This window comes from Pezoporus wallicus, unplaced genomic scaffold, assembly GCF_028554395.1.
Source record: "Pezoporus wallicus isolate ANWC-B61680 ecotype Strahan unplaced genomic scaffold, APGP_CSIRO_Pwel_v1 scaffold_6885, whole genome shotgun sequence".
Taxonomy (NCBI): Eukaryota; Metazoa; Chordata; class Aves; order Psittaciformes; family Psittacidae; genus Pezoporus; species Pezoporus wallicus.
In genome coordinates this window covers 2775235-2826642 of record NW_026638858.1, presented here as the reverse complement: position 1 = coordinate 2826642, position 51408 = coordinate 2775235, and the positions used below count along the sequence as shown (strand labels likewise).

The 51408-nt window shown below is 40.0% G+C and overlaps 1 protein-coding gene across 4 annotated transcripts; it reads left to right on the top strand.

The window, feature by feature from the left end:
• Positions 1-1676: 1676 nt before the first annotated feature.
• On the top strand, positions 1677-47490 carry LOC130601074 (mucin-5B). Of its 4 annotated transcripts, XM_057412905.1 has the most exons (48): positions 1678-1970; positions 4341-4541; positions 6232-6487; positions 7390-7504; positions 8841-8928; positions 10222-10355; positions 10771-10996; positions 11797-11922; positions 12666-12783; positions 14241-14379; positions 14835-14936; positions 15924-15993; positions 16239-16376; positions 17066-17230; positions 18073-18167; positions 19661-19787; positions 22833-23085; positions 24078-24130; positions 24504-24604; positions 24925-25076; positions 26807-26945; positions 27659-27769; positions 28492-28671; positions 29074-29310; positions 30575-30731; positions 30921-31049; positions 31470-31554; positions 31747-31784; positions 32852-33007; positions 34157-34249; positions 34892-35133; positions 35630-35807; positions 36110-36360; positions 37351-37534; positions 38083-38272; positions 38948-39126; positions 39656-39725; positions 39879-40000; positions 40364-40395; positions 40751-40928; positions 41927-42031; positions 42672-42712; positions 43266-43388; positions 44279-44374; positions 45242-45370; positions 46240-46279; positions 46624-46747; positions 47298-47490. In XM_057412905.1, exons 1-48 carry the CDS (start codon positions 1940-1942, stop codon positions 47470-47472), a joined length of 6474 nt encoding a protein of 2157 aa, XP_057268888.1. In that variant the 5' UTR covers positions 1678-1939; the 3' UTR covers positions 47473-47490. The 4 variants fall into 4 exon arrangements, with proteins under 4 accessions (XP_057268890.1, XP_057268888.1, XP_057268891.1 ...); XM_057412908.1 differs by lacking the exons at positions 1678-1970; positions 4341-4541; positions 6232-6487 and having other exon boundaries at positions 7164-7517; XM_057412907.1 differs by lacking the exons at positions 44279-44374; positions 45242-45370; positions 46240-46279; positions 46624-46747; positions 47298-47490 and adding an exon at positions 43808-43953 and having other exon boundaries at positions 1677-1970.
• The last annotated feature ends 3918 nt before the right edge of the window (positions 47491-51408 follow it).

Here is a 51408-nt window from a genome sequence, read left to right as displayed (position 1 = left end):
GAGCTGCATGCTCACTTTCTTGACCAAACAGGCCAAGGTTGCTTAGCTTCTCATCTCACCCTGTTTTCTGCCCCATCTCTCTGCTTTTCTTTTGGTTTATAGTAACTTTCAGTCATGGTGGACATAGTTACTGGGTAGGTAATTTCATGTAATTTCAGGGTTATACAGACTTCAGTATTAAGTATGCAGTGGCCTACTCTGAATTGTCTTGGCATCTGTGAAATAAGAAACTGCTTTCAAAAAAAGGGATGGAATCTGTTCTAGCCTGAAACCCATAAAACTCTAATTCTTAAAGCAGAATGTTTATGTCCTTTCCCAAATGGGAGCCTGTGTTCCCTTTGTTCTACTACTCCACATTTTTCACCATGAAGGTTTAAAGAAAAATCTTTCAAGCAGAAAAAGCTCCAGGGCCCAACCTCCTGTTGAGATGGCTTTCTATGCAGGGAGTCTTTCTTACTTGAGGAAATGCCATGTGGTCAATGAGACCTGTGTGCACAAACACCAGTCAGCCATGTCATTACTCCTTGTGTATGGATTTTGAAAGACTTGCATCTTCTTAAAAAAAAAGGAAAAAAACCAAAAAAGCCAACCACAAAACCAAATCAGAAAAGAGCAACTGAACTGATTTCTTACAAACGAGCAACTAATGCCCTTGATTAGTTCAGGAAAAGTCAAGGAACCCTTTGTCAAGATGAAAGTTTAAGGAGCTTTCTGTTCATTCTAAGGAAAACTGAAAGAAAACACCCAACCATCTCCTATGAAAATTAAAATACTGAATGCATTCTTGATGTATTTTAATTAACTGTGTGATAGATGCAAATCTGATGCACCAAATAAATCTGTGATATGAATTTCCTAAATTTTATGGGATTATACCAAGGATAAAAATATAATCCATGCTGTTTTTCTGGCAATTTAGAATGTGGATTTTTGGCACAAAAGGGTTTGGCACCAAATCCAAATTAATTGCTTTTCTAGCTAACATTGCCTTGTTAATGAAGTATACAGCATTTCTTTAGAATTATTATCTAGGCAGTGCTTGTAAAACATCGCTTTGTAATGGACTCATATTTTAACAAGCAACACCAGCTGTGCCTGAATTGAACTGGAATATCAGAGGATTTCCAAACTGAATCCCACCATTGCTTGGACTGACCTAGTGCGGTGTTAAGGCTACCAGACAAAAGTCTTGCTAGCCTTAACACTTCACAGTATGGGATCCCCTTTTGACAGAGGGGTGTGATAAAAATATATCTTCCAGGCTTCAGTACAGTAGCTGGCTATGAATGGCATTAATTCACCAGATGCCCCTAATTTCAGTGCCTCTTTACCGGGTTTGTATGAAAAAACAAGTTGTGAGTCACTGGTGTATTACATTAGCTTCATGATGGTTTCTCTCCAGTAAGTCAGTGGCGATAAAGAAGCAGAGTTAATATTTACCTATTGTATTTACTAAAATCACATGCCCTTTAATGGCAAATGATCCATGAAATGGGCTGCCAGGAGGTTAAGAAGAATTGTTCTTATTGCTAGTACAGCTGCAGGAGTGTGAAGGTCTCTTATGCCACAGGGTCCAATAAAAGGAAGAGTTATTAATCCTGGTATGTCACTGCAGGAGCAATAGTTATAAGTAGCATGCCTGTAATAGCAATGATTCAGTAGTAAGTGATCAACATACCCATAAACTCCCCGTCAGTCTGAATTTCTTTCTGAAAAGCTATCATGTACTTCTTCTGAAAAACCTGACTGTTGCCGCACTTTAATACAAAAGCTTTACTTGAATGCAAATATACTGTCAGTAGCCCTGAAATCATTGCAGGAGATTGAAGCATCCAGTGATTTCTAAGGAATATAGGCAGCACTTTCTGTGGAGAGGCCAGAAGCAGCAGCTCTGGTTAGCCACTGACAGGAATCCTGCTCTCAAAGAAATGGCAAAGGAATGGCAAAAATGGCAAAGCAGAGAAGCAGAGGTAAGAAAATGGCTAGGAACAGAGCATGAGGACTGGGTTTCCTGTTCCTCTGAGTAGCAAGAGATGTGCTCTTTCTTTTCTCTGGGGAGGATCCCAGATAACTGGTATTAATTTCTCTGCTGAGTGAAGCATAAGTGGATATTGGTATAGTGAAATGTTTTATTTTGTCTGTTCCTTGGATGCAGTTTTAACATATGCTGTTCATGTTCTTCTCAGTCCCCTAAGTGCTAAGCAGGGCTTGCAGGGGAAAATCATGCCTCAGCTCATCCCTCCTGACCACCCTGCCATGCCCTTGAACCACCCAACACATAGAAGACAAAGTGCTGGGAGTTGCAGTGGTCAGCCTCATCATGTCTTTTTAATCTAAGGACTACTCCAACCTGAAGGCTGTCTTTCACAAGTAGTTTATATGTGGTTTCTGCTGCTTTTGTTCTGCCCACTGGGAATAAAGGGATTTTTTTTGAATGAATGAAAGAAGTCCCTTGATTGCCCAGGTGGGAATGGGAAAGAAAGAGGATCGTGACTAAAAAATGGACTCTGTCTCAGCAGAGTTCTGTGTTTGCATTTTGATATTAGCATTGATTTAGGAAAATTAGTATGTTTCAGCTTTCCGTCTTTATCCTCAATTAAGCTCTAAAATACTGAAGGCATTCTTCATGTATTTGAATCCACAATTAATGACAGAGATCCATTCCCTGCTTTTCTGCTGCCTGTTACAAATCACCCTATTTGGGTGATTTGGTAAATTGATTTGGGAAATACTGATTTGTGAAAATTAATAGGTTTTGTCTTTCCATCTTTATCCTCAGCTAAGCTCTTTTGCCAGCATTTGTGGTCTACCGACCTATGTGCTTTTTCTCCTGGACTTCACAGCCCTTCCCCACACCTGACATTAAGACTGTTCTGTGGCCTGAACAAGAGCTCAGCTTGAAAGTTACCATCTGCTGAATTGGAGTATCTATTGAATTGGAGTGTTGCTAATGCAATGTGTACAGTTTCAGATTATCCTTATACTTATAATGCCATATTCTTGTTGTTCAGTTTATCTACCAGATGTTCTTCTGGTTTATTTTGTAACTATTTGGATGGAAATCAGGGGGAAAGATGCATTGTGATAAAAAGGAAAAACAGCAGAAGCATATTACTTCCATCAGCAGTGCCATAAATCTGTATTCTGTTGGTTCTGTATTCCAGCCAAAATGGCAGGGCTTCGAGAACAGGCTTTACCTTCCAGTAGTGCCTAGCCTGAAGTGTGACTGACAATGGAATTAATGGGACACGGACAGTAGGAAAGGGGTAACATGAACTCATGTTTCATGTACTGCACAATGCTCTCACCTACTAGAGCAGGATTTTGTTAAAAGCAGTAGCAGCAGCAAATCATCTGGCAGACATTCGCACCTGCAATTCTGCAAGTCACTTAGTAAGTGGCTCCTAACTATGTAGGGAGAATAGCTGAAAGAAGCAGTGGGACAGCTTTAGGACGCTTAACTTTATAAATGCTGGAAAGCTTGGTAAAGCAGTGAGAAGGACACAGTTCTCAAGGACCAGCTTACTGTCTGCCAGCCAGATAAAAGTGCATGCATATCCCCCAGTGATTCCATCTACAATGGAATGTAGATCAGCTTGTGACTGAGCCTGCTGGATTTTCTAGGATCGTGTCACAGAGTATTAAAACACTGATAGTACCAAAGGACCCTTTTGCGGCAGCATAATTTAGGAGGTGAAGGAATGTGATGTACAGTTTGGTGGGAGCTGGGCACTGCTGCCTCATGATGTTTGGAGAAACCACTACCTCTCTGTGCATAAAGAATGCATTAACTTGTATGTCTGAGTGGTGCTATTAAATCCCATTTGTGCAGAGGTGAGAAGTTTGCACTTTGTGAACCAGTATCATTCCTGGTCTGTTGAAGCAGTAAATCTCTGTCTTTTTTTGTTAGATATTTTGTATGTACTTCTTAAAGAACTTTGCCCTCCTTCCAAAAGTTTTTGCTCTAAATAAACTATACATTATGCCTGACCTTACATTTTTTGCTCTAACACTTAGAAGCTGCCATTGAGCTAATAGAAGCAACACTTTCTTGAGCTGGGGGACTGTGCTGATGTGCAAGCCAGGGAAAAGCTCTGAAAGAGGTCTATGATTGATTGTTACTAATCAGATGTTATGAAAAATAAAAGCTATTGTTGACAAAGAAAAAACAGCTATGTAGCAGTGGGGGGACCTATATAAAAGAAAAGAAGTAATGAAGGTATAGCTCTCTGTCTCCACATAAAGCAAGAGTGAACTGGATACTTGTCTGAAATACAGGAGATTGTTGGGTGCTAAACACGAACCACTGAAGGAAAATTGAATGAAGCTCCACCTTTCAGGGACCCTGCCATCAATGTTTTGTTCTCATGCCAAATTACTGGAGTATAAATATGTGCCTATAAGCCATGAAAAAAAACACTGCTCTGGAAGGATTTTCAAGTCACCACTGCATGGCAAGATGGATATAAAAAAGGGGAGGTCATTTTGGATCTTTTGCCTAATTTGGAGCTGTTGCAGCAGCAAAGAACCATTTCAGATAGGTAAGAAAAAAATCTAATTCTCAGATTATTTGCTCACATATTGCTCCCCATAGGTGACAAATAGAGTTCTCAAATTAAAATGTGTAACATGTTCATGATAGAGCTGTAGGCATGCCAGATACTGTTTAACATTTTACATTTTCATCCTTAATGTCAACCACTTAAGTAGTTTACTTTCTTTTTTTCCACTACGAGTTAGATTATCAACTGTTTTATGTCCTAAGCAAATAATCTTAAAGAGGAGACTTGCTGGATACAGTTTGCATCATATTAAAATGGTGACACTCTTTTCAACACATTTGACCTATATTCTTTGTAGAAGAAGTATGTTACCATAATGCCTGCTAGGCTTGATTGACCAGTATGAAATACTGTATTAGGATTAATCACATTTTTTGTGGTCTGCTGCACTGTTACCTCCTGGTTTGGTTTTGAATGTCTTATACTTTACCTGGTTGCTTAATACGCAAACAATTTACGTGACAGTTATTACTGTCTCAGTAATTCTAGCAACTCCACTTTCAAGAATAGCCAAACTTTCTTATTTACTCTCATTATTGTGTAGAAAAGGGCTAAATTTCACTACTCCCCTTCAGGGCTGCAAACACCCATGGCAAATTCCAGTCCTTTTAAAAAGCTGTTTCTGTAAGGGCTTCTTGGCACTGGAGTTTGTGTTGTACATTTCTAACATCAATATATTATTTTTTCATTATGCACTTGCTGATTCTTAGGTAGGAATATTTAATAAAATCTTAGAGTTCACTGAGTATATTAATGACTGTTTCTCATTTGATCTGTGATGGATGTTGCTACATTGAATTTCCCAAATATGCTACATAAACAATACAAAAGAATTTGCCCGTTTTCATTTGTCGTTCTTTGAGATTGGCCTAGAAGATATGCTAAAAGCATTTTGTAGCAAGCCCATCTTATTTAATTCAAGGCGACTCATACTGGCTTTGTGCAGTATGAAAACTACTTTCTGAAGTGATGTCTTATATGCACTTCAAGTATATATCAATACCTTTGACAGAGGTACAACTCAGAGGTCCAAGATCTGAGTTTTGGTTGAAAGGAAAAAGAAGTAGCTCTAAGCCAAAAGCTGAAGCTGATGGGAGCCTCAACTCCTAAGGTCAGCGGCTGTCATTTTGCTGAAGGGTCATGCCACCCATGGTATGTCCTGGAAGGGACTCAATTCAAGACTGAACCAAAATCTTGCCTGTGTTAAGTAGCAGTATTTCAAAAGTAAAAATGAGATTTAGGCAGCCAGGATGGGATTTCCCTCACTTCACCTTAGATATTTACAGTGTAAAGGTATCTACAGTGTAAATGCTGTGGGGTGCTATCTGCACTGGCACACCTCAGCAACCTTGATAGACAATGGCGAGAAACATTCCATCTTGGAGCATCTTCTTCTTAGGTGGATATGTAAGGTAGGGAAGCTGAACCTCTTCTGCTTCTCACTGTTAACTTCAAAGGAGACTGGGCTCATCTGCTTACATTGGAAGTATCTCTGGCATGGACTTCAAATGTTCAGTGAGATGAAACTCCTTCCCATATGCTAGTGTCTTCCAGGAGTTAACATTTTTGTCTTTTAAAATCTCTTCTTTCATGTTTTTCAACAAAAAAAAGGTAAAGCACCTCATGTGGGTTGAATTTCTAAGCTTCCCTCCTATGACTTTTTCTTTAGTCCAGGTCTCTACTGTCAGTAGGAGTGAATGTGCCACCTGGGGCAATTTCCACTTTCTTACATTTGACCGTGTTAAATTCACTTTTCCTGGAACCTGCACATATGTCTTCGCTTCACACTGCAATGACAGCTACCAGGACTTTAACATCCAGATCAGGCGCAGTAACAAGAATAGCTTCCTGATCTACTTCACTGTCACTATTGATGGAGTGATCTTGGAGGTGAAGGAGACAGGCATCACGGTGAATGGGAACAAGTGAGTAAAGCCATACTGTTGTTTCTTGTGCAGCAATTTTAATGTTACATATTAGCATTAAAGATTGTATGTCTAGAAAGGGGTCCTATTCTGCAGAGGTGCAAATGACTGTGTATGATATTCATAGCACTTTGAATAAGGTATTGCAAATAGTCCACCCCATAATGGAGGAGGAGACCAGAAGCACATAAACTACATCTCCCAGGGATCAACTTGAACATGCTAAGCAAAAGGCAATATGTATGTTATAAAAAGAATGCATAGATTTCCTTAATGTTGCTTTGATTTGGGAGGGAATGGAGGAGATAAAATCAACACTTTATTTATTGAAGATTTTGGTTTTGTAGTAACTTTGTATTTGCTTTTTTTTCTCAAAACACTGTTTCTGTGGTACTAACCCTACTGTGGTATGTTGCTGTTCAGGAACAGATGGTCCTCTTAGAAAAAGCTTTCTGTTTCCAGATAGATTAGTCTAGAAAATAGCACTGCTTTGCAGGTCACAGATTGCCTTGGGATCTTCTTACACAAAAGACAGAAGTTTCAGAAGTGAAAATCCACATCTCTAGCTCCAATCTGAAATGAACCAGAAAGCAAGCTGCACACAGAAAGTTAAAAATACTGCATAAGTGAAGAGCACTGCTATCAGTTGAGTGGCTAATGTAGTATTGACACACTCATGACCAAAATACACTGTGTTATGGATTAAGGGTGGTGAAAGGTCACAGTGGACAAGGTGATCACACCTAAATTTAATACAGTGTGTGGATGAAGGTTGACATTGAAAAGAATGTCCCTATGGCTTATTTACATCCTTTTGTCTCTACTTTTTCTTCTTATATCTCTGAGAGGACTTAATCAGACTTTTTTTCAATGCGATCTATTTTGTTCTTTCCAATTTCCAGGATCCACATGCCCTTCAGCTTGAAGAGCATCCTGATTGAGGACACCTGTACTTACTTCCAAGTCACTTCCAAGCTGGGCCTCACACTCAAGTGGAACTGGGCTGACACTCTCCTAGTATGAACAGCCAGTTAGTTGTTTTTCTCATGGTGACCCTCATCAATGATGAAAAGCAGAGTTAGATGCAGGCACCATGTTAATATAAGCGATTGTTTCATTTTATCAATAAGCTGATAGGGATTTACCAAACTAGGTAATATTGTCATGGGGAAAGGACATGTAGTCACAACCCCTAGGTGTTCCCAACTCATTTTATTTGGCAAAAAGTGCCACTGTTAACCCTGGAGATAGCACATCTGTAGTTATCTGCTTCCTCCATGGGGCTCTCACAGCAGCACAGCTAGTCCCTCCAGCTCTGACTTGTTAGTTATCCTCTGAATGGATGCACATCCTGTGTGGGAAACTAATCTGTGTGGCCAGTTCAGTCTCTCTGTGTGGTGGCTGCTCTCATTCCAAAGCCTTGTTATGTGGAATTTTCCCTCTATATATCCACCCTAAAACGTAGTTTTCTGCAACAGTGTATTTACACTTTTGGGTGTGAATGCTTATCTTCCATGATCAGTAAATAAATGAAAGTTGTATGTCATGTTTTGCAGTTCGGAGACAGAGTAGATGGTGAATACAGAGAAGAAAAAAAATCAGGAAGCAATCAAGTGGTATTCAAATTCTGATTTAATGAAATATTTGCTTCCCCCCTTCCCCTGTAAAATTAACAACTGAAGTATTACAGGCATCACCTGTACAATGGACACAATTTTAGGGTGACACACTTGTAGGAAAAGCACCACATTTTTTTTTTTCGGTGGTCCTGAGTGGCACAAGTACAACCTTCCAAGCATGTAGAAATGATTAGGTGCAACAGTCTCATGCAGCAAGACAATAATGTGCTAACCTAATTCTTTATTGCCCCTGAATATGGGCAGAACAAGTTATGCTGGACAGACCCATTCCCAGAAAAAACTGTTTTCTGTTTAGCCTATGGACTAGAAAAAGCCTTAGGTATGGTTAAAAGCTGACCAGAAACTGCTGTTTTCAGCATCCAGCAGGTTAGTTATCTAACCTCCCCAGAGTAGAGCTGTGGTACCTTGCAAGAGGTACCACATGTCTATATACTAGTGTCTCTATATTGGGAGGCACTGGTCCAAGTATTAGTGCAGTATTCAGCATGCTTCAGTTAGAACAACTGTTGCTAGGGGATTGTCTTCCCAGTTAAATTAAACCTGTCTGCATGTAAGTTCTATGGCAGGTTTGTAACAGAAAAGGAGACTGCTACAAACTGGTAATGAGGATTTCTTTACTGTGCTTTCCAGTTGCAGACCACTTAGTAACATGTGCTGCAGGTGTGGTAAAAAGCCTTTGAACTCTGGGTTTCCTCTTTCCTTTTGTTTTGTAGCTGGACCTAGAAGAAACATATAAAGAGAAAATATGTGGTCTATGCGGGAACTATGATGGCAGTGAGAAGAATGATTTGGTTTTGGATGGTAGGTCATGAATATAGCATATTCCACATAGGATAGAATTGTTAATACTTGACATGAAACTTGATATCAGTTTCCTCTAAGTAGGGTTTCAGATTTGCTGATAGAGACTGAAATACATTAACATTTCCATATACAGGAGATGTATTTTAGGGACGTTCTGCGATGATCTGAGTTCCTCTGCTGTTCACAAACTTGCAAGAGTCTCAAACCTTTTCGATCCAAATTAACTGCCTGCTATCATGCAGTAACATTGCCAGGTTTCCCACTTACAATAGCAAACTTTAAGGAACTTGTATTCTCAAATGAGGCACAGGTGCATTTTCTGTCATTCTATTTTGATAATTTTCAAGCTGGGTATCAAGTATGATTATTTTTGCCTCTGTAATGAAATGAAAGCTTCATCACTGAGCCGGAGATTTCACGGAGCATCTTTGCAGAAGCGGTGGTGCCATCCACTGACACCTTCAGATATTGCACTGGACTGGAAAGACGCCAGCGCAGCAAACAGCAGAGGCTACAATCCTGCAGCTGATCCTACTCTTTCCTGGAGTGGAAAAGTCATTCTCTAAGGCCTGCACTTAGCTAAGGGACTGACTCAGTAAAAGGGCATAGACTTGGTCAAAAATCTGTCTATTAAAACTTAAAAAAAAAAAATATCAAAGAATAGCTATTTATGCATGCTCTCCATAAAAATAGGTAAGTTTAAAACTTTGTTAGAAATATTTCTTAAATCCAGGATTTTGTGTTTCTGGTAATGCTTTCGGAAAATGCACCCCTCAAGCTAGTATAATGGTCACCATACATGTATTGTGTGCCTGTATTCCTCCTGCTTCCACTTCCCATCTTTTCTAGCCTATAAATATAGGTTTCCAGATGATTACAAACATTTACACCTACAGCTGTACTAGACTGTGATAGTAGAAGGCAAACTAAAATACTAAAATATCATTACACATGCAAATGCAAAACTCTGTAAGATCAAATACACCCATAATAAATACAAGTATTTGGAAGTGATGATGTACGACAGAAAGGTCAAGAGTCTCATGTGATTTGTTATAAATGCCCAGGCTGATGGCAGGCCTTGATACAAGTGTTCCAGGTTCCTGGCTGTAGCTCAACAGAAGTCATACCAGCTTGTCATCTTCTATAATATGCATGCTGTGGTTAAATTTGGGCATTTGATGAAGAGCGTATTGCCTTAGAACCTAAAGATTAAGAGCATTTTTACAGTACATTAAGTGATCTAAAGAATTGCAGGCAGATACTCAGATACATCTGGGGATTTTGCAGGGTATAAAATGCATCCAAGGCAGTTTGGGAACTTCCACAAAGTAGAGGATCCATCAGGAAAGTGTGCTGATGTGAGTCCAGATGACCGCACTGGAAGACATCCTAGGAGGGAAGACAATAGATGCAGTAAATATGTAAGTATGTGTGGCCAAGAAGTATAAATGCTCCTGAACTACAGTGCTGGAGAGACTGTTCAAACAAGTGTTAGTTACAGAGTATGCACTGACCTGAATTTTATCCATGAGTCTGAGCAAAATGTTGGTCTTATGGCAGAAAGAATATCCTATTATAATAGGATATAAGGAAATATATAGGATATATATATATATATAAGGAAATAGCTAGTGGGAAAATGCACAGTTGAATTTCCAGTCCATGAAAAAGGAAGTCATGACAAAGTTAGACTGCATAGTTTCCTGAGGTCCCATCCAGTCTGAATTATCCTGTGAACCTGGAATTGTGTCATCAAAAATTGGAATGCACATCCATGAACCTGAAAGTTGGTAAATGTCAAGTATTTCTTTTCTTTTTCTTCTTTTCATTTTACAGAGAAAAAGATGCAAGAAGCTTATGTCTCGTTTTGGAAACTGCCCCAAAGTTGTTGCTTTTGACGACTATGTAGAGACCTGCACTGAGGATATGTGCCACTGTGCACTTAATTCTTCTCACTTTGACTTGGTTTCCAGCTGCATATGCAGCACATTAAACCAGTACTCTCGAGATTGTGTCCTCAGGAAAGGAGACCCTGGGGAATGGAGAACCAAAGAACTTTGCTGTAAGTAACTGCTGCTCTGGAGATTTCTTTCAGGTTAGATATATACACATATATTCTGATCCCAGCAGAGCAAAACTAAGAGCGATTTTAACTCCTGTGAGTCGATCTGTAGAAGTACTTTCACAGAGACATTGTTAATGGAAAATCTTCTACAAATTTAACTTGATTTTATGCCTAAAATTAGAACTATATCTTAATATTGTCCCCATCCTCCTTACGGCTACATTTTCTCCAGTTATTTTTTGAATTTTTCCATGCACAGTTAACTCATGAATAGTATTTTTTTAAATGTTGACATCTATTCCGAAGTCGCTAAGAAGTCTAACGTGTTTGTCCTTAGCTTATCCTGTGCTTTCATATTCAGTAGTTCAGCTACTGAGCAGAAAATCACTGTAAATCCAGAGGGAAGTCTACAGGTAGTTCTTCCAAACTGATGGTGTGGATTGGGGTAGAAAATTAATGCCAGAATGACTTAGGCTTCAGGCAAAAACAAGCTATTATGACTCCATAAATTATTCCAGTGCCCTTTGCTTGCATCATGACTTCAGCCCAGCCAACCTTGAGCAAGTAAAATAATGTGAAATAACTCATATTTCCCAGCAGTACTGTTTTGTCCAAAGATGAAGTAAAAGTAATCATAAAAAATTCCTTTAGGGTTTAAACAAACATGACACATCCGGAATTTTTTAAAAACAAGCTATGGGGTAAAGGAGGACGAAGGGGTTGGGGCGTGAGATATTGATATGAGAGCTCTTATAAATGCACCGTTAACATATGCCATTTTTCATTTTGTCTTGTAGATCAGGAATGCCCAAACAACATGGTGTACATGGAATGTGGAAACTCCTGTGCTGACACATGTGCTGACCCAGAAAGGAGCAAGATTTGTAAAGCCCCATGTACAGATGGCTGTTTCTGTCCTCCTGGTAAGGCAGTTTGCCTCTTCCAATGCATCACATATGTCAAGGGAAAAAAGAGGGAGGTTGTTCCCTTTCAGTTAGGGGCATTTTTTTTCATTAATATTTTATACTAAAACCGATGAATAAACTGTTTCTTCTAGCATAATTTAACAACTTTCTTCTTGAAAGAGCTGGCTCTCTAAAGATTCAAGATCCTGACACTGGAGAAGGGGAGGGAAAGATTTCTAAGGACTAGACATAAAAAAATGGTACAGATGTAGAACGAGGAGAGGTGGTCTCTAGACAGTAAGAATGCAGATGAAGTCAGGTGAGGTGCCACCCTGTTAAAAGGCTAGATATTGCTGTAGCATAAGTCATGTGATATTACAGCATAGCTAGCTGTGTGCATGTGTAAATTTGCACATGAAGTAGAAGCTAAGATGAGGGTCTGATTTCTGTTACATTCGCTATTAGAAAAGGATGGAAACTGGCTCACATCCTTGCAGTCTGGCACTTGATAATCCTACTCACAGTGACAAATTCTAGTGCAATTCTATTGCAGTATTCTTTGAGGTTTGCCTTGCTTACTTTTAATTAAAAAGCATTTCCCACCCACTAACACCTGAAAGGGCCCTTTTTTTTCTTAAAATATACCCCATTCATTTACAGAAATGCTGAATACTCCAGAGTTTTTTCCTTGCTCTAATCTTCCTTGATGGTGTTTCCCAGACTCACCAAAGGAATACTAACTAGCCAATGTGCCTGAACAGGAACTATCCTTGATGACCTTGGTGGCAAAAAATGCATCCCCAGAGACAGCTGTCCCTGTATGTTTCAAGGCAAAGTCTACGCATCCAGAGGGACCTACTCCACTCCCTGCCAAAACTGGTACTTTGTAAACTTTTTTACACTAACAAAGCAGAAGCATTTCAGAGCTTTGATAGGCTGCATTATGTTCCTTTCTCCTTTCCCCTCCCCCCCCTTCTACTATTTGTCTTGAATAATAGTGCACACTCTGGGTCTAAATTTCAACAGTACAGGAAAACTTACAGGTAGACCTCAACCACACACAGTTACCACCCTCACCTGGAACTGCTAGCAAAACCTGAGCTCAAGATTTCAGAATGTGGAAAACTGAGACTCTTCTATGGTTAGCTCAGAGGCACTGGCCACTAAAATGTGGCAAGGTGTCATATCATGGTAATGAGTTAAATTTCCAACCTCCTCTAGGCCTACAAACGGATGTTTGAAGGCCTGGATCTCAATCACAGAATCATAGAATCAACTAGGTAGGAAAAGGCCTTTAAGATTATCAAGTCCAACCATTTCCCCAGGGCTGTCAAGGCCACCACTAAACCACGTCACCGAGGGCCTCATCTACATGGTTTTCAAACACTTCTAGAGATGATGATTCCACCACTTTCCTGTCCCAATACCCGATCACCCTCTCCGTGAAGATTTTTTTCCTAATATCCAATCTAAAAAGTCCTGATCTTTAAGAATTACTTGATTTAGAAAAAAAAATCTGTAGCTTGAACCCGTATCCACTCTACGCTAGTGAAAGGTGATCAGGCCTCGGGTATATTATTCTCAAAACAGTTTTATTTCTTACTAGATACCCATCTAATAAATGAACAGTCATTTGTGTTATTTGAGCTCCCACCACATCATTTCTTGACCATAGGCCTAACTTTTACTGTAGTGAGAATTGAAATATACTGTGGTGCATGGTAGGGTAAGCCAGATGTTCTGCAAGCCCCTTTGGGTCGAATATTTCCTGCAATTTGAGGAAATACTCCTCACAAGCTGCAATTTTGAGGAACTGAATTTGATGGACTCTCAGTGGTTCCCATTTAGCTGCATCCTCACTTATTCCTCACAAAACCTGAGCTAGGCTATGGCCAGGCTGTTCTCCACAGCTCTAAGAATTGTAACTGCTTATTATCTCAGGTCCTCTACAATTAGTTGCTGAAATGTTGCATCAGCACCTTGCTGAAGAGTTGCATCAGTAGCATAAAATGTTGCAAGATCCTGCTTGAAGAGGTTAATTCTATCTTTAAAAAGCCAAGCAAACAGTTTAGGCCTAAAAAAACATTTCTTGCTTACTCAACTCAGTGTTTCTCTAAAGCAGCTAGTTTGAAGCCCAGGGCAGTTAACTCTCATTAAGAGGCATTCAACTTTCACACTTTAAGGGCCAAATATAATGTCTTCTTCACACATGGATTTAATAAGCAGCCAAGGCAGAAAGACAAAGAGGTTTCACCTCTGAGGATTCAGATACAGATGTATCTTTGCTCCTTTAAAGTTATGTTTATTCTAACTATGCCTTTTTGGGTTTTGTACAGTACCTGCAAAGGAGGCCACTGGAGCTGTATCTCTTTGCCCTGTTCTGGAATTTGCAATATAGATGGAGGATTCCACATAACAACGTTCGATAATAAGAGATTCAATTTTCATGGCAACTGCCATTATGTCTTAGCTAAGGTACGAACAAACTCCCATTTGACTCCTGAATCTCATGAGTAGCATGAGGCATCAAGTTGTGATGAAGCTTTATATAACTTAATTTAATTAAGTGGCACAAATCCAGCAAAGTTCTTCAACACAAGCTCAGTCTTAAACCACATACATTTTCCCATCTGCGATGGATTGCAAGTGAGAGGAAGTGGATGAGCAAAAATTCCTGCAGAAGGATTGAATTCCACAGAACTGTCTGCAAATATGTGATCCACACAGGTTGATAGCAAAGAAACAGTGCAGGAAAGGCAGTGAGTATTATTGAATTTGGCAATGAAATAAAGCAGTTTGCAGTTAGCGATTAAGTGCCCCAGTTATTTCATTATTGCATTTTAGCCTTTCAGAGATACCTTTTCTCTCTTCTGGCTCCTTTCCTGTAGCATGCTAACAATGTCTACACATCCTTTTTCTCACCTCTTCAGAATACTGATGATACATTTGTGGTGATTGGAGAGATTATCCAGTGTGGGACATCAAAGACAATGACTTGCTTAAAGAATGTATTAGTCACTCTAGGAAGAACTGTAAGTAACTTGCTTTAGTTAGTGGCACATAATATGTCACTTCTATATAGATTCAAAGACGGGATTTCTCTAACTCTGTGGACTCATTTTGGTCTGTTTCAATACTGAAACTGCAAGATTAATACCAGCGGGTGATGCAGTGCATGTGTTTATTGGTTTTGTTCTATGAGATATTTCTTTTCCAGTTCTTTTGTATTCTGGCTTTTCCATTTTTTTCAGAGGTGAATGGCTAAAAATCCTTGTCAGTTTTCCCTCTCTTTTCATGACTTCAAAGATTTTCACTTATTTCTTTTTGAAAGAAAGATTGAAATTTCTACAAGATTCCCTTCTTTTCTGAATCCAGAGGTTTTTCCTGATGAAATGAGTGAAGTAGCGGAACTTTCAAAACTAAGGCCAAAGGCTTCTCCTACTGAAGATTATGCCATGATTCACACTGAATTCAGTGGAAGCCAAGTTAGGGATGGTATTTATGCATTCTAAGGTTATACAGATTCATCCTGAGCACCTGGTATTTAACTGGTACAGTCCCAACCATGTTAGGAGTTCAAACATTCTAGTGTCCTCCTATAGTCAATAAAGAAAGATGGGGATCTCCAAAGGACAAGTCAGCTCACCTAAGGTATGAGATGTTCCAGAGGTGCCTGTTTTCCTCTATTGACTACTGAGAGAGTTTGAATCAGATAGCTCTCATTTTAGGTATGTTGCGTTTTCAATGAGGTATATCCAACCCTACATGTAACATGATATTTGAGAGAACTCAGTCAAAACTGTTGCTTATGAAGAGAGTTTTTCATTTTTTGTTATCGCCAGATTTGCTCTATGTTATTGTAGGTCATCCATACACTGTGTTACATTGACCCCAGAGATGACCATGTTTTAAAAACACTACTTCTTAATGCTTAATGAAGCTTGTCAGGTTGCTGTTGTCTGTCTCATGTCATATTCATTCACTGCTGTGGGCTTTTTCTTTTTTCTTTTTCGCTGCAGACAATAAAAATATGTTCCTGTGGAAATATCTACATGAACAATTTCATTGTGAAGCTGCCAGTAAGCAAAGGTAAGTGTCCTTCTCACACCTTCCCCAGAATAGCCTACATTTATTTACAGAGGGATTCCTCTTCCTTTTTCTGAAAATAATATGATCCTGCTCATTGTTAGGTCATTTAACCTGGGTGGCTGCTAGGTCTGGGACTCCCTGGGAATTCCTGTGTTACACTGGATGCATTGGTAAATGGCAGTTCCTGTTTACTCAGCTTCGTAAAGATTTGCAATTGCACATATTTCTTTTTTTCTCCTCTTCAGATGGCATCACCATCTTCAGACCCTCTACATTTTTCATCAAAGTCTTGAGCTCAACTGGAGTACAGATTCAAGTGCAAATGAAACCTGTAATGCAGCTCTCCATAACAGTCAATCATTCTTATCAGAATCGCACATCTGGTAGGAAAGATCATGCTCTTCCAGTTAGCTCTTAAACTGAGTTATAGCTGCTTGTCTATCACTTGAGGTGAACACATGATTTGATTTTATATTGATTTTGATATGTTAGAATCCCCAGTTAAACCTTTAACCTTCCTGAAACAAAGCGTTGGCTAATCCCTTCAATTTACTAAAGAAAATTAGATAACTCTGTGATGTTTAGTGTGTGCAGGTGTTTTAGACCCTATTTGTAAAAGCAGACCTTTCTCAGAAACTTGAGATGCAGATTGTGTACTTGGTTTTGCCACTAGTCTCCTGATTATATCATTTAAGCTTTTTGTGCTTTTGTTTCCTATCTCTCTAACGGGATCACATCCTGTCTCTCCTACCTGTTTTGTTTTACTTTTGTGATTTTCTTATCTCGTAAGCCTTTGATGACGGTACTTTGTCAGCCAGTGTTTACAGAAGCACATTTAAGCAGCTTCCAATCTTTGTGCTAACACTAAGTGCAAATGTAATGCAGAAAAATAACAATTATACTCTAAAGACAGGGTGCTGTCTGATTTGTGGGACCATCAGGAAATCTGTGAGGAAAAATGGGCTTCTCCCAGGAGAAGGGCTAAGAGCATTCTGACAGGAGCCGTTCCTTTTTCCACTAGTGATTTTTTTTTTCTTTTGCCTTTATTTTTTCCTGCCATCACCCACACGAGGTCTTTGTGGCAATTTCAATAACATCCAGACTGACGACTTCAGAACAGTCACTGGAGCGGTGGAAGATTCAGCTTCCGCTTTTGGTAACTCTTGGAAAACTAGAGCCAGCTGTTTTGATGTTGAGGACAGCTTTGAAGATCCTTGTTCAAACAGCGTGGATAAAGGTAGTAGGCTTTTCATGCCTGGATTATCAATGCTAAATAATTTTCATATGGCAGATAACCAGAAAAGCTTTGGAAATCTCATAAACATCAAAAGCCACTGCCTTTAAGTATATTAATAGAGAACACATTGGTCTTTGAGGTGACAGCTTTGCTTTTAAAACAAAACAACTGCACTGCTGGAGAAAGGGCCAACACTGATGACTCCAAAAGCACACACAGCATCAATAAGAACAATATAGGTTTAAGGCAGAGCATACTTAGTTATCAATATTAGGGCAAGATCTTAATCCAATCTAGGTTGCTACAGCTGTGCTTAAGGCAAAAGGAATGAGTTATCAGCAGTACCGACTTCAGCAAGCATTGTACTTTACTAGGTGCCTGTCTGGTTTCTCACTTTGACAGGGTTTGGCTACATACAGTATTCAGTTTGTACTGTCCTAGATATTGCCACATGTGACTAAAGCTGCAGCTCATAGGCATACAGCTCACTGATCATTACATATTTGGTCCTGTTCCTTGACTATAAAGAATTGCTTGAATGCAAAGAATTAGCAAAGTTTGATGGAAAACAATGAAAATGGGGAGGTTTTGCAGATGTTCTGCTAACCCAGCCACAGTAATAATGTTACTATTTGGAAGGTGAAACCTTTCTTTTAGGGAGATGGGTGGTCACCATCCAACTGTGCTTGTTGCCTTGATATTTTAATTCCCCGTATTTCTTTACAGAATTATCTGAACATTTCAGGACATTCTAGTTCTGTGTGAAACCTGGTAAGAACATTGAATCAATTAGTAATGCAGTTTAAGTGAATATAGATAATGGTGTTTTTTTCCCACTTCAGAAAAATTTGCCCAACAATGGTGTTCTCTTCTGTCCAATACAAGCAGCGTGTTTGCTGCCTGCCATTCTGTTGTAGAGCCTTCAGTATACATCAAGGTAAGGCACTGGTCTAAATGGGTGGTTTAATGTAGCCCAGAGACTGGTCTGCCATGAAGACAGTCTGGCCTAGGGGAGTGAAATAGATTACATTAATGCCTGTTTGCAAAGAAGTTCACTTATGCTGATGAGAAAAATTACAAAATAAGAGTTTATGCAAGACAAAAGGGGCCTTTATGAGCTTGAAAGCAGCCTTGAAAATATTAAGTGACTGCCATTGTTGACAGTTCTGTTGCATGATCCAGAAGGAAAATAGGAAAAAATGGGTTTATTGTTCTTGAAAACTGTTCACTCATTGAAAAGCCAAATCAGTGTTTCTGTGTGGAACTGAACTGAGAGCTTTTTGAGCTCCATGGATTCCTTCTGTCGTTGTTTAAAATTCACCCCTAAAGGGAGACTATATCACATATTTACACAATTTATGTCCCATTTATTACTTTGAAATCATGTTAGTCTCCTAATATTTAAAATGCAAGAAGCTGCCCGTAAGTACTCTTGGTGTTACAGCTGTTGGGGAAGTTGGCTGAGCTAGAGAGTTACGATATTTACGTGAATAGTAAAGAGGTTTCTGTAAAATGCAGAAGATTCTTGTAGGGGGTGTGTGTGATACGATTTACTGAGAAAATACCTGAACATGAAATTTTGCCTAAAAATTAATGTCTTCAGGTACCTTTAAACACATGGCTTATGCTTTTCCTCTCCCAGGTTTCCCTCAGAAAATATGTCTGCTTGAGAATTCATGTTAAGTAAGGAATTCGCAGTTTTCAATTAAGGAAAAGTAATAACCAGTTCCTATGGATATGTCTGTTACTTCTGCTGAAACCATGATTTGTGAAAACATTTTCTATGAGACCAGTAATGGCAGGGTATACCATCATCTATGCAGTATGACCTGACTGCTCCTGAGTGACTGGCTGTATCAGGGTTGTTCTGTCCAGCCACCCAATTGAAAGAACTTGAGCTTTAAATCTGCTTTATACTTTCCTAACTATTTCTTTTGATGTCATTATAAATGTTTCTCTATTAAATCATCTTCTGTTATGTACATGTCATTTAATTGTGTGTATCTTACCTGCATACTAGGCAGATACACAAGTGCCAGCCATTGCTGTGCAGTATTTTTAGTCCTGTATATTTTCAGATGACATATTCTCACATGTCCTAGATTGTATATCCTCATGGGAGGCTGGTATAGACATTTCTTAGTGCTTTAATTAACTGTAAATATCCTTATCATTCTTATTATTCATCTATTTGTGAGTGTTAGATATAGTGTTAAGCAACTGCAATTGATTTCTTGTTTCTCAAGTTTGGATAGTATTTCATTAGCATACGTTTTCTTTTAGAGATATTACAAATTTAGTTTCATTGGTAATAATACTTTTTTAAAAAATATTGGTTCATTACTTTTTGAATTACTGTATGATTCTGTGTTTCCCTATTTCTCCTCTGAGCTGGGCTTAATAATACCCATGTCCTTTTCTGTCCCCTAGAAATGTATGTATGACACCTGTAATTCTGAGAAGAGTGAAGTTGCTCTGTGTAGTGTGCTCTCTACCTACTCCAGAGACTGTGCTGCAGCAGGCGTATCCCTGAAGGGCTGGAGACAGGGCATCTGTGGTATGCAACCTAAAATACCTATAGTAGGGATATAGAGGAAGAGCTTCAGGAGATCCCAAACTGTGGCAGTGAATGTGTTTTGTACTTTGTCATCAAGCTAGGGGGTCTTTGAAAAACAGAATATGCATACATTCTATAAAAAACTGCCTGTCAAAATCAGTTCATGTCCATTTCATCTTCTTATGATGCATGTTCCTTGTGTAAATATTAGGTGAATTCAGTACCCAAAGAAGGAAAAGAGTATAAGGTGTATATAATAACAAGAAGTTGTAATTAGGTTAGTTTTGAATACATGAGCTTTCCCATGTATTTTAATTCTGATACCTTTTTTGAACTTCATCTCAGCCCTCTTGTGTCAGACATCTCCCATACAAATGGCATCACTTTCATTAGCTGCATTTTTCCATGTAAAATAGTAATGTTTTTTAATACATACATCTGAGATTGTGGAAGTGTTTAAAGGCTTTTTCAGCATAGGACTATCTAACAACTGAATAAAAGTTTTGTGGACATACACATTGTTACTAAATCCATGGTTCAGAGTCCACTTTTTTTTTTTTCCTATGGCACGGCCAGAATTTATGATGAGATGGTATCAGAGCTGAGAATAAAACTCACAAGTCCCAATTTCTGAACTTTACCTCAGCATTTCTATTTTTTTCACTGGCAGTCAGCTAGTTCAAGTGACATTTGCCTATATTAACATGAAAATAAATGTATGGGTTTCTTGACTAATAACATATCTGAATAGGAAACACCACAACAATTATTTTTATGCAGCTTTCATGCAGCTATCATCTATTTAATTGCCTTGACTTAGAGGCTAGCTGGGATATTTAGTAGAAACAAACAATGTAACAATGTATGGTGCTTTGTTGAAGGCATTTAAGATTACAGTAAGAGCATTTTAATAAAACTGTGCTGAACAAATTCAGAGGGAACACAGTGTAATCCATAGCAAATTATCCTAGAATCATGCAGATTTATGTATTAGACACAGTTGCTGTTTACTGAAAGCTTTGTTATCAACACAGAATTACTAACACTTTTTTATGCCAAAGCAAGACTGGTTTGCAGCATGGGTTAGACTGAAATCTGTGGACTCATGGCACAGTAGATAATATTGACTCAAACAGTGCAGTAACCTTGGGAAAAAAATGCTAATGGCTTAATCAGCACAATCATTTTAGGCCTTTACCAGAAGAAATAATCTTTCAGGAACATGCTTATGATAAGATTGAAGGTTGCGCTATTCATAAGTGAAAGAATAAATGGGCCAGAACAGTTACCCTCAGTGATTTGTCCCATTGCAGAGGATGGAAAGGCCTTTCTGGCTCTTGCAGCTGTGTCCAACTGTGCTGGGCTGTGGGCAGCATCCAAGACAGGTTATATCTTAAGGGATGTCTACATTGAAGTCAGCAGTGCGTATGAAATAAGTACACCCTACTAGCTAACAGTTGACAATGCATGTGTGTGACACAATCTTTAGTGGAAGCATGAACCATTACTTGAGTTACTGGTTTCCCAGAAGACCATCACAGTTAGTAGCCTCTGCTAAGTCATGGCACTGCTTTTCTGATGCTCCTTTTGCAAGCTAGCCTGAAGCTGGTTTTGATATGCTCATGTTCTCTGCACTCATGCCTCCAGCTGTGATGTATATAATCTAAGATTACAAATCTGTGACAATGAGTACTAAGAACAAATAACCTTTCTCTTACCAGATCTCACTTTACCAAAAGTGATCTTTTTCCTCTATGAAAAAGTTAAAGGGAGAAAGTAAATGCAATGTTTTATTGCCTTAATAGCTAACAATTGAGACACCCATTCAGGCAAATCTGATGTAAACTCATGTTCAACATCTTTATTAATATCTTTCTTATTTGGCCTATTTTGATCTACAAATACCAGTTGATGCATCTTTATAGTATGCCTACAAAGTAGGAGAGTATGGCTTGCATGGTTTATACACAGGATATTATTGTGTCTGCCTCAGGTAAGACCAGGAAACTAACTGGTTTTTGTTCTTGGAGGTGGTGGTTTTGAATGTGTACACAATCTTAACATGCTAACTAATCTAAGAAAGTGTACTATGGTCATGGACTGGAAAACCATACAGAGCTTTTCTGAGGCATAGAACCTATTGCTGATAAGGTGATAACATTGCTGCAAAGCTGATTAGGACATTTGCCTATGAGCAACTCCCCTGTATCTTCTAGTACATCTGTGCATATCTGAAAATCAATTGTGGGGTTAAACCTATGGATTTGATCTAGAAAGATGTCCAAGATGAGTAGATCCCCATTTATTGTTGAATTTCAGAGGAATCTGGATGCCAGGCTCTCTTGAAAACTACAACCTTAATGGGGGTGATGTTTCCTGACAGAATTTGCTGTCATTCATATGGATCACTACTGCGGATTTTATGGTAGAGTTTTGAAGATGTTGTTTCTTGGTAGCCTGGGAAAATTAACCAGCTTTTCACTGTCTTACAGGATCAGCTGACCTCTTTAGATATTGGTATTTAACTGTTTGTTCCACCAGAGGTCTTAAACACTGTTCTTTCTGATTTCCCTGGAGGACAAGAGTTTTCTTCAGGACATCTATGAAAATCCAAACACGCTTTCTTTGGTAGCAGAGTTCCTTGGCACTGTCCATTTAACGTCAAAATTTACCCCTTACAAAATATGTTCATTTCTTAAGCTATTCCCAGCCAAAGAAATCAGTAGTAAATTACAGAAAATTAGTTTTTAACTACAGTTACAATTCAGAAGTTATTTAGTTCAGTTCTTGGTATAAAATAGAAATGTAAATTGTACCAATTGTAAAATTCTAATGATTCCTTTATTCAGTCAAGATATACCCTGCTGAGTATTTCAGTATTCAGTATAATGTAGTGGGCAGGTTTCCCTCAGACCACTGGGAGACAAGGACTTACAGTTTGAAAAAAGCACATTTGTGGCTACCAATATGCAGAATGCTGAGTCAACAGCATGAGTGATGATTGCACAGAGAAGGCCATACATCCGTTTTATTTCTTTTGCAAAGATCCCTCTGAGGAGTGTCCTGAGACTATGGTTTATAACTATAGTGTGAAATACTGTAACCAGTCTTGCCGCTCGCTGGATGAACCTGATCCACTGTGTAAAGTTCAGATTGCTCCTATGGAGGGCTGTGGTTGCCCTGAAGGGACTTACCTCAATGATGAGGAGGAATGTGTAACTCCAGATGACTGTCCCTGCTACTACAAAGGCAAGATTGTTCAGCCTGGCAACTCTTTCCAAGAGGACAAACTGATGTGGTAAGATGCTCTGATGATACAAAGGCTGCATACCTGGGGGATGTCAGGGCTCTAATCCCTGAATGGTGTCTCTTTACTGTAAGGAGTAATGTCAAGCTTCTAGGTTCTACCAAAGCAAGTATTTCCCTGGCAGGGAAGTGCAGCCACAGCAAAGGTTAAGAACCTATATTCCTGTTACCAAACAAGAACCTGAAAACACATTAAGGAGAGTAATGTTTGCAGCCTATGTCTATGCAAAGCTCGTTGTTGGGTAAAAAAATTCCATATGCAGTGGGAGCAAGTTTTCTAGAAGTAAGGGGGCTTGGGAGAGTTTTTTGCTTTGAAATGAAGACATGATGTAAGAAACACCCTCCAACACAACATCCTGCAGACTATTAAAAAAAAAAATAGTCCAGAAAAAGAAAAATCTGTTTTTAAACTGAGATTTTTAAGAAGAGAGAGAGGGAAAGAGAAAACTGGGGGAGAAATACTAAAAAAAACATAATAATATGCATCATAGTGAAAAACAATTGTTATTTTTCTTGTTTTCAAGCAGTTCAGGACAGCAGTGCAAATAGCAGGGGAAGGCGGTTTTATTCAAATGATTTACTTGCATCTTTAGATATTTTCTCTCTCAAATCCCACAGTTTTTTTTCTGAGGATTTGATACTTTTTTGTAAACACAGGTTCATTTTGTAATTTAATAGTTCTCCTTTAAAAAAGTACTAATCTCATCCCATGGAGTGGAAAATGGATTCTTAGGAAAATTTTGATTTAGGGAAATCACACGGTAAACCAGTGGCAGATGGAGGAAGAGTATTTAAGAGCTGGGTGTCTTAATCTCCCTTCTGGGGATGGTAGTTTATGTCTGTGAACCTGATAGCTGTACCAAATACTCATTTTGATAGGAATTTGTTATTTGTGTGACTAGTGAAGCTTTGTAATACCTTTCTCTTTAGTGAGAGAAAAATATGCAAAGAGCTGATGTGTTTCATTTTATGGAATCTTTTTAGCAAATGCATTCAAGGAAGATTAGACTGCATTGGAGAGACTGTCCTGGTGAAAGGTGAGATTTTGTTAAATAATGGCATTATGGTATTAGTTAGTATTTATAATGTTTTTCTGTGTTTATCTCACTTTCTGTAACATTTTAGTATTTTATACCTTTTTTGCCTTCTCCCAGAAATGTGCTGGTTATTGATAGTAGTTATCTTTGTAAAAATGTCACCAGACTTGATGAATTTTTTAAAAGATTAGGATATTTCTCAAAGCTTAGTTCTCTGTTTTCTTCTCCCCACACTGCTGGTGGGCAGGAGCTAATAGAAACTGTAAATGCTAGACATATGCTGCCCTCTGAAATGATCTGGTTTACAATTGCTGACAGCGTCCTTATTGTTTTCACTAAATTGCCTTCCTAAAACGTTTTCTTCCTCCTATAGATTGCCCTGCTCCTATGTATTACTTCAATTGCAGCTCTGCAGGTCCTGGTGCAACTGGATCAGAGTGTCAGAAAAGTTGCAAGACACAGGACATGCACTGTGTAAGGACTTCATCTCCTAGCAGGAACATGGGACAACATGATTGTGCACATATGATTGTCCTCAAAAAATGCTGTTGGTAACATGTTATGCTGTTCACAGACCAGCTACTTTAATGATAACACAGCAACTATAGCTACCCACATAGCTGTAACACTTGCCATTTGATTGTAATACTTGTAATTTGGTTGTCACTAATTTACAGTTACATGCTTAAAAAAGAATACACAAAATACTGGCATCCAGAGCTAGCACTTCTGCTGGCTCCCTGTAGCTTCTGTGCATTAACAAGTTGCCTTGTGTTATGTCTTCATATACACAGTATGTCACAGAATGTGCTTCTGGCTGCATGTGTCCTGATGGGCTGGTATTGGATGGCAGTGGAGGATGTATTCCCAAAGATCAATGCCCATGTGTTCACGGAGGACAGTTTTATAAACCTGGGGAAACCATCAAAGTGGACTGCAACACATGGTATGTTACTCCAGGGTACCATGCTTTATAACAAAGCTGTTAAAATTATCAGTGCGTTTTGAAGTCTGTGTTTTCATCATTAGAGTCGTCAGGCTTCTAATAAAAATCAAAGGGGAACCATTTCCCCTCTGCAACACACTGCATGAGCCTGAACTTGGGGAGAACAAGTACCAAAACATCCTGTCAAATAATTTCCATCCTTTTGTAAACTGCTTCCACACAAGCTTTAGAAGTACCAGCCTCATCCAGTTGGTCTGTGGCTGGTCATTCCGTAAGGGGTCTGTGTCTGTTGAGCACAGCTGAACACCAGAAAAGAACTGAATTTGGAGGAGGGAGGATTTACAATGATCTTCTTGTGACTTGCAGTGCTTCCAAGTGCAGAGTTCTCAAGATAAATTAATGCTGTAGTTGCTCCAATTGCTGGTATAACTCTACCACAGACTTCATTGCTATTACTGATCATGGTGGGTAAAATGATTTTAATCCTTACCCATTATTTAGTGAGGATGACACTGTATAGTCCTGCCAAGAAACCGTACAGAAAATGTGTCAGAAACATTTTGGTCTGATCACCGTGGTACAAGCAATCAAGTTTAGCATGTGAAGCCAAACCCTGATAAGCAGTCACAGAGGCCATTAAGAGGGTTTTTTTGCAGTTAGGGCTTTGTTTTCTTATGAGAACAGGACACACATGGGAAAAAAATCACAGTCTCTGTGTCAAGGGTATAGCAATAAAGATTTTCTGTCTGTGGTCACCATGAACTGGAGGGGAAGTTTGTCAAGGTCTGACAGCCGGACGCCAGGTGCCTAACAAGCTGCTCTATTACTCCCCTCCTCAGCAGGATGGGGGAAAGAAAATAAGATAGAAAAAACGTCATCGGTCAAAATAAAGGCGATTTAATAAAGAAAAAGCAAAGGCTGTGGGAAAGCAAAAAACTCTCAGATTTATTCCCTACTTCTTATCAGGGAAGGGCTTCAGTACACAAAGTGATTGCTCTAGAATATAAATGTAATAATAAATGTCCCCATTCCTCCTTTCTCTTAGCTTTTATTGCTGAGCATATGCCATATGGTACAGAACATCCCTTTGGTCAGTTTGGGTCAGCTGTCCTGGCGATGTCCCCTCCCAAATCTTGCCCACCCTACAGCCTACTTGTGAGTTGGAGGGACAGCCTTGATACTGTGTGCACACTGCTCAGCAGTAGCCAAAACACTGGTGTGTCGTCAACACCTTTCTAGCTACCAGTACAAAGCACAGCACTGTGAGGTCTGCTTGGGGGAAAATTAACTTCATCTCAGCCAGACACAACACACAAAGGAAGACAGGGATAATATTGGTTCACACCTCTGCAGTGAGGAACAGAACTGACCACATGATGCCTCACAGATTAATATTCAGAAATAGCTGAAATATTCAGTTCTTCACCTTGAACTTATGTCATAAATCCCACTGTCTGCTGCCAGGACTTAATGATTTAATGATACTTGAAGGAAAAAAATAAATAAAAATTGACAAAGTTCATACATGTCTTGGTACTAAACGTGAACTTTCTGATTAGTAAACCATCTCATGGCATGGTCTCAAAACATCTGTGAGGGTAAACCTGGAAGAATGAGAGATGACTGCTTTCTTTGAAGTACTGCAGAAGACAAACCTATGAATTACTCTGCCCCTCTTTGGGTTTTGAGGAAAAATCAAAGATAGTGATTCTTTGCATTTAACCTCCCAGCACCTGCAACAAAAGGGAGTGGAACTGCACAGACAATCCCTGCAAAGGAACCTGCACTGTGTATGGAAATGGACATTACATGAGCTTTGATGGGGAGAAGTTTGATTTCCTGGGAGACTGTGACTATATCCTAGCTCAGGTATCGATTTTTTTCACTTTCCTATCATTATGCTTTTCAAAGCTTACACTGTAGAGTTCAGTCTGATTAATTAAAGGGCTACCCCATGCAAAATAGTCAATACTGATGAGCAGAGCCTACTCCCCTCCTCTTGCACCTAGAGCAAAGCAATTAACCCTCAGAAGTGACACAAGAGGGCACTCTGGGATCCTAAACGATTAATTCCTCGACCGGACAGACCTTTCCTTATGTAATTCCAGCACCTGTAATGGAAAGAAATTGGTGTGGAGTTGAAAAGCTAAGTGCTTCTCTCAGCCATTCAAGACTGACAGTGCTTTTGTTGTGACAGAAACACGTAAGGTTAATATGTGAGCCTCATGTATAACAATTGCACGTAATGAAACAGTACCCCTTGAGACATTTTGTCATTCCCAAATTACAGTTGGTTTTGCTAATTTTAAGGAAAAAATGAAGCCCCTTTTTGATTGTGCAGGATTTGTGCTATGAAAAGCTCAATTTTTTCTTGTTTTTTCTCTTGAAGTTCCTGGTCAAGTATGAGCCCAACACCAGTTCAACTGCCACCAGATTCTTCTAAAATGCCAAGAGTTTGGTGAATAGAAGTGGCAAAATAGCAGAAGTCAGATTCAAATGTCATTCATTTAGAGTTCCTGAAAATGCTTAAGAGTAGCCTGGTTGCGTGAAAAGATCTAATACAAGTTATCTATCTTTCTAAGGATTTTTGCCCCAATAACAAGGATGCTGGCACCTTCCGAATTGTAATTCAGAACAACGCCTGTGGGAAGTCACTCTCCATCTGCTCCCTAAAGATCACACTAATTTTTGAGGTTTGTCTAGAACTGCTTATAAGTGAGGAGCTGTCGTCTTTATTTTGTAGCAGTTAGTATTGTATCCATATGGAAGTCAAACAGCCAAAAAGTAGAGGCAGGAAAGCTGGGAAATGTTTAGTTGTTTGCTGTTAACAGGGATGGACACTTCTACAGGTGAGGGGACAGATGGAGGAAGTCAACTGCACTCCATGTTTGTGCATGTGTGTGTGGGTGTATTTGCATCTGCGACATTATCAGTATAGGAGAAATGGTAAAGGTTTTAGAGAAGCATGTTTCTGTACCGTGGTTTGAGCACATGGCAGATGTAACTACAGAGGAAAGAATTTCTTCTTCTGTCCAGCTCAGGCTTAGTGTTTCCCCAAAGTGTACACAAAAAAGATTTCTCCCATAGTAGGAGGTGAGAGGATAGTGAAACAAAGCGGCGTGACAAGGGGTGTACTAACATGCCCCATTACCCGTGCACTCAGGAGCTGCTGTTCCAGCAGAATAGATTTCATCTAGAATGAGGACAATTTCTGTGGCTGTGAGGTAAGACTTACCTGTTGAGGTAAGACTGAACTCAGTGGGTCTTCCTTACGGCTCACATGTCTGGCAATAGATCAAGATATAGTGTAAAGGCTAAAGAAAAGTAAAATGAAGGACAAGACGCAGAATACCAGTGCTGTTCCACAAAGATTTCTATTGGACTTCCTTCCATGCAGTTTCTCTGTTCCTTATAGAGCAGTGAAATAAGGCTCTTGGAAGGAAGAATTCAAGAGATAGCCACTGATCCAGGAGCTGAGAAGAATTACCAAGTGGATCTCAGAGGAGGTTATATTGTGATTGAAACAAATCAAGGGATGAACTTCATGTGGGACCAGAAGACTACTGTTGTTGTTCACGTGGCACCATCTTTCCAGGTAGGTATGGGATGGACAGACAGTTATGCTTTCAAACTCAAAGAATGGAGAATTCAAAGCACTTGAAACTCCAGTTTGAAAAGCAGGGCTTGGAAAAGTGTTTGGTTTGGTGGTCAAGAAGAATCAATCAGGCCATGTCTTGTGTGTTGTTTTATTTCATTGTTCAGTTAGTATGAAGAGCTCCAGAATATTTGGAGCTAGGAGACAGACTTTTTGCCGTATTGGAGGGCTAACAGATTGATTTCGTCATTTGAAGTCCAGCTTTTTCTAAGCCTCATTGTGATGGCTGTTTAGAGATTTGCAGCTATTTTGCCTTAGCCTGCTCTGTTGTTTATTTCTGTCAAACAGTGGGCTGAACACAAAATAACCAAAGTATTTACTGTGCCTACACAAATTACCCAGGGAAAAGTCTGTGGCCTTTGTGGGGACTTTGATGGCCGCTCAAGAAATGACTTCACAACTAGAGGGCAGTCCATGGAGATGAGTATCCAGGAGTTTGGAAACAGCTGGAAAATAACAAGTACCTGCTCAAATGTCAACATGACGGACCTGTGTGCTGATCAGCCTTTCAAGACTGCTCTGGGACAAAAGCACTGCAGCATCATTAAGAGTAACATCTTTGAAGCCTGTCACAGTAAGGTAATCCTGTTCTATCACCCTTAGTATTTGTTCAGAAATATTAGGTATTTGTTGCTATTATAAAACACATTTGCACACAAATTTTTACTATTAAAGGCTATTACACAGCATCGTTGTGTATAAGGATTACCTCTTTCAAAACCTCACTTTACGGCTATGCCAGTTGAATCCTGTTGCACAATATTGAGGAAACAACAGTGCCTGTTTTGAGCAACTGAAGACAATAAGAATCATAGAATCATAGTATCATAGAATCAAAATCATAGAATAGTTAGGGTTGGAAAGAACCTTAAGATCATCTAGTTCCAATCCCCCTGCCATGGGCAGGGACACCTCACACTAAACCATCTCACCCAAGGCTCTGTCCAACCTGGCCTTGAACACTGCCAGGGATGGAGTATTCACAACCTCCCTGGGCAGCCCATTCCAGTGCCTCACCACCGTAACAGGAAAGAATTTCCTCCCTTATATCCAATCTAAACTTCCCCTGTTTAAGTTTTAACCCGTTACCCCTTGTCCTGTCACTACAGTCCCTAATGAAGGGTCCATCCCCAGCATCCCTATAGGCCCCCTTGAGATACTGGAAGGCTGCTATGAGAATAATAGTCGGCCACCAGAAGTAAAAACTTAGGTATCAGTTTGTAAAGTCCGGAGATACGTTAGCATAGGACTGTTTATATGGGGATCCTTGGGAAAGTTTATTCAAATTACTTAGAGAGATTATTTGGTTTATTTTAGACACAACTTGAATTAATCTAAACAGAAACAAGGCTACTAATTCTTAATGACAATGTCTGTACAAAGCTTCAGTGCAGTTTAATAAGCCATTTTAAAAGCAAACATGGCTAATTTTCCTTGGTTAGTTAATGCTGGTACAGGTTAAAACACAAGAGATGTGAAGTTCAGTGGAAATATTTAATAATTAATCACTATCACTCAGCTGGAGAGTGTACACCCTATATAGTTGTGCTAAGCCAAAGCAAGGTAGGTCAGTCCTGCAGAAATCACGCTGGAAAACATTTTAAGCATAAATGCTTGTATTACACACATGAGAATTAGAAGATTTAGAGTCCAATTCTACCTGAATTGGAAGAACAGAACAGAAAACTACCTGTATAAGATGTCATGTCTCCTTCATGATGATCTCAGGTTGTTACAAACAGCCTGGTTCTGACAAAGAAACTGCCAGTGGGTGGTGAAAATTCTCTCATTAATGCAGTGGAGCAGGTACTCTGTGGTAATAGATGTGTTGGTGTTTTGATAGGTGAACCCAATACCGTATTATGAATCTTGTATTTCTGACTTCTGTGGCTGTGACAGTGTGGGAGACTGTGAGTGCTTTTGTACCTCAGTTGCTGCTTATTCAAGAAGCTGTAGCAGAGCTGGTGTCTGTATCAACTGGAGAACTCCTGCCATTTGCCGTAAGTGTTGCACTGAAAACGCTCACAGAAAAGCAGTGCTCTGTGCACTCATGCACATGGGAGATATAGAAGAGCAGAATTTTTACATCACTGTGCACACATGACTTAACAAGCTCTTGTTTACAAGATTTAGAAAATAACCCCTGTTTGGTGTCTGAGACTTACAGATTTTTTATTCGTCTATTCCAGCTGTGTTCTGTGATTATTACAATCCACCTGACAAACATGAGTGGTTCTATAAACCCTGTGGAGCCCCTTGTCTAAAGACTTGCAGGAACCCACAAGGGAAATGTGGGAACTTGCTGTACAGTTTAGAAGGTAATTCTTGTTTTACTTTCATGAAGTTTATGGAAGTTGAAGCTAGTAGTCTCGTTTTAAATGTCTTAAGCATCAAGGTTACTGAAAGACTATCTCATTTGCCCCAGAAACTCATTTACCTGGGTAATTCCCCATGTGATGGTGCAAGTTGTAGCATAATTTGTCTGTTGCCTTTAAATCTGGTGACAGATAAAAGGTCATTCAATCTAATTTTGCAAAGAATAATTATCTGTTGACAAACAAAACTTTTGGGAGAGAGGGAAAAAGAAGATGTGGAAAAATAATTGTAGTATAAAGAACATCTGTACTGGGATTACATTAATTTTGGGATCAAATCTGCATCTGATAGAGGTATTTATGTGTTTTCCCTGGATCTATGTAAAGCAGACTAAGAATGCTTTGTTTACTTTAACCTTTCAGGCTGTTACCCAGAGTGCAGTCCTGATAAGCCATATTTTGATGAGGAGAGCAGGGAGTGTGTCTCCCTCCCCAGCTGCACGTCATGGTAGGTCATTGACGGTGAGAGAGGGAAAACAGCCCTGAAAAGAACAAGCTAAGCAATGTTTAGTTTATGTTCACAGACAGTGGCAATTGTCATTAAATCCCACAGGAGCAGGCTTTTATGTAAAACCAGATACTGTTGCAGACATTGTTATTCAAGTCAATAAACCAAGTCTTCTTTTCTCTTTATCTTCAGTGATCCTGAACAGAAACTGTGTACTGAAGACTCCAAAGGTAACTTTTCACCACCCTCACTATTCACCGAGTATAGGTATAGAAAAGAACAGTATGGAATAGTGTATTCCAGTATAGGACTGGAAAAACCCAACACCACATGCTACCGCAGGCGTACTGGTAATAGGACTCTAGCTAGCTAGTTCAGTAGGTGGATGCACAGCAGTACAGATATACTTTAATAAGCCAAATGCAACCTTTAATTTGAAAAACTGTCTGAAGGTTAATAATAGAGAGAAAGGAGAGAGGCATGAAATGTGGGATACATCTCACCCAGGTAAATGCGACTTCTCCATGTTTATACTTCTTTGGTAGTCAGTGAAGACAGACAGAAAGCAGTCTGAAGCAGGCCATTTATAGTCACTGTTTTAATGAGCATTTTTAGGTGGGTCAAATCTTGTAGAAGTCCATGTAGCTGTTTCCTGTCCACTAATTTCATAATAAGCCTAGACAGCTATCTCATAAGAGACATATTTGTGTGCTTAAAGGACACACTTGCTTAAGGTATGTAATCAGTTCATTCCCACATCTTCCCAGGAGACAGCACATCTTCAATTTTACTGATTTTGTTACAGTAATAGATATATTCCCTTTGGTTCCTGAATGCATATTCTCCAAAACCTGAGGAGTTTCTCATTTATTTAAATTATCACCACATATTCCTCATTAGTGGATAGAAATAGCTGTGTAGCATCTTCTGAGCCAGTATTTTATCACTCATCAGGGCAGTAGTCCCAGTCACATTCCCTGCCAAGGGGAAATGCACCTGAGTTCCATGCTGGGTAAGGACAGTGTCAGTTCTAATGCTTTTACTAGCCAGTAGTTCCTCTATGCAGGCTGACTTCAAGAAACACCAGCAACCATGAAAATCTGACCTATTTTAAGTAAATGAGGTAGACTCCCAGTGCAACTTCTCAAGCAGAAACTGAGATTTTTATTTCAGCCAGCTAATTCATGCTTGATATTAGCTACAGAAGAGTAAATCCAGAGTTTGTTTTTCTTTTCAGTTGTGTTTATATTACAAGTGTCCCCTGTTACCGCAGCATTTGCTCTTTTTGATGCCTCAGAATGCCTTTGCTGCTACAATGGAAAGACCTACGCCTTAAATGAAACTGTATACAGCCAAGCATATGGGACCAAGTGTGGTGATGCTGTCTGTGGCCCTAATGGGGAGATCATTAAAACATTCATCCCTTGCAGAACACCATCTACACCAGCACAAGGTACTAGATTTGTAAGATGTTTGGTGGTGATTTTCTGGAAGTCTGTAATGGTAATAAGTTTCCTTCTTCTTGGAAACACACTCCTACTGCATGTCAAAGAATTTAAGGCAGTTGAAGGTTAAGGAATGAGGGGTCAAAACTTGTGGGTCTCATAGTGGAGACCAAAAGTGTAATTTTTATAGATTTTTACTGTCAATGGGGTAAACAGAGAATAGGGAGATTCAGCCATTTTTCAGTACAGCTTTTACAATAACCTATGGCATACCACAGTTGACACTCTCAACTCTCAGTCTCAATATTTCTTACTTCTAAACCTTGTTTTACTCCTTCTTTATCACACTATTTTTTATTGTACTGTTTTCTGCATTGGAATAAGTCAGTCTCAAATACTCTCTGAAGCAAGAAAATAAAGTTGCCTGGTGTTTTACTCCCCTCTCAAAAGAGAAGTTGCAGGGTGAAGGGGATGTGAATGAACAGAAAATAGGAAGTAAAAAGAAATAAAGGCAGAATTTTGATGCATTATTATAGCATAAAAATTGTGTATGATCCTAGTAGCAAATTATACAAAGGGAACAAAGAAAATTGAAAGTTAGGCTTTCCACTCAAGTGGAAGAGCTAAAGATACACACCCATGTGTTTGGTATTTACTAAATGTGTTAACTGAAATAAGAATTATAGTGCAGTAATAGCTAGGAAAGGAAGGACTATTGAAAGCAGAGTGTAGGTGGCATAGTAGAATGTCAAAATGATCTGTCTGTATTTAAATGAAAAGATTCTTTGCAACAAAGCATTAAAAAGCAAAATCACTTCTCCAAAGTCAGGTGACATCCTGCAGGTTTAGAAAGTTCAAAGAAATCCTAAATTGGAATTAATAAGCAATGGTAGGAGGGTGGTTTACTGTGTTCTATATAGATTAAAAAAAAATAACTACAAGAGGAAATGTGTGTGTGTATTATTCTAGTAGTACACAGTGTAATAAATATATATAAATACAGAGATGACGTTCGTAGTGTGTACATGTAGAGAATGTGGTGGCGGTATAAAAATTATTTTTTGTTCCCCTTTTTGTGTTTGTAGAGAATGTAATAAATGCCATAGGGCTTAAAGTAGAGTAGCAAAGGATTTTAATATTGTGCTCATTTCCTGCAGAAGCACAAATGCAACGTGTAACATCTACACCTCCATCGTCAATGGTAGCCACTCCCTGCTTCTGCAATGACAATGGACAATTGATACAAATGGGTGAGAAACCAATTTTTTTTTCTGCACCACTGGTGTGGGAAGATGTACTGTTAGATAAAAGTGCTTCAGCAAGTGCTCATTCAACCTTTTGCAGTTACACATTACCACATCTTGTTACATCTTTGAGCTGTAACTAACAACTCTCCTATATCTTATGACTTTGTCCTGGTTTGGATCTCCCTGATATGAGGAAGCTTACACAAGCCCTAAATCCTAAACTGCTGAACATGTGCTTGTAATCCACAGTCATATTCCAAAACCAGACGAGGGAAGACTCTTCATCTCTTCGTAGCTACTGAACCACCTATCTCCTGGTCTTTGTGAAGACCAGATGCACTTAGTGATATACTTGATATTCTCTCTTCTTGTACTCATTTTCAATTCCCACTGACGTACTTAAGAGCAGAATTTTAGATTAGCTGTCTGTGGCTCTCCCTCAGCCTTTGCTGTTTGGATGAATTGAGCTCTGATTCAGTCCCTGAATTCAAGGAGTTGCAGTCACATCTGAACATGGCCACTGGGTACATGCAGAACAGATAGCTAAATACAGGGCTGAATATGTGGCTGGTCTGTGATGCATAGGCCTTGAGAGGTACCAGTTTCATGCATAGTCCAGCACTAACTTTTGGTTTGGTCTTGCAGGAGAAAATGTTTCTCTGCCAGTGAATGTATCAGGTCATTGCGCTTACTCCATTTGCAATGCGTCATGTCAGATTGAATTAATTTGGGCAGAGTGTAAAAGTGGTCATACTGAGGCCATCAAGACCTGTGATCCAAACTTTGAAGCCTGTCCACTAGCACCTGCTCCCAGTGCACCAAGCCAAGTTGCTGCTTCAACAGGGACTCTTGTGAGCGATTGTCTTGGGCTGATTCCCCCCAGAAAGGTGAGAGAATGAAAGAATATGTGTTTCTTTAGCTACCACATTGCCTGCGGCCAGAATTTAGTGTTATCCTCTGATGATAGTAACACTATTACAGCTGGTCTGCAGGTGTGGCTGAATTATATGATTTAGAAGTGTACCAGAAACCCTCAAATTACTGAGGGAATAAATTAAAGATTATTCTGTTCACCTGAAACATCTAAGTGATCATAAGTGGATAGAGTTACCTAAGATGAACAAAGGCTAGGAAAGCACACCTGGCAGTGTCCCGTCATCAGAAATGAGGTCAGGCCCTTAATACTGAGTCCTATACAAAATATTGTAGAACAGAAGTAGGTATCAAGGCTCTGTTGATTGCTATATGTTTCATATTGCCTGGTTTCCAGAGAAAGAATAGATGATAGTGAATAATGCCACATTAGACAATCAACTCTGTTGATTTTAAAGACTTTGTTACATTGCTTTGTTATGTGCCTCTCCTTTTTCAATCCATCAATAGTTTAATGAAACATGGAACTTCGGAAACTGCCAGATTGCGACTTGCCTGGGAGAAGGAAACAATATTAAACTGTCCAGCGTGATTTGCCCACCTCAGCAACTGAAACTCTGTGTCAGTGGTTTCCCATTCACAAAACACTATGATGAAACTGGTTGCTGTGAAGTCTTTGAGTGTCAGTGTAAGTACTGCAGCAGGAGAAATCTGGAAATTTATGTTATGTTCAGTTTGGTCATAAGAAAGATGTCTATGTGATCAGCACCTGTATTATGTTCATATTAATTCATCAGGATATAATTGAAAAGAAGTCCTATTTAATGCATTTGCTTTTAAGAGCACATAACAGCGTCATTGCTAGGCTAATTTTTCTTTACCAAACTGGTTATTTCAGCTCTCACTGAAAACAAGTAAAAGGGTTAAAACCAGCTTGTACTTACAGGAAGATCAGAAACCTAGCTTAAAGCCTATCACTCTGTCTTTCAGGTATTTGCAGTGGATGGGGAAATGAGCATTATGTGACTTTTGATGGAACGTATTATCATTTTAAAGAAAACTGCACCTATGTGCTTGTGAAGTCAACTCATCCTGACACTCACAACTTCTGGATTCATATAGACAACTACTACTGCAGTGCCATTGATGGAGCAATTTGTTCAATGTCCCTTCTCATTTTTCACTCTAACTCTGTTGTTGTTCTGACACAAGCAATGGAATATGGAAAAGAAACAAACTTGGTAAAGTATTATGAAAAATTAATTCTCAGTGTTATTTTGCTGTAGTTGTATTACTGTACTGCCAAATGACCTGTCATAGCAAAGAATGAAACTTGTAAAAATGCAGTGAGTAGGAAATGTAATTACATTGCTTTCTCTCTCTATTTTTTCCTTGGTGTCAAGAAAAATTTGTATATGCTAAAAACTTAGGAAAATATCACATGATTGAAAGTTGTGTTTTTCTTCCTGACTGTCGTGGTTCAAGCCCAGCCAGCAGCCCAGAACCATGCAGCCGCTTGCTCACTGCCCCCTCTTCCGCCCCCCGCCTCCTGGAGGCATGGGGTGGAGAATCGAAAGAATGTAACTCCCACGGGTTGAGATAAGAACAGTCCAGTAACTAAGGTATAACACAGATCACTGCTGCTGCCACCAATAATAATAATGATAAAGGAAATAACAAGGGAAGAGAATACAACCACTCACCACCCGCCGACCGATACCCAGCCCAGCCGAGCAGTGTATGCCTTTCGGGTAACTGTCCTCAGTTCTACATCCCTGGGCATGACGTGCTGTGTTATGGAATACCATTTGGGCTAGTTTGGGTCAGGTGTCCTGTCTCTGCTTCCTCCCGGCTTCCCCTCCTCCCTGGCAGAGCATGAGACTCAGAAAGTCCTTGGTTGGAGTAAACATTACTGAGCAACAACTAAAAACATCGGTGTTATTAGCATTGTTCTCAGGCTGAAAGTCAACACCACAGCACTGCACCAGCTACTAAGAAGGAGAAAAATGACTGCTACTGCTGAACCCAGGACACTGACATGAATAATAAAAAAGAAATTACTACATATTAAAAAGGAATCATAGAGAACTGCTTAAATGATTGCCTTTGACAGACTTCTTTTGGTTCACCTGAAGTATGAACCTGTGCTGCTCTACTTTCCAGTTGCACAAACCTCATACCTTACTCAACAGAAGGGTGTCCATACAGACTTTTGTTTCTCTTCTTTTTAGGTTTTGTTTAATGATAAGAAAATTGTTCCAGACATTTCCAAGAATGGTATCAGGATAACCAGTTCCGGCCTCTATGTCATAGTAGAAATTCCTGAATTAGAAGTTTATGTCTCCTACAGTCGACTTGCATTTTACATAAAACTGCCTTTCGGAAAGTTTTACAACAGTACCATGGGACTGTGTGGTGAGTGTCCTCATCAACTGCCAGTAATGAATGCAATAAATTTTTCTACTTCTTTCCCTCATGCCCTTGTAAACATCTCTAAATGCTTGCAAATTCACTGATTTCTATTTCTCCCTAATTTTAATAGATGTATTTCTATTTGGTGGAAAGACAGTGTCAAAAGACAGAGTTTTAAGTCACTTTCATTCTTTTCACAGCCTGTTGGTGGATGGAGATAGGCTCTTTCTAAGCCTTTCTTCTTGATCAGATCTATTTAATATGTGAATGTACAAAATCTGGAGAGTTCTGTGCTAGATAAAAACATCTCAGTCGCTTTGGCATCAGGAGAAAGGCATCAACCAAGACATCAACTCTGGTTTTCATGAGTAACTGGCAAACTATTTCTTCCAGCCTTCTTTCCCACAAGTGATTCTTGTGAACTCAGATAGGACCCCACATGTTGCTACCTTCCCACAAGAAGGAGAACTTCCCTCCAGGTTTTCTCTAAAAGCAGATTCATCAACATCAGCTGTCCTCGAGCTTTCACTTTGCTTTTACATTGCTACCAGGTACCTGTACCAACCAGAAATTTGATGATGCTATGAAGAGGAATGGTGAAGTTATCAATTCCTTCAAAGAGATGGCATTAGATTGGAAAGTCCCAGGTCCTACCAACAGATACTGTAATCCAGGTGTTTCAGAACCAGCTGAAATTGATCATCAGCACTGTGAGCCTTCCAATCTGTGTAAAATCATCTGGTAAGACATCTTGCAAAAGTGCCAGAAAAAATAAGCCCACAAGATAATTTTGTGCTTCACTACATTGCATTAGGTGAACTGCTTATAAGAAATGATGAAAATATGAAGCTAGCATACCTTGGAAAACTGAGCAGTAAAATTATGTGTGAATGTTCCTGAGTTTGGCAGACACTTTTCAGCTGTACCATCAAAATCAGTCCTCTCTTAATAGTGCCTGCTGCTTGGCACACCCCCTGCCTGTCATTTCTGGAGGAGCCAACCAGGAAGTAGTTATAATTCCGTATCTCAAAGCTTTGGATAAAAAGGAACTCAGTCAGAATATAGTAAGTAAATGTGTGTGTCTGTTCTTTAAATAAATCCATGGTTCAAACCAGGATTGTCAAACATGCTGGCATAAAACTGTCAGCATATAGAATAATGGCTGTGAACTGTGCAGAAGACTTCCCTTTGCAAGTACTAGCTCAACATAAAATTGCTTCCTTTCAAAGCATTGTAAAGAATGGGAGATAAAGCTCACTCTTAATTAAGCTGTGTGGGTGTACTGCCTATTAGAGCAATTTGTAGCTGCATCTTTACCCTGAGGCCTCTGGGGTGGGAGAAGTTTGGTTGTGAGTTGAATTCTTCCTTGGAAGTAGCCCAAGAAAGTGAAATGCCATGTCTCCTTGCTTTGCACAGGAACTTGACAGAGTGCCACAGCGTGGTCCACCCACAGCCCTACTACGAGGCGTGTGTGGCCAGCGGATGCTCGGAACAGTACCCCAGCTCCGAGTGCCAGAGCATGCAGACGTATGCAGCATTGTGTGGGCTCCACGGGGTCTGTGTGGACTGGAGGAGGCAGGCGAATGGAGAGTGTGGTAAGCCTGGAAAGACCTGCTGGTGGTGAAACAGCCCTGGTCTGTTCTTTCCTCACCTACACACCCGTTTGTGTTCCTCCACATCATCAGTCTTCAATCCTTCCTGAGCTGCTCTGGACCTGAGAAAAAGCAGGAACAAGTCAAAGAGGTTGTTCCAGTCCAGAACTGGCACAAAACAAGTGGGAAATAGGGTCATGCTCTTTCTCCCGAGCAGCTCAGCTGAGGAGCCCTGTGTGTTACCTGTAACTCCGTCACTAGGTGACAGCACGCAGCTTTTCCCTCAGTGCTTTACCCTGCTCAGGGGCACCCAGTGATTCAGGGGTAAACCCTAATAGTACTGTCGCAAGCAGCTTGCTGAGTACATCGATCCCCTCTTGCTGAAGCTGAAGGGGACCCCGTCCCTGGGCAGGAGCCTGGGCTGCGAGAACCCATGGGGAAGGCTGCGTTACTCTGTGCAGTTCATCCCTTGTGCAACAAAGAATACACGTAGGTCTGAGCTTTCTAACTTGTATGCTGTAATGCTCCACAGAGGCCAGCTGTGTTCAGGATCAGGTATACAAGCCATGTGGAGAAGCAAAAAGAGACACTTGCTTCAGCAGGTGGGTCATTTCCTATGGCAATTTTTCAAGTCCGTATCTTGAAAATTGAAGAGGAAGGTTGGAAGTTCACATTCCCCTGGGAATTAGGTGTCTGATTGCCCTGGGACACATTTCTACCTCTCATTCATTCCTGTTTATATTCTAATTTTACAGAGGAGTCATTAGAAAAACCCTTCCCTCCCAAAATAACACACCAGTGTTTGTTGAGGGATGCTACTGTCCTGATGGAAAAATTCTGCTGAATGATCATGATGGCATTTGTATTTCTGTCTGTGGTAAGAAATAATGTAAATGGGGCAATGGGAAGGGGTAAGAGCCTGACTAGAAGTTCTGCCTCCCTTACGGGGGGTGTTCTGGGTACAGAGGGAACAGGGGAAGACCATGATACTGACCTGATCTAGGCTGAAATTGTTTCAGATTGGCAGTTTCTGCCTGCTCTTATGCAGGAAGTGCAACTTTCAGAAGAAGAAAGAGGACCTTTGGATGGTTTTGGGCACAGAACCTGTGACTTTGCATTCTGGATCTCTCTTTGTGGCTGTTTCTCAGATTTCAAGTCCTTCCTTCCATTCCTGTCCTCCTGCTTCTGTTGTTTTCCCCAGTTCAGTTACCATAAAAGTAATCTGTAATTAATTTTATAGGTTGCACTGCACAAGACGGGTCAGTGAAGCAGGTGAGAAAAAGGAAAAATACTGTCTTTATACTGTATCTGGGTGATGTGACCTGTAAAAATGACTGCATGAGTTTCTTCTTTTAATCCTAAGCAACGAACTGCAATAGCAGTTTGTGGGAATCACTGTTTCCTGGTAAAACTACCAGACTTCCCTTCTGGAAACGCATATAACTGCAAAGGAAGGTTGTCAGATAATAGCATCTTTTCATACTGTTCCCTTCTTCTTCCTCTGGAATCTGAACTGTGATTTTCCTACAATATAAACTAGGGTAATTCAGCCCTTCATTGTCTTGAAGCATTAATATAATGCTTCTAGTTTTTCCTCTCTGAACTACTATCCCTATTGTTTACACAGCCTAGAGAGGCTTGGGAGCATGACTGTCAATACTGTACTTGTGATGAAGAGACCTTGAACATCTCTTGCTTCCCCCGCCCTTGTGCTAAATCTCCACCCATCAACTGCACTAAAGAGGGCTTTGTACGCAAAACTAAAACACGTCTGGATGACCCATGCTGCACAGCTACAGTCTGTGGTGAGTAGATAATTCAGATGTCATAATGTAGTCTCATTTGCCTTTAGCAGCAACCCGCAAGTGAGATCTGGCACCCCACAGGTACCAAATTCAGATAAACACACTGGAGAGGTCATTTCTTCCATCTACATGTCAGGAGTTCTTGCTATCAGAAGAGACTTCTTCTGGTCTGGCTTGTATTCTAAACTGGTGCCATGAACCATCAGACACTTATGTTGGAAAATCCCCCACAGATCATTGGGATGAGCAGGTGCTTCAAAGTATCCTCTGGCTCTTCTCACTTATGAGATTAGAGGGTGATTCTTGCACAGAGAGTCATCCAGTAAGGGTGTATGTTCTCATCTTTCAGACTCCCCCAAGGCTTCCTGTGGTGGTTCTTGATATATCTCTGCCCTCACCTTTCCATTTGCATCCTCCCAAATGCCCACTGCAGCGCAGGACTTCCTCATCAACCTGTCCCTAACCCTGGCCATTCTCAGTACCTACGAATGCAGGACAGGGTATCCTGATAATGGTGGTGGGATGGTTTTCTGTTCCTCATCCCTTCATGCTACCAGGCAGAGGTCCATTAGGTTTCTTGGATGCCTTGAAGGGAACAGTGGACATCGTCAGGGTGCTTTGCCTTGCATGTCCCAACCTTTACATCTTTTGCTCTCATCCACCACCTCTTCATTTTTATCACCCTCTGACTCATTTATCTTTACCCCGATTTGTTCCTCTGTCACTTTTTCGATGTGAGGGTTTTTATTTTTTCAGAAATACAGAACTCAAGTGGGGGAAGAGAAGCGGGAACAAGGGCCAGAAGTATATGTCCAGGGAAGAGCTTTACAGTAAAGCATGCTTAGAGATACTTCATCTGGACATCTCCCAAACTCAAAAAATGTGTGGTTCAAGAATCATCTATTTCTACCCAATTCCTTAGATGTTCAAGCTTTGTGTGCAAGTAGCACTGCTGGATGGAATGCTTCGGCTTACTTTATCTCTGTTGTATATTGCAGAATGTGACATAAAAACCTGCATTATCAACAAAACAGGATGTGACTTAGGCTTCCAGCCAGTGGTTGCTATATCTGAGGATGGTTGCTGTCCTATTTTCTCCTGTAGTAAGTACCATGTTTCCTTAAAGGGTTTTACTTATTCATTGAACTACTCAATTTTTTTCTAAATGAGTCAAAATCATAATCAGTATCTTCTCCCCTTCCCTTCCCCTTCCAGTTTTTACAACTGGTGATTTTTGGGGAGGGAGGTGGGTGGAGTAACTAGTGCAAGTTCTCTTTAGCTAGTATTCAGTGAGTGCAAGTTATTGGTCAGATACTGAATGTCAGCTACATTGAACCCATCCAGAAGCTCTGCTGACAAATTATAATTCCAGATTCACATGCCTGACACAGCTTCCCATTGGCTTTGCTACCAGTAAGGTGGTTAACAATAAAGAAAAGCTCAACTAATTTCAAGTATGGGTAAAACCCCATGAGGTAAACAGATTTTCCCATATAGAAAATATCAGGATATAGAATTATACTCCACTTCATGCATAACATCTGAACACATGTTACATGTGGGGCTCCAAATAACAATTAGCACTATGTACTAATTAATATTTTTCCCCTTTTGTGTGGAATACTAAGGCTACTGAATAAGTCCAGTTCTATGTCTCCTCTAAATCACTCACAATTCACAGATAAGAAGAGTAACTCTTTACATCATTCCAGCACATCGTTTAAATTTTCCTTTTTCTTGCAGTACCAAAAGGTGTATGTGTTTCTGAAGGAGTTGAATTTAAGGTAGGTTTTCTTCCAGACATTTCTTCCCACAGGTTAATGCTGCCTAAGTAAGAATTTTCTGAAATTTTCTTGTCCACGGGCACATAAAAAGTAGGATTAGAATGCCTGTAATTTTTCCCTGACAGTATGTACTATCGTAACTGTTCCTGAGCAGGTAATGTTAGAGACCAGTATCTTGCTTACTAAATGGGATTTTACCTATATTTCAGAGTCAGTAAGTCAGAATTGTGATTGAATACAAATTTTGAATTTCGTTAGATATTGTAAGATTAACTACTAGGTCAAAATGAATGAAAATTGATGCATGGAATTTATGAGATATTGTAATAATTTATTTAACACCACTGATGCACTTGGGAGTGTCAGCCTTCAGTTCATTTTGTGATACTGGCAGTGTGAGGTTTTAGGGATCTGGAGGTATTAATTTCAGGAAGTTCTTCCAAAAATAAATCAAAAGCATAACATTCAGTTTTGATAGTCTTGGGGATGTTACGTTTATTCTAGAACCCACTGAATTCTTGCCATGGCCTGTCTCCTCTCTCTGTATTTCCAGCCTGGGGCAATGGTGCCTAAAAGCTCTTGTGAGGACTGTGTGTGCACAGATGAACAGGATGTTGTAACACAGACCAATCATATCCGGTGTGTTCCAGTGAAATGCCAAACCACCTGCCAGCAGGTCAGTGCTGCACACTCAGCCTGCTCAACCATGGTCAATTGCTGTCGAGGTGTTGTACTCTAGAACTGGCATAGAATAACTGCTTCCCCACTGAAAGACAGAAGGATACAATCTATTAGATTTTTTTGTAAAGTCCTTTTTAAGATGCTGGTTATTTTTGGTCTAGCATGTTTAAAAGACCACCCTTGGAGACATTCCCTGAGGGAGAGCAAGGGCAAACTGACTGCTGAAAGACAACGTTTGTGCAGTTCTGTTGGTGTTGCCCACAGTCATCTCAAAAATTAAGATTGTAAAGAAACTGCACAATAGTTTATACATTTTCAGATACTTCTCAGTACTGTGAGCTAAGAGTTTGCACACAAACTGTTCAGTCTATTACTGAATATAAGCAGAGTGGTTTCTCTTCCATTCTTGCCCAGATAAGGCCAGACCACTGTCAGTCCTAAAAATGGATAAAACCATTATCCTTTATCCTGAAGCCAGCCACACCCACCAAGATACCTCAAACGCAGGGGAGGGAATAATTGTTGCATGATCTTCACATGTCTGACAGCAGCAGTTCTTGTGGATACTGGTATCAGACCAAGCACTGGTAGTAGATTGTGCCAGTAATCATACACTGAATGAATTTATTTGGCCTGACTTGTATGTTAGCCAGAATAACAAAGACAGGGTCTTGATGGTAACAGAGGTACCCAGAAGTCACCATTCAATAAGAGAAAGAATTATCAGCTTTGATTGTCAGACTTACAGTGGTTTCTAAAGACAATAGAAATGAAACCAGAAAGTTGACTCATTTTCTCTGTCATCTCCACTGTGGCTTTGATCCAAAGGTGTTTCATGAACAAGACATCAGATAACATGGCTAAATGCAAACTTTATTCCCCCAGGGTTTCCGCAGTGTGGAAGAGGATGGTCAGTGCTGCAGCCAGTGCCAGCAAGTGGCATGTGTGGCAAGTTTTCCATTTGGCAATGTGACCATTGAGGTAAGCATTTCCCTACTCTGCACACAAGGCTAGATTATAAAAAAAACCTCAGCATTTTTTGAACCAGTGTCATACATTTTGAGGCTAGGAAGAACTCTGGAAGATTTAAAAATGTCTGTATATCCAAAGTAAATGTAGATGTTATACAGCTGCTCTCTGCTGTGCTGAGAATTATGCATCTCTGGCAGGAATGGAATTCATGTTACCCTACCTCCTTCTGATATGCAACCGAAAGAATTTGGAGAGGATGGTGACACTGTGTAATACTGCAGTGATGCATAAGCTGGCTTCACATCATACTGCTTTGTTGTGAAACTGGGTCATTATCTTGTCTTGGAGATACAGGGTTAAATAGTGTGAATGAGCTGATATAATTGTTCTACCCCTAGTTCTGAATTTGCTGAGGCAGAAACCAAAAAAGTGGCATAGATGCTGTAGTGTAGTGTTGTGTAGACATGGACTGAGACTCAAGGCTAGCTCTTTGATTCTATTACAGCCTGCTACTCCTGTGAAGGGTTAATGACACTGTGTCAACCAGTCACTGTTGTCTTTCATGCTATCCCTTCTCTGGTTGCTATTGCATTCTACATCTTTTCCATTTTCATTTCATCTTTTATTCCCTGATAATTCTTTCCACCTAAGTGGCCACAGAAGGGATTTTGCATGGGCTGGTAGTAAGTGAATCTAATACTTGATTTGCAGATATAATTCCAGATGCCTCTGTACTTTCAGAGTGATATGAAAAACCCTGTGCTTCTGCCAGTTCATTGACTGTAGTATTTTTGCATTATTCTATTTTTATTGTTATACTATATTGGGTTAGGTTTGTTTTGTTTTGTTTTGTTTTTTTTTCCTGGTTTTATTTAGGTTGGAAAGAGTTATAAAGCTCCATATGATAACTGTACTCAGTACACGTGCACTGAATCAGCGGGCCAGTTTTCCTTGACTAGCACAGTAAAGGTCTGCTTACCATTTGAAGAATCAAACTGTGTCCCAGTAAGTACTTTACAGACAGAAGAAAAGACTTCTGCAATGAGCCCTGCTGGTCTGGGAGTTTTCTGTTTTGTATAAGACACTTCAGTATTTCTTCATCTTTCTGAGCTGATTGTCCTTGTTTTAAAGAAATGTCCTTTTTCATCCCTGAATGGAGTGTCCCATGGAAGTAAGAAAAACTGTTTGCAAACAACCTACATATTTTACTGTTGTGGGATAAGCACTAGAACTTGAAAGAGAAGATTACTGGGGCAATAGCAAGGTGGGATTTTTCATCACTTAAGAAACACCAGTGTTAAGAAATGCAGTTGAGCAAAAAGGTAACTCACAATGGGCCCCTGAGGAAACCGATGTCTGCTGGTAACTGGTGCATCACTAAGCAAGTAAGTGGTACATGAGTGAGCAATTCATGCCCTGACTTTCAGCAATTTGTGGCTTCCAGTAACTGTTGTAGGGCTTCACAGCTGATCTGAAAACCAAAGCAGGGACAAAGACAGCCATTGACCTGAATTAGCTTTGAGGTAGGTTTTGGTCAGGCTGTTCAATTCCAGGATCAGCTGTCATTCCCTGGGGCTTGGGGTTTTGCTCCGGCTTCAGTAGTACCTGCATAAGGTCAGGCATGTGTTACAGGATATTTTACCTGGCTTGTGAGAGGATAGGCAGTTTTAAGAAAATTCACTGCCTTTGCTTTTGGGTTGTTTTTTTTTTGTTTTTTTTTTAAGCAGTTTTGTATATAATTGGTACAAGCAGGTCTGATGCAGAATCTGCATAGGTTAGAGATGAGGGAATATGCCTGAACTCTCACGATTGCTACTAACTGCTTAGAAATTTGTGCCTCTGAACTATTCTGGTCATGTTTGCTTTCAATACAGGGGACAGTTGATGTGACTTCAGATGGCTGTTGTAAGACATGTGAGTGCATTAAATCACTGATTCTCTATTCCAACACTATTAGGTTCTCCCCTGCTTGTAGTCCTGTTTCTGTATGCACTGAGAGTCTGCAGTTTCCACAGACTCGACTGTTACAGCAGCAGTGAAGTTTTGTACCTCACAGCTGAGGCTAAAAATCTGCCTCATTCTTCCAATGGGGACACTGTGTTAATGCCTCTTTGCACCCTCATTTGCTTCTTTGGTTATGCATTTGAACTGCAAAAAAGTTTTAGTAGGTTGATCTGCCCTTGATTTCCTAGCACATAACTTGCAAAACATACACTTCCCAGTCTGAAGAAGTCTAACAGAAGTATGTTCTTGCACAGGTATCGATCTGCCGCATAAATGCAAACGCAATGTGAAGGAGCAGTATATCGTCCACAACAACTGTAAATCAGCTGCTCCAGTCCCAGTGCCCTTTTGTGAAGGGACGTGCAGTACCTATTCTGTGTAAGTAGGAAACCTTTCTCTGCCTGCCCCCATGTCTGATCTTCCTGTGTTCTTGTTGCCAACGGGCTGCAGCTGTTCGTCCCCTTCCTGCTGTTTAGAAGGGCCTGGTAGAGAAACTGGGTGTGCTGTCAGTCATTATCAATGTCTTTAGTGGGACCTGAACGCCTTATCTTAGGAAAATAGATCCCTTTGAAAAAACATCAACTAAATTCAACTTGCTTCACATATTCTTATGTGGTTTTTAACAGCTCTTGTGCTTACTGGAGTTTTTTCCTGCTCTCTGGTTTCTGCATGAATTACTCCTTTCTGTCTTGCCAGAATGGACCTGATCCAAAATCCAGTAATGTTACTGGGATTTTCCCCATTGATATCAAAGGATCTGACCCTGCATGGCTAATAGCATCCTGATAAAATACGCCATGAATAATCAGAAAAATAGGAAATTTTGTTCCTCTGCTCCTTAGAAGTACTTCCATTTTTGAGCAGCAAATATGGATCAGTTTGGGAAAACAACAGGCAGCAGACTGATGTGCAAATCTCATTTCTATAGGTATTCCTTTGAGGCCAGTGAAATGGAACACAAATGCATTTGCTGCCATGAAAAAAGGAGTCATGAAATGAAGGTGGAACTGGTTTGCTCTGAGCATAAAACAGTCCAATTCACATACATGCATGTAGATGAATGTGGATGTGTGGAAACAAAATGCCCAAAGAGGAGAACATGAGCATAAACTGAAAGAAACATTTCATGCTTCCCATTTATCCATTAATCCCATTTAATGCTTCCCTAGCAAATGCTTTCCTTATAAAACAGCTGTGAGTAACCTTCAAATGACCATACTTCTCTCTTGTTCTTTTTCCTTTTAGTATTATATGCAGTTATGGAAATTAGCTAAATATTTTGCTCTAAATGCTTGTCGAATAAATTGCATTTCAAGGAGGACATCTTCTCCTGTTTCAGTGATGCTGTTAATGGGGCAAGGTGGCTAATCTTTAATCCCATAGTGGTGTATAAACCAAGGTTATTACAAGACAGTCTAGAGACAGCTGATGCCCTTGAAAAGTCCTGTCTGAAGAGACTGCACATTATAAACCCATAAACACACGCATCACTTCATTTCCCTTAGAAGGGAACCAGCAATCATTTACACAGCTGCAGTTCAGTCAGAGAGGCAGGACTCAGCTCAGAAGCACATTTGTATTCTTCTCCCCAGCAGTCCTGGACCTACTTTGGCTGTGACTGTGGGTCACTGTAGGAAAGCAAAGTGCTGTTTTCCTTCCGCACAGTGAGCACTGCATCAGGAGCATGAAAACATAGTTAACATATACACTACGAAGTTACTGTATTTGCACCGGTACTGTGAGTCCTTATCTTGGCAGTGGTTTTTATTATTTGCCAACATCAAACTCTGAGCTGCATGTGTGAGGTGAAAGACTGATGTTCAGTCTCACTACTGTTTACATGACTATGATTTGTGTTATAAATGATTGACTCCCAGCTAGCATGTCCAATTGTACTGATGACAGTATCTTATGTGAACAGGGATCAAAATGATACACCAATACCTTCAGAATACACAGGGAAGGCACATATTTCTGCTCCTTGAGTAGTTTGGTCTTTTGTGACTTGAAAGAGAAATGAGGACTGTGAGTCCTTTCTTAGAGTGCAGCTCTCTCTGGGGGCTTTTGGGAATTGTCCTGAGGGGAATGCTGCAGCTATTTAGCCCTAAGTAATCTTTAATGTAATTCTTTTTCATAATAATCATTTTGGCTGATATCAGGTTCCTTTCATATGTATTGTTCCATTATGATGTTACTGATCTTAAAATTGTGGGAATCTTTCACTTTGAATAGGCATTGGAGTTGAATGGTACATTCTTTTCTCCATTCTTACCTGAGAGTCCCATGCTTATTGGGTCATCATTGTGATGCAATAGGGCAATCTGTATTATGCCTCTGCAGGCTCAGATTGTTTTAACTAACCTGTCCTACAGCTCATTCCTGGCATGATTTTTCTCAGCCTAAGACTACAGTAAGAGCGATGGAAGAGTCACCAGTTTCTCAGCCCTGGATATTTTGAGAGTCAGGGTAGACAACTTAGCTGAATTCAGAGGAGGTGAATTTCATTGCTTGTTTTTATTCTATTTCCTTCTAAACAATAAAAGAGATGCTGGGTGTACCTGACGATCACAGTGGTGTACTGCGGGTACTGGTGGTAACAGGAAAAACAAAATCCAACAAGATGTTTGTGCTGAAGTAATGAATTTTAGAATCATAGAATCATAAAATATCTTAAGTTGGAAGGGACCCAAAAGGATCATCGAATTGAACCTAACTCTCTCATTCCCAGCCTTACAATAATCAGTGGACTGGTTTGCTTGATTATAAAGGGTAGGAATTTCTGAATAATTTTGTTAACTGTTGGAGCAAAGCAACTCACTTAGAAGGCATGTGTGCAATTGTTTGACAGTGAGGCTCATGTATAAATTTCATATTAGCCCAGAAAAAGTGTTTACTGATACAAATCAAGTGCATGCATGCTTTTACAATTCAAAGAACAACTGCAAAAAAAAGGACATTCTTTTCCGGGTGCTTTTCCGGGAGGAGGAAGAAATCATTCTTGAATGCTTTTGTCATCTGAAGAGTAAACAGACTCTAAGTAGTCAGATACACACTCATGTAAACCATGCAAATCAGTCTTTCTCAGCAGGATGACTTATCAAGAACACAATTAGAAACCTTTTCCACCTCTGCATTATCTTCAGGTGGGAGAAAGACAAATCACAATCTAATCTCACCAGGTGTACTTAGATTTCTGTTCTCCTGCAAGTTTTAGTGATGATGAGACTGTATACAGAAACTGGGAATGGCATGGATTTAAAAGAGTACTTTCCTGTTCATTTTTGGCATGTATTCTGCTTTTCAAGCAAGTGAAATGCTGGAACCAAAACCATATTCCCATCTCCAACATACAGATGATAGATAAAAGGAAGAAGTTATTTACTGTGAAGGTGGTGAAGCATTGAAACAGGTTGCCCAGAGAAGTGATAAATGCTTCACCCCTGGCAGTGTTCAAGGCCAGGCTGGAAGGCTGGACAGAGTCTTGGGTGACATGGTCTAGTGTGAGGTGCCATGGCAGGGGGGTTGGAACTAGATGATCTTAAGGTCCTTGCCAACCCTAACTATTCTATGATCCTATGATCTCCAGAGTGCTTTTGAACTGAGGATCATGTGAAACCTCCCATGCTCTTTCTCTGTTCCCAGTTACACCTGGCACTTCATTTATTCAGTCAGTCCAACACCTAACTGGCCTGTGAAATACTACTTTACAGCTCCAATGGCCAGATATTAAAGCGAATTCATTGGTTATCTGTTTGCAGGTACAGAGTCCTATTTAGCTGAGATGGAGACAAGGCAAGGCCTCTTCAATGAGAACTTTCAGCTTTCTGAGCTCAGAGACAGTCAATGGGTCGAACATCTTCTGTCTACTTCCCCCACCCCCTAAATGGATAGAAACAAAAATCCCGAGCAGATTTCAGGCTGCTCAGGAATGCATTAGGCTGGAAGCAAATAGATACAATGACCCACTTGCAAGCTTATCCTACTTGCTAAGTGGCTCTGCCTCTGCATGCAGCAGCATTGCCACTTTCACTGAGAAAGCTGGGCTGCGGCTAGAGCCTGTGTTTCCTTCTTTAGGCTGTTGTCACAATCACCCCACTAGAACTGGCACAGTTAAACACAGGCACCTTTTCCAGGAAAAGCTTCCCTGTAAGCACTTGACCATGATCCTGCTGCCACTGGTGTGTAGCTGCTTCTGATGTGTGTGGATGGTCAAGCCCTCATCTGTAGCCTTAGGGCATCTCTTCCAGTTAGTGACTAGTTTCTGCAAGTCAAATATTTCCCTGGCATGACTCAAGAAAATCAGTGGCATTTCTCCAAGTACTGTTTCTTCCTTTTGCGTGAATTCTTTAAATCAGCATCCATTTCAATAGGGTAACCCCAGGAGAACCAGCGTTCAGCTGAGCCAGTTGGGTCAGGGCTCAGCTGGTTTCAGCCTGTAGCCATTCTTTTCTTATCATGCAACGATGGTAATCCCACTCACCGAACAGTTCTGAGGCAACACACCAGGAAGTACTGTCCCATACTGCTAAAATAAATATTTACTGGAGATACTGCCTTATGTCAGGTGAACAAGTCCAAAAACACTTTTTCATGTCATTGCTGTACTCTTGAGTCTGGGTTGCCATTATGAGATGAACTCTGACGTGCCTATTGGTTTGTGGCCCGGAAAGGTCAGTTCCCAACGCTACTTTGACGTAGTTTAGCAAAATTTTTCTTTGGCTTTTGTTACCAATTATTGGTTCTCGCAAGGAGGAAAAGAAAATTCAAGGTGTGCTCTGGATTTTTATTTGGGGAGAGGCACTGTTCTCTTACATATTTTTCCACTGAGCAGATCCCCTGAATGTGGAATTAGACCTCTAGTGTTATCTACAGTGTGTTGCATTGATATCAATCTATTCTGGTATCTAGAATCTCAAGCTGAAAACAAAGACTGTGAACTGTAAAAGCCCTCTAGTTCAGAAAGGATTGTTTAACAGAATGCTGCACCTATTTTGTTTCAGCTTACAGTCTCAACAATTGGAAAGTTGCAATGTAAACAT

Bases quoted from the DNA above. Each gene is read 5' to 3' on its own strand.
- LOC130601074 (XM_057412905.1), top strand. From the start codon at position 1,940: ATGGCAAAAATGGCAAAGCAGAGAAGCAGAG. The intron at 10,356-10,770 runs GTAAGTATGTGT...TTCATTTTACAG, and splicing joins ACAATAGATGCAGTAAATAT to AGAAAAAGATGCAAGAAGCT. The intron at 35,808-36,109 runs GTAAGTACTGCA...TCTGTCTTTCAG, and splicing joins TGAAGTCTTTGAGTGTCAGT to GTATTTGCAGTGGATGGGGA.